General features: G+C 39.2%; 4 protein-coding genes across 4 annotated transcripts in view; 1 reads left to right on the forward strand and 3 right to left on the reverse strand.

Moving 5' to 3' along the window:
- Window positions 1–4226: 4226 nt before the first annotated feature.
- LOC149962280 (uncharacterized) lies at window positions 4227–9227 on the reverse strand. The gene is made up of 3 exons (XM_090164442.1): window positions 5418–9227; window positions 4750–5048; window positions 4227–4656 (listed from the first exon to the last, which is right to left on the reverse strand). Exons 1-3 carry the CDS (start codon window positions 9215–9217, stop codon window positions 4346–4348), a joined length of 4410 nt encoding a protein of 1469 aa, XP_090020568.1. The 5' UTR covers window positions 9218–9227; the 3' UTR covers window positions 4227–4345.
- An 11320-nt stretch (window positions 9228–20547) lies between these two features.
- Window positions 20548–22614, reverse strand: LOC149962281 (uncharacterized). The gene is made up of 3 exons (XM_090179532.1): window positions 22453–22614; window positions 22317–22378; window positions 20548–21960 (listed from the first exon to the last, which is right to left on the reverse strand). The coding sequence occupies exon 3, from the start codon at window positions 21948–21950 to the stop codon at window positions 20706–20708; it is 1245 nt and encodes a 414-aa protein (XP_090035658.1). The 5' UTR covers window positions 21951–21960; window positions 22317–22378; window positions 22453–22614; the 3' UTR covers window positions 20548–20705.
- A 26888-nt stretch (window positions 22615–49502) lies between these two features.
- LOC149962282 (uncharacterized protein F54H12.2-like) lies at window positions 49503–50414 on the reverse strand. Its single transcript, XM_090164443.1, has one exon. It carries the CDS (start codon window positions 50412–50414, stop codon window positions 49503–49505), a length of 912 nt encoding a protein of 303 aa, XP_090020569.1.
- Window positions 50415–71587: 21173 nt separating this feature from the next.
- Window positions 71588–72089, forward strand: part of LOC149962283 (uncharacterized) — a 3527-nt gene continuing 3025 nt past the window's right edge. Inside the window, exons 1-2 of the mRNA XM_090179510.1 lie at window positions 71588–71872; window positions 71931–72089. The exon at window positions 71931–72089 is cut by the window's right edge and continues 3025 nt beyond it. Coding sequence (XP_090035636.1) covers window positions 71668–71872; window positions 71931–72089 — 364 coding nt within the window. The 5' untranslated portion in view covers window positions 71588–71667. The remainder of the gene's footprint in view (window positions 71873–71930) is intronic.

The following is a 72089-nucleotide window of genomic DNA, read 5'->3' on the forward strand; positions in this document are numbered from 1 at the left end:
ATAGCGCTTTATAAGGATAGCCTGCAGAAATTACGCATTTCTGCTAGCTGTCACCTCCGTATTCACTCCCTTTGAAATATTTTATCTAGACCTTTATAAACGTTTCCTATATCTATGCCATCAACTGAAAAATCCTGGCTACGGGCCTGACCTCGGGTAATCTCCTTGTTAGTTCATTAAACTTTTAAGTTTAGAAATGAAATGGATTCCAGTGAATTTGATAAAAAAAAAACCTCAGCCATATGTGGCTCACTGGTTATTTTTACTTAACACAATGGGTAAATACCATTATTTAAACTTTTAAAGAACCAATTTAAAAACTAAAAAGTCTAAAACTTACTAAGCCTAATCGTTTAATCGATAACAATGGCGCCATATTATCAAAATTGAACGTGAATGCTCCAGCTTCTCTACGCACGGCCAACTTCGATCTCTCGCGCTACAGCGGCCATCTCATTCGTTGACGTTTCTGTGTTAACCTATGAGCAAAAGATGTGTATGACGTCAGCGCCCCTTGCGGACTATTATTTTTAGTATAGTTTTTACATTTAAGTCAATATAACAACCGAGCGTGGCGCTGAATTCCTACACGTTATAGTACAGTTTATAGGGGGAAACTCCTTGCTCGCGGAATTTCGACTAATGTGTTGGCCGCTGTAGCGCATGATCAAAGTTGGCCGTGCTCTACGAAACTACGTCGGAAATCGACTTCAGCGACGCCAAGTTTGTCCACATTGAATTAAAATTATCCGTGATTTTCCTATTCCGAGCAGGGTGAGAAATAAGGAATTTTTTTAAACTGGACCTGTGGCCAGTAGAGCCTAGGTTGCTTTTTAACCTTCAAAATCAGGCTTTCATAATTTAAGGACAAATTATCTATTTTTGACAATAGGTGGTTTTTTTCCGCCTGTTCTGGGTTTTTTGAGCAGGTTCAAAAGTGTAGCCCTATGACGTCATTTTACTCGAATTCTATCTTGACGAAAAAAAAACCGAGTTGGAGTAAGAAGGGAGTAGTTAGAGGTTAAAGGTTATATATTTGTTTTGTTTTTAAGATGACGACCGGTGGTGAGATCATCAATATAGGACTAATTTTTCTTATTTGTTTAATAATAATAATAATCAGCTAGGCTAATACCCAAGACACCACCTGAGGTCTAAGTCATCAAGCAACTTTTAAAGTCATTAAATAGCATTTAACAATTGGATATTCGTTATTAAAAGCTTGCCACGTGTGAAGATGTTCAAAACCCGTTATGTTTTCGTGAAACGAAATTTAAGCAGACGAATTTTCTATGCTAGATTACTCCCTCTACACCTCCTTTCGAGGAGGAGTAAAAAGTGTAACGTTTGAGATCTGGAGCACGCGAACAAAATAGTTCTTTTTATAAAATAACCTTGGCCATCTTGTTGAAATGTTGCCTCCGATTGTGTATCCGATTTCTCTCCCACTTAATAGCTTATGAACTCATTCTTAGGCATTGGCTGAACTATTCCAGGGCAACATTTCAACAAGTTTGGCAAGCGTAAAGACATTTTATAAAATCAACTATTCGGGACAGGGTAAATCTTACCCCGAGAACAGGCGAATAAAACGTTTCAGGGTAAGAAGTTTACACTTTTTGTCCTGGCACAGGCGAAAAAAAACCACCTATTATGTGCTATAGACCCGACCCGAACAAGCCTACTGAGAGAGGGACTGTTTATATTTCATTTTGCTAACTCTTAAATTCGCTTCTTCTATACTGTGTGTAGAGTGTAGAGAAGACAGACTCACGACACCCAGTCACCCACTCATATACACAATTGACACAAGGCCAAGCACACAGCATAGAAGCAAAGACCAAACAATTTTAGGGATTAATATAGAATTGTTTTAATTAATCTTGAAGGGAAAAAACTTTGAATTAATTAAGTGGTCACCAGGGCCACTAACACCCCAAGCATTTCATTTTTAAACTGGCGATTAGCCTGTGATAGTGCCATATTTCTCACACTGATTCCGAGTATTAAAGCGTGCCTTTTAAAGCCTGAACAGCGAGTCCCCTTAGATTCTTGGTCCATGGTTAAACCTGATCATTGTAGAGCTCTGGTAGTTATATATTAACAAAGATTTTATTATTTATTTATTAAATATATTTTTGAGTCGCAAGGTACGTATTTATTATTTATATTAACGTATTCATATTCAAAATTTTATTCGACGAACCTTTACGCTGAGCGTTTTACGGAAAGGGGGAAGACAATTTCCGAATTTTCCCCTTCTGACGGCAGCGTACACAAGACAATGCACGACTTTTGACGGGTTGCGTTCTCCTTGTGTGGGGTGCTGTGTTTGTTGCTCCTAGATGCCATAAACATATTCCCGCGCTTTTTGGTTTTAGTCTGCTGTCGAAATCGGCAGATCCGTTTTTGGGCAATCTCGGGCCCCGGGGCACCCAAGAGCAGGAAATAGAACGTGTACGCAAAGCTTGATCGGAGCAGATCCGAGCACGCAAATGAAATATAAAACGTTGATCAGAGCGATCTAGAGCAGTCAAATGGAATACGCTATTAGATAGTGTATTTGGAAGCCACTAGTTTTAGGATTTTCGCGTATTGTAGGTCTATTATGGCTGAAATAAACGCTATAAAAGGTGTTCTAATTTTACACGGATTTCTTTTTCGTCCACTATAGAGTGCAATTACAATTCCAGATTTAACAATGTTTCTCTAATTTGAAAAAAGGAAACGCTGAATAATAGGCACTACCTTGAAAGTACATAGCGCCATCTACACACGTTTCGTTCGCGTAGACCCTGTTTGGGTATTTAGGTTATTATTGGATAGTGAAACTAAAGACAAGTAGGCAGTGATGACCTTAGTCTTTGCCAGGCCAGGACTTATGTAAAGTCGTTTATTTCGTTTGCGAACGGCTTAGCTTACGGAGCACAACCAGCTCTTGAAAACTAATATTTATATAAATATACTATAGAAAATTTTAAAAAATAATTTCATTCGGACTCACGTATTTTATTTTGGATTCTATACAGTCTTTTTCTTGAACTAACCTTTCCCCTCTGCACAATTTTAAAGAGAGTACACTGATAAAATCGTCTGTTTATCCAGAATTTATCTGGCTGCCTGTGACTATTGTAGCAGGCAAATTCTGGAGAAGCAGACGATTTTATCAGTTAACCCTCTTTACACTTCCTTTTGAACAATGAGCAATAAGTTTAGCCCCAATTAGAGGTCGGCGTTTGAATAAGAAATTATTCAATTGTTTATATTTATCCATAACCGAGAATTATTCAGAAATATTCGAAATAAGGAATTTTTTAAAACTAGTCCTTAGGATTAGTGACCCCTATTGTCTACAAAAATAAACTGGTCCTTAGGACCAGTGACACTTACCATGATTTTTTTCTATTGGTCCCATTGTAAATTATTTTTTATGGAATGTGAAATGTGGATAGGTCTAGACTCTAGAAACCATAAAAATGTTTATAATTCATGAAAGCGCGAATCGTGAATCGCGCCGCGTGGTGTTTTACTTCATTATTCATTGTAACTTAATACCACTACTAAAGGTTGCTGGTAACTTCGTAAGCCCTTCATCTCTAGTGTCTCGTTTATTGTGTTAGAAAGAAAAATGTTGGAGTAGAAATTGGAAGAAAGCTTGAATTTTTAAACTGGTCCCGCCTCAATGCCCTTAAAAAAAAGTGAATAATTAAACTGGTCCTACGGACCAGTGACCCCCAGTATTTTACTTAAAAAACTGGTCCAAGCCATTAATAAACTGGTTTTGGACCAGTGGACGTGTGTTATTTCCAAGACTGCTCTGTAGGTGTTTTATATGTATTTTGGGCGTAAGTTGAGACCATTTTTAGCGTTGCTTCCAATCCCCCTCCCACTCGAAGAGTAAGCACCTTTTCCCTAATAAAAATCCAATCAGCCAGGTATATCATTGGTTCCGATGCTATTGAATGACACGCCGGTAACGTTCTCCTTGACCCCTCCCCTTTTCTCGTACCAGGGGAAAATATTATGTGATGAATATAATTTGTAACCAAATGTGTTAAATTTTAGATTGAAACGTAAAATTAAAATATTCATACTTTTGTAAAATACAAGAAATTTTCAATTTAATAAAGAATTAACCAAAATTATTGTTGATGCTGTAAGACGTACTGGCTTTCACTGTCGCAAAAAAACCTCTACTGTGAGGCTGAGCGTTGACGCAAAAAAATGGTTTAGGCCTAACGAAGATTTTAAAAATCGAATCTCACCATTGTGGAGTTTTTGCTCGAGTGAAAACCATACTAAATTCTAAAATAAAGGACACTTCCAAAGACAACTAATAATCATCCTAGCCTTTGAAGGCGATTTGGATGGCAGTGATACTGTCCCGCACCTTTTTCAGTCCTTCTTTGAAAATATCCTCTGTTTGGGACAGTTCCTTTAATTTATGGGCCACACATTTCTTTTCTTCCGCGCTTACGCACGATTGCATCTTATCTTTAAGAAGTTCTTCTTCTTGCTGCAATTTTATGGCATATTCCAAACAATCAAGTGCTATGTTTTTGGCTCCTTCAACTTTAGGTTTATCTTTGAGATTCATTTCTTCGGACTCACTATTTGTTGGTCGTTGGGATATATTTGGATCTAGTTCGCCTTCATCTATAAGAAATTGTTTGGATTTACCTTTAAACGTTTTTACTTGATCATTAAAAGTAGGAGTGTCTGGTTTGACGCACCCATAATTGAACTTACAACTTTCGACATTGGCCTCGAAGCTTTCTTGATTCGCTCCATTATTTAACTGAACCGCTTCACGCTCGCTTTCGGTATTGGATGCAAAATTTTGGTTTGTCACGTCAATACATTTTCCGCTTTGCGGTTCCACCACGTCATTCGATTTTGCGCTTTGTGATACCGTCACGTCATTAGTCTTCCCGATTTGTGGTTCCGTCACTTTCTGGGAATTTCCGCTTTTCGGTTCCATCGCGTCATTGGTCTTTCCGATTAGAGATTCCGCCGCCACTTCCCTGGTATTTCCACTTTGGGGTTCTGTGGCTTTCTTGGCCTTTCCGCTTAGCGGTTCCGTCGCGTCCTTGGTCTTTCCGCTTCGCGGTTCCGTCGCGTCCTTGGTCTTTCGTATTTGTGGTTCCGCCACGTCCTTGGTCTTTCCGCTTTGCGGTTCCGTCGCGTCCTTGGTCTTTCCGCTTTGCGGTTCCGTCGCGTCCTTGGTCTTTCCGCTTTGCGGTTCCGTCGCGTCCTTGGTCTTTCGTATTTGTGGTTCCGCCCCGTCCTTGGTCTTTCCGCTTTGCGGTTCCGTCGCTTTCTTGGTCTTTCCGCTTTGCGGTTCCGTCGCTTTCTTGGTCTTTCCGCTTTGCGATTCCACCGCGTCATTGGTCTTTCCACTTTTCAATTCCATCGAGTCATTGGTCTTTCCGCTTTGCGTTTCCGTCGCAGCATTGGTTTTTGCGATTTGCGATTCCACCGCGTCATTGGTCTTTCCGCTTTGCGGTTCGGCCACGTCATTGGTCTTTCCGCTTTGCGTTTCCGTCGCGGCATTGGTTTTTGCGATTTGTGGTTCCGCCAGTCTCTTCGTCTTTCCACTTTTCAATTCCATCGAGTCATTGGTCTTCCCGATTTGTGGTTCCGTCGCTTTCTTGGTCTTTCCGCTTTGCGGTTCCGACACGTCATTTATCTTTCCGCTTTGCGGTTCCGCCACGTCCTTGGTCTTTCCGCTTTGCGGTTCCGACACGTCATTGGTCTTTCCGCTTTGCGGTTCCGCCGCGTCCTTGGTCTTTCGTATTTGTGGTTCCGCCACGTCCTTGGTCTTTCCGCTTTGCGGTTCCGCCGCGTCCTTGGTCTTTCCGCTTTGCGGTTCCGCCGCGTCCTTGGTCTTTCCGCTTTGCGGTTCCGTCGCGTCCTTGGTCTTTCCGCTTTGCGGTTCCGTCGCGTCCTTGGTCTTTCCGCTTCGCGGTTCCGTCGCGTCCTTGGTCTTTCGTATTTGTGGTTCCGCCACGTCCTTGGTCTTTCCGCTTTGCGGTTCCGTCGCGTCCTTGGTCTTTCCGCTTTGCGGTTCCGTCGCGTCCTTGGTCTTTCCGCTTTGCGGTTCCGTCGCGTCCTTGGTCTTTCCGCTTTGCGGTTCCGTCGCGTCCTTGGTCTTTCCGCTTTGCGGTTCCGTCGCGTCCTTGGTCTTTCGTATTTGTGGTTCCGCCCCGTCCTTGGTCTTTCCGCTTTGCGGTTCCGTCGCTTTCTTGGTCTTTCCGCTTTGCGATTCCACCGCGTCATTGGTCTTTCCACTTTTCAATTCCATCGAGTCATTGGTCTTTCCGCTTTGCGGTTCCGTCGCAGCATTGGTTTTTGCGATTTGCGATTCCACCACGTCATTGGTCTTTCGTATTTGTGGTTCCGCCACGTCCTTGGTCTTTCCGCTTTGCGGTTCCGCCGCGTCCTTGGTCTTTCCGCTTTGCGGTTCCGCCGCGTCCTTGGTCTTTCCGCTTTGCGGTTCCGTCGCGTCCTTGGTCTTTCCGCTTTGCGGTTCCGTCGCGTCCTTGGTCTTTCGTATTTGTGGTTCCGCCCCGTCCTTGGTCTTTCCACTTTTCAATTCCATCGAGTCATTGGTCTTCCCGATTTGTGGTTCCGTCGCTTTCTTGGTCTTTCCGCTTTGCGGTTCCGACACGTCATTTATCTTTCCGCTTTGCGGTTCCGCCACGTCCTTGGTCTTTCCGCTTTGCGGTTCCGACACGTCATTGGTCTTTCCGCTTTGCGGTTCCGACCCGTCATTGGTCTTTCCACTTTTCAATTCCATCGAGTCATTGGTCTTTCCGCTTTGCGTTTCCGTCGCAGCATTGGTTTTTGCGATTTGCGATTCCACCGCGTCATTGGTCTTTCCGCTTTGCGGTTCGGCCACGTCATTGGTCTTTCCGCTTTGCGTTTCCGTCGCGGCATTGGTTTTTGCGATTTGTGGTTCCGCCAGTCTCTTCGTCTTTCCACTTTTCAATTCCATCGAGTCATTGGTCTTCCCGATTTGTGGTTCCGTCGCTTTCTTGGTCTTTCCGCTTTGCGGTTCCGACACGTCATTTATCTTTCCGCTTTGCGGTTCCGCCACGTCCTTGGTCTTTCCGCTTTGCGGTTCCGACACGTCATTGGTCTTTCCGCTTTGCGGTTCCGCCGCGTCCTTGGTCTTTCGTATTTGTGGTTCCGCCACGTCCTTGGTCTTTCCGCTTTGCGGTTCCGCCGCGTCCTTGGTCTTTCGTATTTGTGGTTCCGCCGCGTCCTTGGTCTTTCGTATTTGTGGTTCCGCCACGTCCTTGGTCTTTCCGCTTTGCGGTTCCGTCGCGTCCTTGGTCTTTCCGCTTTGCGGTTCCGTCGCGTCCTTGGTCTTTCCGCTTTGCGGTTCCGTCGCGTCCTTGGTCTTTCGTATTTGTGGTTCCGCCCCGTCCTTGGTCTTTCCGCTTTGCGGTTCCGTCGCTTTCTTGGTCTTTCCGCTTTGCGATTCCACCGCGTCATTGGTCTTTCCACTTTTCAATTCCATCGAGTCATTGGTCTTTCCGCTTTGCGTTTCCGTCGCAGCATTGGTTTTTGCGATTTGCGATTCCACCGCGTCATTGGTCTTTCCGCTTTGCGGTTCGGCCACGTCATTGGTCTTTCCGCTTTGCGTTTCCGTCGCGGCATTGGTTTTTGCGATTTGTGGTTCCGCCAGTCTCTTCGTCTTTCCACTTTGCTTTTCCAACGAGAAATTGTCCATGCTGTTTTTCAATTTGGACCTTTTGTGTATCAACATCATCTCGGCAATGTCTCTGCGTCCAAGTTTTAGAGCCAAAGCCAAAGGGCCCGGCTTGAAATTGGTTAACCGCTCCAGGTTGGCGCCATTTTCCAATAAATACTCAACCAAGTCCTTCAAATCCAGCTGCACCGCGACATGCAGAGGGGTCCATCCTGCGGAATCGAACTTATTGACATCGGCTCCATGTCGCAATAGCATCTTGACCAACGGAATATTTGCCACGCACACCGCTCTAAGTAACAAACTTCGTCCGCTAATCGAACACGGTATATTGGGATCCGCATTTTTAATCAGCAACAGCTGTACGATACTTTTGTGGTTCTTTTCGCAAGCCATGCAAAGCGGAGAGGTTACCTTAGGATTGCGGGCGTTGGCGTTGGCACCATTATCCAATAACAGCCTGACCATGTCTACGTGACCGCGAACAGACGCCACATGCAGTGACGTATGACCTTCGTCGTCCGCAGCGTCCACGTTAACTTTGTTTTTCAGCAACTCCACCGCGATGTCCCGATGCGCGTTTTGAGACGCCATGAACAAAGCGGTGACGCCTTCTTCGTTGGCGAAATTAACATTGGCTCCGTTCTTCAGCAGGACTTTAACTACGTCGAGGTGACCGTTTTCGGAAGCGATTATGAGCGGTGATATCTTCTGGTGATCGGCCAGATTGGGGTTGGCTCCGCGCTTCAGTAACAGCGTCACTATTGCCAAGTGGCCGTTTTGGGCTGCGGCAAACAGCGGCGTCACTTTGTCTTGGTTGGCCTTATTAACCCCGGCACCTTTTTCTAGCAAGAGCGACACGACTTTCTCGTGACCAGATTGGCAAGCGAATAACATGGGGGTTAAGTTACCGGCACCGAACGCGTCCACCAGCGCTCCTCTGGCGATCAGTAGAGCGACCACATCCGTGTGACCAGCGTCAGACGCTAAATGCGAGGGAGCAAATTTGTCCCCGGAAAATTGGTTGACGGCAGCTCCGTGATCGAGCAGTAGGGAAACGACTTTCGAGTGACCATTGGACGACGCCACGTGAAGAGCACTGGCCTTGTCCTGAGTACGGTAAAATTTAGCGGCGGTGCTGTTTACATTCTTCGAGACGAACTGTCGAAGGCAACGATAACATTGGTCGTTCGAGGATAAATTTACTTTGGTATTGACGTCGACTCCGCTTTGTAGTAGCGATTTAACGACTTCTTCTAGTCCCATCATTGACGCCAGGTACAGAGGCGTTAAGCCTTTGCTCTTCTTGGCCTTGGCGTCGGCTCCGGCTTCGAGGAGAGTGTTGCAAACTTTAGCGTGATTGTTCAAAATTGCCAAGAACAACGGACTTTGGTTGGACTCGTCTTGGCAATTGACGTCTGCTCCGGATTTCAGCAACGCCATGACCTTCTTATTTTCTCCTCTCTCAGAGGCTTTCAGTAAATTCTGACTTCCGCTCATTTACACGAAATTAACCCGGTCTCATCTAAAGGATAGAAACTGAAATAAAAAATATATTAATTACTATTAAATTATTATAATTTTAGCATTGAAATTATTAAATGAGCGTTAATTTTAGTCGAGTCAGGATCTTTAAATGGAGAGGTGAAGGCACGGCGTATAACGAATTGGATTCCGTTCGTTACAAACAAAGGGAGGGGAAAACATCACAGTCGCGCCATCTATAGAACGCTAGTACGAGTCTAATATGATTTTAGCGACTGAATTATGGTAACCTAAATAAAGGCTTTTCTATACTTTAATATATTATATAGATTCTGTTTATATAACAATGGAAATACAATTATTAGAATAGGCTTCGAGCTTAGGAAATATAGCGCCACCTGCCTTAATAACCTTCAACTAAATATGTCAAGCAATAGCAGACGACTTTATAATTTCGGTTGAGATAATTTTGAACGAGCAGACAGCTTTCACATATTCAATTTAATACTCGGTCGGTAGGCGGCGATACTTGTGGCTAAAATTTAAACTACGCACGAAGCCTATTTAATATTAAGATATTATTAAATACAATTAAATACAATTTAGTTAATTAATTTGTTGTATATCGTTTCTATATGTAGTTTGGGATGAATATTATTTCCCGAACCTGAAACTGACGAACAAGTCGCGCTAAAAAAGGAGCGTGCCCTGATCTCTCCTTAAGAAGATCCTGGTCGATTGATTAGGGTTGATTTCTTTTGGGGCCCATATGCTAGAGGAGTTGAATTATCAAATGTTATCTTCCTAGACTTTAATACAGTCAAAGGCAAGTATTACTATAACACCTGATGTATATGAAACATTTATATTAACTTTTTACCTTCAAATCGGCAGCACTCGAACGATATAAGACAAAGCAGTAATATAAATAAATATGGTATTTTGTCATGGACTAAATGAGGTAAAACCACAAGTTACATAATAACAATAAGTATGACAGACACTTCCTATTGCTTTAATGCTAATTTTCTAACCGAACCTTTGATACTGATACCATAGATATAAGAATTGTATATAAAGGTCTAGATAAATTTCGGGGCGTCTAAGCCTAGAGATACGAATCGGTAATTTACCCTGGTAATTTACGCGGTAAATTACCCTGGTAACAGTAAATAACCCTTTTCTCAGGTAAATTACGAAAATGGTAATTACTGTGGTAAATTACCATGGTAATTTACCATCGTATTCGTGATTCACTGTTTCTCAATTTCTTTGATCTTTCGTGCTAAAATGTACGTAAAATACGTCGCACAAGATTACAAAACTCAAAACCTAACGTTATTCGCGTTTTACTGTATTTTTGCATCGTTTAATAAAGTAATTTCACTCCAGCAAACACTAGATCATAGGCGTAACGCACTAACTCGAAGAGCTAGGCACCGCTGCGCCACCTAGATTCGTTTTGGTAACGAATTTCCAATTAGTCGAAGGCTGTGTTAGAATAGTTTGATACGTTTAATAGGAAGAATACTTAATTACTTATGTCTATAGCCCTGTCGTCTGCTAAAATGTTAGTTTTATTTTCACTTGGTTATTCCGAACATCTACGTTAGTTTAGCGTTACTTCTAAGTAGTCTAGCGAAAGAATATAGTATTCTTTCTATAAAGTTTTATTCGGTAAAAATGCGTAAAAGAAAGAAAGTAGACCTAGTTATTCATAATATATTTTGAGCAACAAACTGTGAAGCCCGGTAAATGCGATTTGTTTAACCAATAAAAGCGTTTCTTCTTTGTATTCCTTGTTTTAATCGTAAAATAAACCTTTTTAAAAAAAATTACGGTAATTTACCGCAACACGGTAAATTACGCTGTAAATTACCGCGTAATTTACTGTTTTCCTAAATTACGGTAATTTAAGAACTCTATCTAAGCCTAACATAAAATACGGAATTGACACCTAGCAGACACCGAGGAAGGCACGTGACCAAGAGCGCGAGAGCTCTCTTAGCATTTTAGTACTAAGTGCTTGACCTTTCCGCAGGCCGTAGTCTTTAGACACCATCTGTTGGTGACTTTTAGTATAATTTTTAAGCAGGAGACAATGGCTCTCGCGACGATAGAACGAGCTTTCTTACCGATAGATAGCGCCTTATAAGGATAGCATGCAGAAATTACGCGTTTCTGCTAGCTGTCACCTCCGTATTCACTCCCTTTGAAATATTTTATCTAGACCTTTATATACGTTTCCTATATCTATGACTGATACTCTCTTCAAGCTGTGACTTGGACCATAGACAGTATATATCCCGAAGGGGACGAGAATACGCTCTGATTTTTATAACCCATCACAGTCGCTTTGCGGCCAGCTGCAAGAGTTCGTGTCGAGCAAACGCGAAACTCGGATCAAATAGATCTTCGAGTAATAAACTAAATTAAAAATAAATAAAATAGCCAGAAATTCCAACGGTAGACCGGTTTCGTTCTATTTGGAACTCATCAGTACCGTGCGGGAAATCTGGCTGGCGACTCCAAACGAATAACTCCAAAACAAGTCGTGCTACATTATCGAAACTTGCTAGACAATCGCATTATGGTAGATTTTAATATTCGGAAAACATGGTTCAAGGTCATACCAAAATTATCTCGAGAAGCATTAGGCTTAGAACAAAAATTACAATTCGAAAGTTGTTCTTCGTCATATTTTATTTATTACTAACTTGAAATAAGTTTTGAAATTATAATGTCTAGTTCGAATTTTTGCTCTAAACCTAATGGTTCTCGAGATAATTTTGGTATGACCTTGAAAACATGGTTCAAGTCATACAATTTTCCGAATATTAAAATCTCCTACCATGATGCGATTGTCTAGCAAATTTCCATGATGTAGCGCGACTTGTATTGGAGTTATTAGCGCTGTCTTGCAATTTTCCCTTTTAGGACCTTTGTGATTTTGGTAAAATTGGAACCAGCTTTCTAACACTTACGGTTCTCGAGATAGTTTTTATATGACCTTGAAGACATGGTCAAGGTCATCGAGGTTATCATTCTCCTTTGGCCCCCTGCACGAGCTATGTAACATAAAAATTTTAAATTCCTAGAGAAAACGGTTTCTGAGATATTCGCCCTGGATCGTTTTTTAGTGGACACCCTGTATTTCGGCTTAGCGGAAGTCTCACATATTTGAGACACTAGAGGGCTCTCTGCTGAGAAAACATCTTGATTACGTAATAACTATGAAAATCAGTTTGGTTGTAAATCTCGTTAATTGTCATACTTATTGTTATTATGTTACTTATGGTAAAACTAACAAGGAGACTACCCGAGGGGTAACTCTCCGATTTTGTTCAAACTCGGGGATTTAATAGACCTTCATGTAACTTGAAATTTCCCCAAGGGAAAAATTTCAATGGGCTTCCGTTTTGCCATGACAACCAACAATGTTTTTGACAACTAAATAAAAATTTTTGTTTACGGGATTTAACATGCGAAAATCTTAAAACATTCTGGGTAAATGCCGACAACCTTGGGAAAATGCCGACAACCTTGGGAAAATGCCAACAACCTTGGGAAAATGCCGACAACCTTGGGAAAATGCCAACAACCTTGGGAAAATGCCAATCCATTGGGGTAAATGCCAATCCATTGGGGTAAATGCCAATCCATTGGGGTAAATGGCAATGAATTGGGGTAAATGGCAATGAATTGGGGTAAATGGCAATGAATTGGGGTAAATGGCAATGAATTGGGGTAAATGGCAATGAATTTGGGTAAATGGCAATGAATTTGGGTAAATGGCAATGAATTTGGGTAAATGGCAATCCATTGGGGTAAATGGCAATCCATTGGGGTAAATGGCAATCCATTGGGGTAAATGGCAATCCATTGGGGTAAATGGCAATCCATTGGGGTAAATGGCAATCCATTGGGGTAAATGGCAATCCATTGGGGTAAATGGCAATCCATTGGGGTAAATGGCAATCCAATGGGGTAAATGCCAATCCATTGGGGTAAATGCCAATCCATTGGGGTAAATGCCAATCCATTGGGGTAAATGCCAATCCATTGGGGTAAATGCCAATCCATTGGGGTAAATGGCAATGAATTTGGGTAAATGCCAATCCATTGGGGTAAATGCCAATCCATTGGGGTAAATGCCAATCCATTGGGGTAAATGCCAATCCATTGGGGTAAATGTCAATCCAATGGGGTAAATGCCAATCCATTGGGGTAAATGCCAATCCATTGGGGTAAATGCCAATCCATTGGGGTAAATGGCAATGAATTTGGGTAAATGGCAATGAATTTGGGTAAATGGCAATGAATTTGGGTAAATGAAAATACATTTGGGTAAATGCCAATACATTTGGGTAAATGCCAATACATTTGGGTAAACGCGAATAAGTTTGGGAAAATGCGATCAAAATTGGGAAAATGGAAACCAAATTGGATAAATGCGAATACATTTGAGTGAATGGAAACAAAATTGGGTAAATGCGAATATGTTTGGGTAAATGCGAATAAAATTGGGAAATGAAAATAATAATGGGTAAATGGAAACATTATTGGATAAATGGAAACAAAATTGTATAAATGCGAATAAGTTTGGGTAAATCCGAAAACGTTTCGGTATATTCGAATAAAATTCTGTAAATACGAATAAAATTGGGTAAGTGCGAATAGGTTTAGGTGAATACTCATTTACCCAAATTTATTGGCATTTAGCTAATCTTATTCGCATTTACCCAAATGTATTCGCATTTACAAAATTTAGTTTCCATTTATCCAATTTTGTTTCCATTTACCAAATTTTAATCGCATTTACCCAAGTCTATTTTCATTTACCGAAATTATATTGTTTTAACCTAATTTACGTTAATTTACCCACAGGGAAAAAATGAGCACGAACGAAACATCCAGCCAGCCATTCTTGGCAAAGCTCTAACCTTTGATCTCAAAATCAAAAACCACAATTCCACCAAAGATAATGCAAAGGCGCTGTCCGATAAGCTCTTCTACGTATCTTATCTTGTATAAATGATAATCATATACAATGTATATTATAATATAGGATTACCTCTAGTGGTTGACATAAAGGACACAAATATTAATTTGCAAAAAAAATATTTTTTGGAGGATAATATAAAATTAAAGGTGTGGCTAACGTTAAAGGGAGTAGGAACTAAATAAAAAAATCGTCTGCTATGTCCGTTTTCACGTAACTAAAGCCAATCATCTCTAGTTCCTGTTAAACCTGGTGGAAAATGTAAAATTGGTTCTCCACCATAAACATGAAATATCATACTCCTTTTAAGGATTACCTTCGCGACGAACCACTAAGGAGCGCCGAATATGTCAAAGGGCATAGGAGGGAGTGGTCAATATTGAAACTAATTATCTCCTACAGAAAAACTAGACATTATATTCCGTTTAACTCCCCCTTTCTCTTTCGTATATATAAAACAAATGATCGCCAAAATGGTGTCGAAAAATGTTTGTTAATTTTCTCGCTAGTGAATAACTAGCTTCATCAGGTCTAAATTCGACGTGTTATTTCGGTTGTGCATATAACCTCTGTTAGGGGATCGATAAATGAAAAAATTAAATAGATAACAAAAAAAATAAAGAATAGAATATCTTTTTACAACAGATTCAAGACCCGGATAACAAAAAAATTAGAATTACAATTGAGAACAGAAATAAACTCGTAAAAGAGTGTATAACATATCCGAGAGCCAGGACCTGCAAGTTACTGTTTATATAGTGCTTGTTGAAATAATGGAAACTTTTCACAGAACGTCGTGTTTTTGCCAAGCCTTAATATGTCAAAAAAGCTACCTGGTTAAAAGGGAACGCTTGTTGCTGTCGTAAAGGTAATTTCCCATTATTTTAACAAGCACTATATAAACAGTGACTTGTAGGTCCTGGCTCTCGGAAACATTACTTCTTGGCGATTTACTTTGAGGATGATTTATTGAAGCGTCTATTGAAATTAAAATGCTTTCAAAGGGTGCGTTAAGTCGGCAACAATTCTGGCAAACATTTTATTTAAAAATTAGGGGATTTCTTACTAAATTAGCCTTTTCGTCGGCTAATCAGGGAGGCTATTCTGTAAAAATCATGATCCGTCAAAAATGACAATGCGCGTGTGCAGGAGAGGCTGCTACCGAAATATCAAACTATCGATAGTATTGGTCAACTTCAAAATCGTCGCGGTCGCTAATGCCGAAGTAAGTGATTTTTAGACGGTCGATTGTGCCAGTTTAAATCTTGGGCACCAAAAATAAACAGGTATTTTACGTCCGCTTTATGATTTGACTAATATGCCGGATATAGCGTAACATACTGCCACTACTTAAAATTCAACTTACCCAATTGATAGTTTGATATCCGCTCCTTCTCCACTCGCGCATTGTCATTTTAGATTTTTACAGAATAGCCTTCCAGACGAAAATCTAGAAGTTTATGCAGTTCTCACGTTCGCCGCTCTATGTAAACTGAAAAGGCTTATTGACACGCGCCGGTTTTGCAGTTTTTAACTACTTGAAATCATTGAATCGTTCGGCGGCTCGTCCAATACGAAATCGAAATTTAAGAACAATGGTACCACAAGCAATGGTGAAAACTTCAAGGGGTCCATCACAGGAATGAGGGGTAGGAAAGAAAACGGCCCGTTTTTTTGTTATTATGTTTTTCCAAAAATCCGCCGTAGGAATTTGGCGCTGGTAGTCTTAAGTGCTTGGGTATAGCGGCGGTTTTACAAACTACTTTTTTTGGCTACGTTCACTAAAGAAAGTAGTGCAAATTCACTTCCCTCATCTCTGTGATGGAAACCTTTAACTGAAAAAAGTGCCACGGAGAAAACGCAAACTTTTGATTGTGAGGTGGAGTTAGCGCATGAAACATCCTAAATCGCGCGGCTAGTTCAGTAACCCACGCTTCCCAGTTTTCGGATTAATTTTAAAGAGTTACACCAGCTACCCGATAGGGGAGAAACACGCCTGAGCACTCAGTCAATCTTTACGTTGGTTTGGGTATTTCCCGCCAACGGATAATGGCGCTGAAGACCAAATTAATTTATCGCGTATTCTCCCTCCCTCAGACAAGAGGGCGGGGTTGTTGCGTTTCTCCCCCCCCCCTCAGACAAGAGGGCTGGGTTGTTGCGTTTCTCCCCCCCTCAGACAAGAGGGCGGGGTTGTTGCGTTTCTCCCCCCCCTCAGACAAGAGGGCGGGGTTGTTGCGTTTCTCCCCCCCTCAGACAAGAGGGCGGGGTTGTTGCGTTTCTCCCCCCCTCAGACAAGAGGGCGGGGTTGTTGCGTTTCTCCCCCCCCCTCAGACAAGAGGGCGGGGTTGTTGCGTTTCTCCCCCCCCCCTCAGACAAGAGGGCGGGGTTGTTGCGTTTCTCCCCCTTCCTGGAATTTGAGAAATCCAAGAATTCCCTTACGTACCCAAGAATATGGATATAGCATTAGCAAAGTACACCTTTTTAATCACAAACGTAAACATAGATTGAGATGGTCTTGATAATACCAAGAATGTATGTTATTTCTACTTTCGGGAGAATTACTCAGTGTTGCCAACGAGGGGCTAACCACTCTTAGAAAGTCTGTACACCGGATTACGCTTAGATTAGCACTGCCAAAGGCAGGGACTTCAAAGATTACGCGTAATCCCATTAGTACAGTCAAAGGTACGGCTCTGTACACCGATTACGCGGAGTGATCAGCCCCTCGGTTGCCAATGTTTGAGGAGCGAAAATCCCACAGCCCAGTTACCAAATTTTCAGCCAAACCCCTAAAACGTTTTTAGCCACGCCCCCTCCCAAAACTCAGCGGAAAACATGCCAATTAATTTTTAGTTTCGTAGACTAGCGCGATAAAAATATTAAATTAAAAAAACTATTAGAAAATAAAAAGAATTATTAAATTTGATTCACAAAAAGCTACAATTTCGAATACATTGCTAATTTGTGTAATTCTATGTGTCTAGCTATGTTTATGAGCTGCATCACTGTGTGAACTAGGCTAGGCTAGGGATAGCCTACGGGGCGGCTGTCAGCATAAAAAAATAAGTGGTTTTTCAATAAAAACATTTTAAACAATTTTAAGGTAAAAAATTCGAGAAACAATGATTTTCGCTTAAAAATCCCTTTATCCCATGCAGCCCAAAAAATCGCGAAAAATCCCACACATTGGCAACACTGCTCATGCTTTAGCATTGAGAAAAATCAGCCTAAGATCTCATTGGTTCCCTAGGAGGCTAGGATACTGTATAAGAGGATAGGTTACAGGTAGCCCGCCGTACCTCCTGTATTATAAAAACGCCGGCAGCATTGGCGCGTTTAAAATAAATAGAAAGACGCGCCGGCTTGTTTCTTTTCCGTCAAGGACAGAATTCCAATGGCGCCGTATACTCTTTTTTTTTAATTTTGCTGGGCGCGTCCATGTTGAGTTTACCCCCCTTAACCCCCATTCTACATATCCTGGGTCCAAACACCCAAGCCTAGACCCCCCCACCGGTGTCTAGGTTACTAAGAATATTGGACTACCGGATTCTGATTCCTATCCTCGCAGCCTTTGTAGCTTAAATTCGTCTGCTTTCCCATTCAAGTTTGCTATATGGTATGAAAGTTTGAATGCCCCTTAAATGCAGACGAATTTTCTCCACAAAAGCTGTGAGGATGGTACCAGCAGAGATCCTGGCAGTTATAGAGATGCGAAACTCCCTATACCCTAAGCAAACCAGTTTTTTTTTCAAATTTTTGCCGATCGCAGCGACGCCTGTACGTGGGGAGTAATCGCAGAGATCCTAGGATTGTTACCGTTGTTTACATTTTTTTGGGCTAACGCCAACGAAGAAGAAACCAAGTTGAAACTGGAATTGAACTATAATTTATTAGTTTAACTGTTTATCATTTTAAAATATTTTAGGCCTTGTTTAACCACAATAAAGAAATAAGAAACAGGATTTTTGAGAAATTAGGACTAAATCAAGGATTTACGCTAATATTTTAAAGTTTGTTAATATTTAGTGATTAACTTCAAGTAACTTGCGATCTAAACGTTTCTGGGCCTTGTTATATTTATGGTTTAGTAATTATAATTTATTTTTACTTTTCAATGCCTGCCTATAATCCTTAGAAAATAGGGCAGGAATAGCTGTTGGTGTTATTCTATTTCTGGTTGTATTGTTCATGAAACAAGACTCCTCAAAATGCAGGGCACATATTTTATTATTATTATGTAGATAATTGGTATCTTTTTCAAAAAGATCGCGTCTTCCTACATTTTCTAGCCATTGTTTTGAACTGTATTTTGAAAAACAAAGATTAAAATATAACTCTAATTAAAATAACTTATGTTATATCCCACCGTTCTTTTTCTTTTGGAAACTTAAATAAAGAAATGCGCTGTTTTTCTTTACAAGAATTACAATAGGTTCCAGGCATTTTAAAACTTTATTTCGAAAATAAAACGCGTTTTCAATTTTTGCGTCTCTCGGCTTGAAACGGGCGCTTCCTTCCGGCCGATGCTTGCATTTTTTTTGTCAGGTTTTCGGCAGAGTTTCGCATCTCTATAACTGCCAGGATCTCTGGTACCAGTGGTTAATGCTATGCTCAAATATTCTTAGTAACTTCATTGGGCATTTTCGATCATGTTGGTATCTTATCACAGATAAGATAACTCTCTTCACAAATTGAGCAAAAACACAAAAGCCAAACTTTTCACCCCCTCTACAAGCAATTCAATAATTGATTTAAAGAATAAAGAAAGTGAGCAAGAGAGATAAGCAGATAACTAAGGCCGAGGCGTCCCTGAGAAGTGGAGCTCTAGCTCCATGGCGAGTCCGACTTATATTCAGAGCTTAAATAGTGACGGTCAGTATACACTATACAGATGACTCAAAGATAAATTTTTTCTAATTATCGAAATTTTTTACACAGCTTACATCTAGGAGCAACAAACACAACAGTGACAACCATAGAAATCTCATAGGTAACTAGAATGCTGCCGTGTAACTGGCAAATGGGCCAAACGCCGTGGCAGACGATAGCCAGATCTCAGCCAATCAGAGCTCAAAGAGTGGTTCTGCCAAGAATTTAATGTCACCAGAGAGAATGACGTCACCTATCTCCCGCTATAGTAGCGGATCCAATGAGGATTATTATCCTCTTTGGCGGAACCACTCTACGGCCTCTCATTGGCTGAAGGTTCAAGGCGAACTGGCGTCAAGCTCGGCCGTAGGCGGCAGCATTCTAGTTACCTATGAGATTTCTATGGTGACAACACCCCACCACACAAGGAGAATGCAACCCGTCAAAAGTCGTGGATTTTCTTGTGTACCTTTTTCATTGGCTAGACGCTTTAGCGCCTGCTGCTGTCGGAAGGGGAAAATTCGGAAATCGTCCCCCCCCCCCCCGCCCGTAAAACGTTCAGCGTAAGGCTCGTGACGCTCGCGCTCGTTCAATGAAATTCGTACACAACCCATCGTTAGCGTGTTTAAAGGCTAGCTGCGTCCTCCTTGTGTTTGTTGCTCCTAGCTTACATGGACTCTTTACCCCCTTCTAAAGACATTTTTTTGAGAGTCCCGTGATTTTATCAAGGGGTTTTTGACGCGTGGACTGCCGCTATTTACCTCACGCGTGTACATGTACTTTGCCAGTCTAAAGTTTAGCTCGTTTCCATGGTAACGTTTACAATAGCGCTAGGATTATAAAAATCAAATTGCATTTTTGTGGAGGCTTATTACTTCTTGGCAATTTCCTTGAATATATATTATAGTTAAACAGAATTCTTGAGGCGCTTCAAAGAGGTTGGCGTACTTCAGTAAGACTTACGATTTAGACCACGCTTTTCATGTATGAAAAAGTGAGTCCCCTTAGAAACTTGGTCCATGGTTATATAATATAGCAGGGTTCATACAATATTTCAAAAACCATTTTCCCTGATATTTCCAGGTTTTCCAGAGTAATTTTTAATATTTTCCAGGTGTACTATTTAAAACTATAGGGTCTCTAAAATGTAATAATTTCAGTAAAACTACAACAAATTGCATGTAATTTGAAGTTCTCATTATTATTTTCCCCGATTTCCCTGATTTTTCAGGAAAATTTTCATTTTCCCTGACTTTTTTGCTTTAAATAAATTGCACTGATTTTTCCAGGTTTTCACTGATTTCCATGTTTGTATGAACCCTGTATAGTAGACATTTATAATTATTTATACAAAAATTATGATTTCCTGTTATACATTGATAAAAAAGCAAACTAATACCAGAAATAAATTCCGCTAAAGCATTGAAAAAATATCCAACTTTTAATTGATTTACGCTTATGTAAAACAAATTTCAATTTACAAAATTGAAACATTTAAAATTTTTAATAATGAAAGTTATAAAAAGTGCTTTAGTTTAAGTCGTTTAACTTTTTTTTTAAAGATTATTATTGATTTTTTTTCCAAGCAATTTGTACCCAGAAAAATTTGGGTAAACATAAAGCAGGTAATTTTTAAAAAATATATTTACTGGTGACAAATTCATCAACCTCGATATACACTTTTCCCCTTTCCATTTTTAATTCGTTAATTTTGTTTTCCAATATTTGGGCATCGCAATCCAACTGAGTCTTATTTTCTTTGGTCATTTGTAGTTCTTGAGTCATTTCTTCCATCTTGGCAGTCCATTTCAATCTACTGGCCTCGTCATTTGCCCTTAGCTCTCGCAGTTTGCGAACATTCTTCAACCTGAGCACCAAACTTTCACTCAACTCATTCAACTTCTGGCGATCGAGCTTCAGCAGCTTGAGACTGCACTCCAGTTCTTCAATTTCGGTTGCCAAAGATCCTATTTTGTACTTTAACTCAACAAAATCTGTGCATTGTGACTGACTACCACCTTCCATAAATGGAACGACTGGCTCAAATGGGCTACCACATTCGCACTTTTTTTGACCAGTTTCTTCCACTTCAAGAATTTTCTTCTCGGGACTATTTTCTTCTGTTTTTCCCATTTTTTTATTTGAACTTGTTTCTTCGATTTCCTGTTTTTCATTGGGACTAGTTTCTTCAATTCCCCGCATTTTCTTATTTGGACTAGTTTCTTCAAACCCCTGTAGTTTCTTATTTGGACTAGTTTCTTCCAACCCCAGCATTTTCTTATTTGGACTGACTTCTTGCAATTGTTTTCTTTTTTTAGATGGACTAATCAAGTTACCTTCAACTGGACTGGAGCTTTCCCATGACAACCCCTTTTGTTTAAGCGTGTTGTGAATAAAGGCTATGATGTATTGATGACCGTTGCATTTGGCAACATCTGTCGGTTTCTCATTAAACAAATTTAAGGCCTCCAGATTGGCGCCTTTGAGGATTAACAGTTTGATAACATCGTTTCTGCCGCCTCCACAAGCTAGATGCAATGGAGTGTCTTTGAATTTGTCAGTGGCATTGACATGAGCGCCATGTTCAAGCAGGCACTTCACAATCTCAGTGTAGCCCCGGGATGAGGCGGGGTAGAGAGGAGTACGCTGGCACTTGTCCTGGGTGTCCACCAATGTACCATTTTCAACTAGCGTTTTGCAGACTTCAGCATGTCCATTGAGTGCAGCATGGTATAAGGCTGTTCTAAAGCAGGAATCTTTTGTGTTAACATCAGCACCCGCTTTAAGTAGCGATTCAATACCGTTGCTATTTCCAGATTTAGCCGCTTTCATCAGGTCAAAATTTAGCTTCAGTTTGACATCTTTTTTATTGGCCATTTTAACAGCACTAGAATCAAAGATTTTCAACTTGGAATATTTAAGCTAATTAAATTCATGAGACTTGTTTAAAATTGAATGACAACATAATTCCATAGATTTACTTTTAAGGAAATTTGTGAGACAAGTTAATATAATATTGACAAGATGAACATAAATATAACATTAGAAACCCAAAAAATGTTTACAAACTACAAGACAACTTAACAGAAAATATCGAATGAATCAAAACGCCTCATTTGATTAAACAGTTGTAACTTTTGCAATCTTTGGCTCAAAACATTAACAGTGATAATTTTCAGAAAAGTTCAATTAAATGTTTGCCCTTAGCTTTTTTTAAGAAGAATTATTAAAAGTATCACTTACTTCGAAAATTAATGACAAAGCTGCGTTCGAAAAAAAGTGATGTGACTTATTGTCTATTTAGGCTGTAACAGGTAAATTCATGTTTAACTATAAAAGTTTCTATACAGCTACTCACACTAAATTAAAATATTCGTACCTTTTTAAAGCAATGAAGATAATGAACTAAAATTGCAACCAAGAGAAACAACGTTGTAAAATTGGCGGGAACCTTGGTCGGACAGCAGACGATGGGTTTTAGCTTAAATCAGGGTGGGAAAGGTGACCAGTGACCCCTCTGGTCTAGAATAAATAAACTGGACCCTGATGACCAGTGCACGTCGTCTGCTACCTTAGAAAAGCGTATTTTAAGTTTTAACCGTTTGTAATAGGGTGAATTCTAGGACTGTGCGAGTCATAGAAATTCGCGACCGAAAACTATGGATACGCCCTCATTCGGCAGCAGACGGAAGCAGTAACAGGTCGCGCATTAGCAGACGGTACTAACAATCAAAGTTTTAAATCGCGCTGAAATATATAAAAATATATAATATTTTCCTCGGAAGTTACTAGTTTTATTATTAGAATACAACACAGAACGTCATAGACCCCCAGATGTATTTATTTTCGGCTCTAGCAGACGCTACACACACAAGAAGTGGCGGGAAAACTAAGGCACCGCATCGCCACCTAGAGCTGTTTCGGTCGCGAATAGAAATTAGACTAGAACCACTGCGCTAGCCGGTAATCTCAAGGGAAACGGGCAAGCTGGAAGGCTTGTAATGAGAGTGGAATAGCTACAAATCCACGCTGGAGTGTGCCATCTATTGAAAAAAATTGAAACTTTAATTTTTTTTAAATAGATGGCGTGCTTCCACAAAGAATACCGGCGATTCGACTCTCATGGCAGCCTTCTTCCTCGTACATCTCACCACAGTTTCATCTTGCTTCTAGTCTCATTTCTATTTCTATGGAGCGAGTACTCGAACATCATCGATTAAGTCACATTTTTTGAAATCGAGTAGTCGAACTGGACCTCGAATAAGAAAGTAATTGGAAAACACTCGTCGATTATCGAGTACCAAAAAATTGAATAGTCGGGTACCCGATTACTCGAATAAGCTGCTATAAGTTCAAAGACTGGTTTTTGCAACTTTTGGGGTGGAAATAATAAACGGTACCTACAAGACGTACAAACAACAAATGCTTTGAATGACCTTTGGGATGGATCACGTAGTGCGCCTGTCCGGTTTTTCTTCACACAATATTATTAAGTTTAGTTTTGGTTTGGAGTGTCACTTCATGAATTCGGATGTCGGCCGGCGATAGAACTTAGAAGTCTTAACTTCCTAAGCAATATACGGACAGACGGTACATTAATAATTAAAAAACATTTTATTGTATTTTTATTTTATTATTAATTACTATAATTAGGCTAGTAGCCTAGTATACTAATCTTTTTTATATCGCTCTAGTCACTATAAGGTTTCTAAAGTTATGAAAATTATGGTTCATTTAAATTAAAGGAATATTTTTCAGCATTGAAAGCTAGTTTATACTCATTTTAAATTTAATTTCTTAATAACTCGAATAAGACCAGCTCCTAATCAAGTATACTCATAACCCTACTCGTTAAAAATATTACTCTAAGTTTTATCTGAATTACATGAATCGAATAAGAGAAAATGTCCCGTTAATCAAGTACTCGATTACTCGACGCGACTTGAATACTCGATGAAAAAAATTCGTATTCGATACCCGACTCGATCGCCTAAAACCTCTACTCGCACAGCCCTCGGACTCTATTATAGCTATAATAGAGTCTGTGCACAGCCCTAGTGAATTTGAATTGGAGTGTCCAAACATGCCACAGCCACCGTTACACAGACCTTCAAATCCTAAGACCAATAATATAACATTTGGACCTACCAATTGCAAAATATTCAAGCAGAATCACTTAAAAAAATTAAAACGCCTCGAATTAATTAATAAACTGGTCCGGGCAAATTTTAAACTGGTCATTTGCCCACTGCCAACGCCTTATTTCTCACGCTGGCTTAAATCAAAGATAATATAACCTAGGAGGATTCAAGTAAACCTGGAGTGGTCGTCTCCCGTTTTAGGCGGGGAAGTAAAAAAATTCACGGACATAACAAGTATCGCCATCTATCGTAGAGCCTTTACACTTTTAATCGGCTTTTCGTCTGCTAGTTTTTCTATTCGCGTATTTCTAGTCCCGTGTTTTTAGTATTAATAGACAATGAATTTTAATATTCGAAAACTAGCAGACGAATTTTTTAAAAACATGTAGAAAAGGTGGCGCTAAACTCGTATGTCCGCGATTCTGGCTCGCGCTTCGTGGCCGTAGAGAGAGAGGGGAGCTCGTAGTGGGGGAATACACTTTTCTATTCCAGGGTACCGAGTTTTCATATTCCTAGATATAACTACGTACCCTAGATTCGAAATCTCGGCGTTTCTCGATAGCCCGTTATAAATGGTATCTTTCAGATCCTGGCTCTCGGGAATATTACTTCTTGCCAATTTCCTTGAAGATGTTTTATTGAAGCGTCTATCCGGGCTAATAATAACCGAAATTAACCACTGTTGGACTGGAGAGATATAGAAATAATTTAGGGAACGCAACCGATTAATAATTAACTAATTAATCCACGGATAACTAAGCTTAAAGTGTTCCGCCAGCTACAATAATGTAAGAACGTGTCCCCGTTTAGTCAATCTGGACGTTGTTTGATATTAAGCGAGCCGTACAACCAAGTTCATAGAAAAATAATCTAGATAATTATTAGTTAACTCGTTAGTCTTAATAACGCGAATTTCAATAGGTTTAAAAAGGAAACTTCAGTAATTTGAAATTTAATATCATTAATATTGCAGTTTTTAACATAAAAACGTAATATTTGATCGTAATACACGGTAATAACATATATTATATAAAAATAACCTATAATTTATAAATTTAAGGTAATACCAGAAATACATGAACACGGGAGGCAAGTTCCCCGTTTTCCCCCCACCGTAGTGGCCACGTGTCATCTTCCCCTCCTCGAAAAGAGAACCTCCCCACCTCCGCGGTGAAGGTTTGAATACGCTACCTGGCGACGGCCGAGTGAAACTTTCTTGAAAAACAAATAAATAAATAAAATATGTTGCTGGGGAAAAATTACAAGTGCATTATGTGTCTGTGGAAGAAAGGCTGTCACTATTAGAAGAAACGTTCAAGGAAAGAATAGCTCAAACAAATATCATCGTAATCAGTTAATTGTTATTAATTAATGAAGCCCAGTCAACGACTAATAAAAACTAGTCTAACTTGACTACGTTAAGAATTATAAACCATAAATATTTGTATTATTTTGTTAAAATAATTGTACTTGCTTTATTTGAAATATAAATATGAATAGCAACATAAAGGTAGCCTTACTCGTAAACGAAATCATAATTTCTATTGCTTATTTCAACCATGGACTAATTAACTAATTAACGCGAACTCTTTTATGCAATGGTCAATATTAATTTGTACCTCTTGTTCGATTGCCAAGATACCCAGATTTGTTAATCTGAACGACATTGTAGATTTTAAATAGTAACTGCACCGCGCTTCTCAATAACAATAACTGACGTTTCGTTCGAGCCGGTTAGACTCGTCGACTGTTTTCTGTTGGCGGTTGTTGCAGTGTTGCCACACCGCGCGCTGCCCGGCTAGACTCGTAGACTGTTCTGTTGACGGCATAGAAATCCCATAAACACAGCGCACGGTGTGACACCACTGCATCGAGGTTAACGGTAATAGTTAGTGTAGGGAGCTGTTGGCTCGAACGCGTGGCATGCAGGGCTTGCCACCACCCTCCTACGCATTGTAACCCGGCCACCTGAATTAATGGCTTCAAAAGTCGCTTGATGACTTAGGCCTAAGGTGGTGCCTTGGGTATTAGCCTAGCTGATTATTATTATTATTATCAGAAATTATAGCCCAGTGTACCGGTAACAAGAGAACCACACCACCGGAGGCCTATCAGCATAATGCCCTACGCCAGCGTCCACAGCCCGGACAGGTGACAAAACCGACATGAGTAGTAGTACCCTACTACTGAAGGTCGCAAGCCGCTCTCCCAGCAGAAGGTTCAACAATGGGTTGACCAATTCGCCCCTTCGCACATAGCAGTGGGTTACATGAGCGGGTGCTATAGCATCGGAATCCAGCACCTTAACTACATAGGTGAGGTGCCAAAGCCCTTAAGAAAAGGTGGACTAAAGGGGGACAACGGGCACACTGCGGTCCAGCGTAACCCGGCACGATCGGCACCGTAGATCCCAATGGGCTCCACAAAGCCGGGAAACCGGGCCACAGCGCCTCATACGGAGACCCGCCGCCCCACAGCAGGCCACCAAATCCACCTAGGCGACAGGATGCCTGGCCCCTCTCCATTAGTTTGAGCTGAAGCTTAGTTTCCAGCCCTTACCTGACCGAAGTCGGAGGTCGGAGATCGGACCATTTGATCTCAGCTAACATCTCCCGGTGTGCCACCGCCCTTATGGGTTACAAGAGCCGGACCCCGACTCCTCAGTAAAGCCACCAGTTATTGAACACTCAGACCCCTTAAGGGCCTGTGACAACACTGCAATAGTCGCCTGCCAGCGGCTGCCGCCAATGTCACTTTTCTGACCCAGAATATCGGCCGGCCGCGTTGGTTTCAATTTGCCAGGCCGCCCCCTACATCTATGCCACCTGGGGCCATGGCCCCCTTTGCCCCCCCCCCACGCTACGCCACTGCGTCACCTTGGGAGTCGTTTCTCATGATCTTCTTCGATTAAATAATTTATCTTAGCCTCACTAGATGGCGGTCTAGTTACCCGTGGTGCATTCGAAATTTTCCCTGTATAGTCGCGGGAGGCGGAAAATTAACCAGAAGGCCTCGCTTGTTAACCCTCCCCTTTCGAACGGGGAAATTGCCGCCCTACAAAAATATGCTCGCTGATAATTTCGGTTCATGTATTTCTGGTAATACGTTACTATAATATGCATAATTTAAATATAATAAGACTTTCATAAAAATAATGTAAATAACTATCCTGATTCTAATTAAAGGTATATTTTATAAATAAAATGCAAATATTACTTTAAAAGGTTTTTTGAACGTCAATTCGTTGGTAGTTAATACTTTCTTATTAGAACGATATCAAAATTAGGAACAATTTACATTTCATGAGCATCAAAACAGGAACTTTCAATAGTTGATTTTATAAAATGTCTTTACGCTTGCCCAACTTGTTGAAATGTTGCCCTGGAATAGTAATGTTCAGCCAATGCCTAAGAATGAGTTCATAAACTCTTTAGTGGGAGAGAAAACGGATCCACAGCTGAAGCGGGGAGGCAACATTTCAACAAGATGGCCAAGGTTATTTTATAAAAAGAACTAATCCTAAAATTATAAATTTTCAAAATTGTTTTAGGTTACTAAGAATAATAAAGGTAAACGCTACTCTGACAAAGTATTTTCTTACTTGAAGTATGTGTATTTGATATTGGAGAGAAAGCCTTTCTCAATTCATTAGTGGTTAGTCTACCTAAAATAATGGTCATCACCAGGGGCGTATTAACCATTAGGCAAAGTAGGCACGTGCCTAGGGCGGCATTTTTCTAGGGGCGCCAACAGTGGCGTTGCCACGATATTACTATGGGTAGGTTACTTAATTCTTTAATTGGGGGGGGGGGGGGGGGCCCTTTACATACACTAACTAAACAAAACTATGACAAAACCGGTTTATTTTTAATAATTTACAAAAGAAATGTACATGACTGTTTAAATATACTCGGAAGTTATTTTTTTTAGTCGATGAGCATAACAATGCACATATGGGCAACATCCTCCAACAGCATTTTTTATTTTTTTTTAGAAGCTCGTTATGAGCGATTGTGACGGGTGGGACCATAGAGATAGAAAAGAAATAGAGGCACTATTGTATCTGGCGAAGTTGACCGCGAGTGCAGACCCTCTTTTAGGAAGCCATGAGATGGGCAGATTACGTGGCGCCATCGACGCGCGGTGAAATGAAATACATTCTGCCTTTTGGAAAATCAACTGTCATTTGATGTAAAAAAAGGAAGGATAGATGGCGTTGCTAATTCTGCCCATCTCCGCTTTCATACATGCGTGGGGGGGGGGATGAATTTTCCCGGTCAAAAATAGGGGTAATCTTCCCTCTATTTCTTTTCTATCTCTATGGGTGGGACAATTCAGTCCGCTTGTCCATTTGATTAATCAGGTGCGAGATATGTGTTACGGCCACGCCAACGGGGGATACTTGGGGATAGGGTTGGGACACCCGTGGCGGAAGTATGACAACCACCCGTTGGGGGATTGGTGGTCGTCCTCACACGGCCATCCACAAACACTGCCTCCCAGACGCTTGGGATTACAGGAGTACGCCACTACTCCCGGCCTCCAACAGCATTCTCCATTTTCACTTACAATTGTTGCATAAACACTTGCCAGTTGCCACGCTTTATTTTATCTTAATTTTGGAAATTGGGACTCGGAGAGTCGGAAAACCGCGCAATTTATCATCTGTCTAACGATGCAACACCTTTTGAAGTAGCTAGTTTAGCAGCTACAACGAATCAAGGCTGCGTTCGAAAAAATATTAGAAATCACTGTTCAGTGTTCGCAACTTAAAAACAGCAGGCTTTTAATTCGAATTTTGATATTTCTAGTTTCGAAAATCATTTTAGGGGGCTGTTCGGGGCCCCTTCATCTAGATTTGGGGCCCCTAGAAGCGAAATAAAAGTAGGCTGTAGCCTGCGTAGCCTACCCCTGGCGCCGCCACTGGGCGCCAAGACTCTGATAAAGCCCCATGGTCCATGTAGTTGGCTTGCCCCGACTCAAAACAACGCCGAAAAGGTTTGGGGAAACTAAAATATATTTATTTATTTATTAAAAACCGGTACGCGCCTCCTTAGCTGACCAATGCTATGCCAATTTCAAGGGGCGCCAAATTTTTCTGTGCCTAAAGGCGCCGAAAGGGTTAATCCGCCCTGATCATCACTATTTAAATGAATGACAACAACATTACCAGATTACTACCAAAAATTGATGGTATTGCATTTTTTATTAACTTATTTTTCTATTTACAATTGATAAATTGATTATCAGCAAAATGTTTTAAACAAACTTTAAAATTGTTATAAAGTTGTAGAGCAGTCTTTCCAAAGAGATCTTTTCTCTTTACATTTGCAAGCCATTCTTTGCATCTGTAAATTGTTTAATATTGTATATAACAGCTTAATTGAATAGTTTTAACTATGTAAAAACCAATAAACATTATAAGTACTGTATCATTTATGATGGTTCTTTGAACATAAATTAACTATTATACTCGTTATAAGTGCTTAATCTAATACTTAAATAGTCAAATATAATGAGACGGTTTTAAACGAGTGTAACTTTAATGGCTGTCATGAAACCAACTGCCAAGCAGTCCTAAAAGTCTTGCCTATCATATTTTACAATAGGTGACGACCCCTAGTGGTAATATTTTAACTAATAATAATATTGCTACATATTTTCCCTTAGATTATTACTTTAAACAATAACATATTTTTTATAAATATTTTAGGCTTTAAAATATTTTACTTTAAACTAACATTCATTTAGTAACTTAACTTCAGAGTTATTTTAAGATTATAAATATTTAACACAATATAGTCTTTAAAGGTTAAGTCTCTTCACTGGCTTAATTTGCCTTTTCGATCGTCTCGCCCCTAGGGTGCTTTCTCGTGTATTCGTCGGTGTGAGATTTTCCTGAACGTGGAATTCACCGTCTTGTAATTGTCTTGGTGAACGAAAAGGAACGTTTATTTTGAGATGATCCCGAATTGTTCTGAATCTGTCCGGAAGGAGTAGTTGTTTAGTTTTCATGTCTTTTTGAAGACTATTTGGTGGAATTATATCTTATCTTGACCTAAGTAAACGAGGCGGCGTATCTGTTGTAGGTAGTTCTAGCACGGTTCTTAGCTGATGCCTATTCCTTCCTCAGTTTCAACAATATAAGACCTTGGTGCCGTCTCTTTTACGACTTGTGCTTTCCTATCCCATTCTCCTCTTTGGTTCTGTATACGCACTACCTCCCTTTTATTTAGTTGGGATAGCTGCTTCCCCACTGTAGTTTGCTTGCGTTTAGAGATAGATACTGTCCCGTCGGCTTTCCCGATTTGTGGAAGACGAGTTCGCAGAGAACGTCCCATTAAAAGTTGCGCTGGCGACTTCCCATGGTTTAACGGCGTATTTCGATAACTCAAGAGACCCAAAGCTATGTCATGTTGAGCGTCTTTCGCTTTCTTTAGCAATCGTTTGGCAATTTGAACCCCCTTTTCGGCAAGCCCATTCGATTTTGGATACTTGGGACTAGAAGTGGTAGTTTCGAAATCATACGTCTTAGCGAAATCTATAAAGTCATGAGAATCAAACGGTACATTGTCCGATAGCACCTCCAATGGTATTCCGTGTCGGCCAAATAGATTTTTCAATATTTTTATGACTGTTGGAGCGCCCAAAGATGATAACTGCTCTATCTCCAAATAATTGGAGTAGGCGTCAATAAGAACAAGGTAGTCCCTATCCGCAAAGTGAAATATGTCAGTCCCGACGCGTTGCCAAGGACCTTGCGGTATATAATATCTCGCATCAGTATAGGGCTCACTTTATTGAGTATACCGAAATTTATTGTACGTAGGGCAACTCTTGCAAATCTTTTCCAAATCGGCATTCAAATTTGGCCAATAAACGGTTTGTCGAGCTCTACGTCTATACTTTTCTATTCCAAGATGTCCATCGTGTATATATTCTAAGATTTTGGAACGTAGGGACGCTGGTACGACTATAGGAATATATTTACCGATAAAATTGACCAATCCTAAAGCGCTTTGTACGTCAGATTTGGTCTTCGGTGTTGGCATTTCTTGGACCGCTTTGATTTTACTCGGATCAGGCCTCATTCCTTCGTGTGATATTATTTCACCCATATATTTAACTTCTTTGGCGCAATAAACACTTTTTTTCTTGCTAAGAGTCCCGTTGGCTCGATTTAGAAGTTCCAAAGAGCATCGTAGCCGTTTGTCGTGTTCTTCCATGAGCGTCCAAATATCAATACGTCGTCATGTAGTGTACGTGTGCCTTCCACTGTTTCAAATATTTGACTGAAACTTTTGGTAGTCTCAAAAAAAAAACAGAATCTGCCCCATGGCGTGTTAAACGTCGTTAGTAGTTGACTACTATCATCCAGAGGGATTTGGTAAAACCCCGATGCCGCGTCGAGTTTTGAAAAATAGCAGGCTCCTGCTAATTCGGCTTGGATTTCCTCTTTTGTAGGAATTTGAAAATGTTATCTTCGAATATTTTCGTTCAACGTCTTCGGGTCAAGACATAGACGCAAACTTCGGTCTGGTTTTTCTATAATCACAAGTGGACTAACCCATCGAGTAGGTTCACTAACTTTACGAATGATACCTATATTTTCTAATCGTGTTAACTCTTCCTTTAGCTTATCTCTAAGAGCGTAAGGTATACGTCTGGGCGGAACTATGGCGGAACTATTACGGAAATAGCCGCTGGTTGTAATTCAATACGGCACTCTGTTTTTAAACAGCCAATTGATTTAAACACCTTTGGAAATTATATTATTTTCATCTAGAAAACCTCATCACTCTTTCCCAAATGGTTCAAGTCGGTAGAATCTATTCGGCTGATCAAACCCATTTCCTCGCATGTTTTTAGACCTATTATGGGAACTAGATTTTCCTCGACTAAAACAAATGCTGTATGGATTTTTCTCGATTTGAAGGATATAACCAAATGTATTGTTCCTAAACTTTTAATTGGAAACCCTCCATACGCTCTCAAACATTTTCTTCCTTTGTGTATCTTTGGCTTTTGCTTTCCCGCTGTAGATATTTATAGGAAACAGATTTGTTTGGGCTCCTGTGTCGATTTTACAAGGTACATTTTTGTTTTGAATAGATACAACGTCGACCCAATCTTTGTCAACTTTCCAAATTGTAATTTCTCTGTTAGAAATAGCCCCTATGACGAAATCGTCATCACTCGTACCAGCCTCTATTTCGCCTACTGTAGTTTTAGTTTTACAAGCTTTAGCCCAATGTCCTTTACCGTGACATTTATCTTTTAATAATTTTAATTTTTCATGTGTACCCAAACAACGAAAACGTTTTTCCATCCCTTTTTTTTATCTTCCGGTTTGGAGCGTTTTTGCTTTGTAGGTTTGGAAGTTTGGTTCTGTTTCCCTTTATCAACGACCCCTCTCCTTTCGGTTTTCGAGAAATGGACTCTATTAAAAGCATCTACTTGTACATGCGCTGATGTTGATCTATTGTCAGACCAAGTTTTTAATTGCTTCGTTAAATTTTCTGAAGCCAGATGCACTTTGTTATTGCGCACCACAAAAGACAATTTGGTCCCTTATAATGGACTCTTCCAGTGTACCGTAGTTACACGATTTTGCTTTGATTCGGAGGTCAACCACATACTGTTCTATAGACTCTCCTTCGTTTTGTATGCGACAACGAAATGAGCCTCGTTAGGCTTCGGTATGCAAAGAGCCTTGAACTCTGCCACTACATTGTTGTAGGTCTTATCAGCAGGCGTAAATACGTTATTATTTTCGGTACAAAAAGCCCGAAAACAAAACAGGAAAAGCCTAATTTCCCTCCAACAGCCAATCCTTATATTTCCAGCCAATAGGCACTTAAATAAATCATCCTCCAAGAAAATCGCCAAGAAGTAATATTTCCGAGAGCCAGGACCCGCAAGGTATTGTTAATATCGGGTGTACTATGAAAATTCCAATGACCTTGAACCATGTCTCAAGGTCGTTCGAAAATTAACTTGAGAACCGTAAGAGTTACGAAGTCGGTTCCAATTAGAAAAGTGTTCAACGTCTCATTTTATGGCTAACTAGCTTGAACCCGATCTGCTTTGCTACGAGCAATCGTGGTGTCGTATTCGTGGCTTTAACTTTGTACCCGAAACACGTCTTACAATTTTGCGCCTTCGTTGACTTAAAGCGCGTCCGCCGCTCTTCATGTAACCGGGTTTAAAATTTACCACCCAGCTAACTCTTGTTATTTCTGCAATATATCACTTGAAAATGAAGCTATTGTGAAGGTTGTGGGAGAGAAAATGGTGGGTAAGTCGGAATAATGGGTCACTTTTAAGTTATATCCACAAGACTAGCTCACCCCCCCCCCCTGGTGCACCACTGAAAGAAAAAAACTATATGAAAACTATTAAACACATTTTACACTTTTTTTTGAGAAGCAAAGATAATAAAAAGTGCCCAGAAAAAATATTTCAAATGCCAAAGAATAAGAGGAAGGGTGAAAATTTACTACAGGCCAAAACCACTTGTCTTAGCCATAGCTACCCAAATATTTGCACTGCAAGTTGAGAAAAAAAAGGAAAAACATTTATAACTTGATACTGCAATTCATTTACAATTTAATCAGCTAAGAAATTTGGTGCCATTAAACAGGTTAAATGAAGCAAATTTTGACAAAGTTGTGACAAAATGATAAAACACAAATGACAAATTAAATTAGAAATAGCTGAAGTTTCCTGAAAACTCAAGTTAAAAATTAAGTCTTTTAAACAAAGCTTATATATGTATAAAAAATTGCTATTATTATCTCTAGTAAATAATCTTTAGGAAAAAATAATTTGTCAACAAAAAAATTTATTTATGTTTCTCATTGAGAAAAAAATAAATTTATAAATAAATTTATGGAGCCCTTTTGGAAATATTCTCAATTAAAAGTAGTACAAAATATTTTTGTTTATTTTGTTTTAACATTTTAACAAATTGTATCACACTCAACAACGTAATATTGTAAAATAATAAAATCCTTTTTTGAAATAACAGGTATCTGAAAAAAATCAGATTTCAATAGCAATTATATTTGCTCCTAAAAGGATAACTCTTTTATTCTAGAAAAGGGTGCAAAAATGAATGTTTTACCAGTTTTAGGACAAGGACTCCAATTGTGTATTAGTAGCAATGGCCTTCCGGAACTGTTAAAATATATAATGAAAATTATGTACTTAGCCACTTTAATTTTAAAAACACTCTTGCTCTCAGGTAGCAATATTGTTTACCTTAAAAAGCTGCGTTCAGACTATGTGAAAATATTACGTTAGCATCGGTCGTGTCGTTTCGGTGATGTTGGTCGCGTCGGTTCGTTCATTTCACTGTTCAGAAAGGAACCAACCTTGCACGGAGATTAATATAAAAGGTGATTGTTCATACAATCAGAGCTCAGTAATAACGGCGGAAAAATTGAAATAATCTTTTATCCACCTCTGATTAGTTATAGTATTTCGATGGTTCTAAAGGTCGCCACTACCTAGAGTCAGCGCTAATGAGGCATAAGGCTATTTGTCTGCTATAAACTTTTTGAGCGCAACAAAATGAAAAAATGTAAACGACACGCGCGAAAATTTAAAGTCTCTGTTAAGAAGTCTGAACGGTGTAAGAAATTGAAAGAACCGACACGATCGACGCAAACGTCAAATTTTCACATAGTCTGAACGCTGCTTAAGAGTCTATACTATCGCATATCATATTTTATATCCTAAGTTCATCTGCTTTTAAATTACACAACGAAACACACAGAAATCGTCTGTGTGCAACTGTATCAAGAAAAATCAATGTGGACTAACTTCACAACAAAGTACGAGAATAGACGGTTAGAATCTCTGCCAATACATATTCTTAATGTACCTGACGTTCCTGAACTCTCTTTTTGGTCTACTACATCAGTTCAATGGACGCTTCAATAAAAGATACTCGGTTTCTACTCCCCTCTCCAAATTCATCTGGGAAGGAGCTATTTCCGGTCGGTCGGTTAAACGGTTAGAATGGCTAGCCAAAAAGTCATATTTAAGTCAACTGGAGCCGTGTTTTTGCCCTCATGAGAATTTTGCGTCAGATAAGAAACGCGTCGGCTTACGTGAATAAGGAACATACTAATGTTAATTTTCGATAATATATTTTAAGGTAAAATATATAATGTTACTAAAACTAAGTATAAGAAGATAATATTGTTATTATTATCATCCTCTTAAGGTATAAATAATTAAAATTTAAATTTTAAAGCTTCTCATGGAGGCAGAGTTAATTCATTTCGTATAAAATTATCTTTTGGAAAAAGATGAAAACTCATTCATTTAGAACTAAACAAATTACTTTTGCAGTACCGTATGCAACAAGTGTTTCCATTTAACCAGGTAACGTTTTTGGCATGTTAAGGCTTAGTAAAAAACCGATGTTACGCAGTGGCGTCACCAGGATTTCAAAACTGGTGGCGCTTAAGCCATAAGCACTGGTCAGGGGCGTCTCATTGAGTGATATGGGGGAGGGGGGGGGCTCCCAAAAAGGTTTGTAAAGTTGAAACATTGAGACCGACTTGGAATATTGAAATTTTGATGCCAATTTTTAAGTTTGAAGAAAATTTTCGTCAAGTGAATTGGAAAAATTCTGAATTTTAGGAAGCGCTTTTCGGAATTTTTAGGTGGCGCTTAAGAAATTTTTCAGGTGGCTCAAGCGCCGCCTAAAACACCCTAGCGACGCCACTGATGTTACGTTAAGCACTATATAAATAATGACTTATGAGTCCTGGCTGTCGGAAATATTACTTCTTGGCAATTTCTGGGAAGATGTTTTATTTAAGCGCCTATTACCATCCTATGCGACCAATACTATTTATCTGTACAGAAAAAAAAAACATTTTCTGTCATTTTAGTTTGCAGAGTTTTTCCGCTTGGTGCGCTCTCAATTTCTTTGATCGTTTTGAAAATTTGGTTTCGCGGGCGATTTCTCGAGTGAAATATCACATTGCAACGCGTTTTGCAACAGTACTTATCTCTAGAATTTTTTCCATGGGTTAGTGTTGTAGAAACGAAGGAAAATCAGAGAGGGTAAAGTCGCTTCGCTACTGAGAGGCGTCAGGCACTGTCTCTCTTAAAAAAATCCGTATTTTGTTTTCTCAGCGAAAGTGCCCATAGGATCCGAACGTTTGATGGCGCTGCAAGAGTATCCGCCAGTCCCAGCGCGCGATTCAATATTCAGTTTAAGACGACGCAAAAATTGATTAGTTTGTAATTTACATTTTAAGTAGTTTTTAAATGTTTTAAATATGCCTGGACCATTTTGTTCCGCCGTAAATTGTTCTAATACGAAAAATAAGAATTCTTGATTATAATTTTTCAAGTTTCCAAGGGAAAAAGAACGGTGAATACGCGTTTTTTTCCGTAGGTTTATTCTTACTTTAACTTTCTTATTGAAATTTCAGCTCCCTATCATGGTTGAATAATGTAAATAACGAGAAACTGACAAATAAAACAACGGAATACCTAAGTTTTAACCATAGGCTTTGCTCTAATCATTTCACTGACGATATTTTTAGGAATATTAAAACTAAAAATAGTCTAATACCATCAGCTGTGCCAACAATATTTTATGAACACTACTCATTTTCCAGTATAGTTAGTGAAGGTAAAGAAAAACATCTAAGGGCTCTTAATGTGGTTTAAAAAATTTACTGACAATTAATATACGAAAATGTATAGCATATCCATACGCGACATACGAACATGGGTTGGAAGAAAGCGCGTTGGTCACTAACGCATCACAACCAATTTCAGAGGAAAACACATTGAATGTTCTAGATGAACATAATTACACTTTGTCCAACAGTATTTCATGCGAAAATTCAGAAAATGATAATTGAAATTTGAAACTGTCTATCTCAATAATAAATAATTTTAATAAATTACATTACTTTAGTTGTTATTCACAATGGTAAAAGAACTTAAGATTTAAACACGCAATTGTCATCATCTTCTAAACACATTCGAACAGAGCATATGCAATTCAATTGAGAGTCCAAATCTACTTAAACAAAATGTCCTTAGCTATATATCAGGATATTTAATTCATCGCTGTTTTTCAAACCACCAATGCTCCTCTGGCCTCAGCCAACTCAAAAAGAACGATCCAATTATTGATCCTACAAATGTGCTCTCCTTCTTCAAGTCTTTCAAAACAACAAAGAACTTTTCTTTTGGTAGTCTTATAGTACCTACTGAATTTTTTTTAAAAGTTTATTACAGAAACAAATGAGGTATTGATACTAGCTTTAAACTATAATCTCACATGACAAATGTCAAAGAGCGCATGGAAAGATTTATTACACGTCGAATTGACAAGACTTGGTTTCAAGCTTCAATAGATTCATCATGTCCGACTGATAAGTTTCTTCGTTGAGTTTTGCATAGACAGTGCCCTGAAAAAACAAGATCTCGATCATGATTACAGAAAGACACAGAAAAGACTGGACAGGAAATTGATGAAAATACAGCACTAAACAAATACCTCATATTCGTCTTCTTTAACTACTTCGAAGCTTTATCTTACATATTTATTTGATCTTATTTCATTTCAAATATATTAATTTATATTGTTTATTGTTATTGTTGTTTGGCCTTGGCTATTTATGTTTCCCATTATTTTAGGCTGTTAAAAAAATTGACACTTCAATATTCAAATATAATAAAATTTAAAAATAATTAGTTGTACTTACTTGAGTCATAAATTCACATGAAACAACCATTTCACATTTTATTTAAATTTTTTAGTATCAGCAGAAGTAAATTTATTTACTTCTGCACAGGGTGCTGGGAGACCAAATTTGCGGCCAAAATCCACCTATAATATTTATACATATTTCGCTTTGTTTTGGTGAGAGGAGTTACTCTGGAGACGATAGCGCCACCTGGTAGCTACTTTGCCTACAGGTGGCGCTACATACTAGTGTTTTTGATATATCATAAACTTATTTTAGGTAGATTCTTATACGAAGTTAGAGTCTATTTGAACGTAATTAACCCTTTCAAAAATTCTGATTTAGGTTGAAAACCACTGAAATTTGAACTTTTCGGCCAACTTTAACCATAAATATTTCAAAATCGCGCGTGAATGCGCAGCTAAATATTTCGTAGAAAAATTGTTTAGTATTTTCTCAGTACATTTCGAAATTTTCAGATTGGTATCTCATGGAACTTTTAAGCAATTAATTTTCAAAGTAACGAGTAAAGTTCTTGAAAATGAAGGGGGTCTTCCATAAATATTAAAGGCAAATTGACAAATTACAATTTCACACGAAAATCAAAAATAAATTTATTCGTTTGAGTCTAATTCTAAATTATCCAAAACATCAAAGCTCTGTGAATGGAATGCGGATGTTTCTTCGTCCTCGTCGTCCTCTTCAATATTTTCTGTTGTATGAACGTTTGTTTGTGGCTCAGCCAACAAATTGAATTTCTTTAGCTTCTTGAGTCGTTATCCCAACGAATAGTTCGAGATGACTGCAGTAGCGGCGCTAAGGTTTTTTCACAGGTGGGCTAATTATTTTGTGGCCCCTAAGAATTTTGTGGCCCTTAGCTTGAACCTTGGATCGACTATATTTCGCAAAAGTGGTGGAATCGAAAAAACCCAAAATTTTCCAGGAAGCGAGAAGAGCACCGTCGATTTATTGTTGCGGCTCTCTTCGCGTTTTCTGGACCCCTACTGACCTTGTATCCGACCTGGAGGGGACACGTCACACGTGCATGCCTGGGATATTTCCCTAAATTCCCATAAGCCCCTTTCTTTTCAACTTTCTCTCAATTTCCGCTACCTTCCACCCGAATCTATCTGTTTATGGTCTACTACCTTTTTGAGTAAACAAATTGATTTTGAAAGATTTTTTTCCAGAAAAACCTTTTTTGGCAATAAAACAAATTTCTAGAGATAATGAAAATTAATAAATTAAAATATGTGGCCTCTTAATTATGAATATGTGGCCCTTTTAATATAAATATGTGGCCCCTCTCAGAAATGCAGGGGGCTAAAGCCCACTTCAGCCCACCCTTAGCGCCGCTACTGGATGACTGGGTCAGATGATTCCAAAGATCTATTGAAAACGTCTCATAAATTAGCGACGCTACTACACTTCCTAGCGTTAAATTGGTAAAGTTGAATTTAGAATTATGTCTCCTCCATGTATCAACACCTTGTGTAAAGTAACCGGCATGTAGTACCAAGAGTAATTCGCGACGTACTTCTTAGCGACGTTTTGACAGAATTGGTCAAAGAGTTGAGGATCAATAGGTAGACCACAGGAAATTGTGGACAGTTTAACAAAAAGGTCATCTATTAGCCACTTTTCTAAGTTGAATTAGTAGTATACCCAAAAAGACTTAGAATTTCGTTAAGCTCATCTGCGGGGACTAACCGTTTTAGAAATACTGTACAAATTTATCCGCGAGAAACGAAACTTTCGTTAACCGACATCTTCTTAGGCACGTTTGAAAATGCTGGTCTACTTAACAAAGGTCTGCGGTGAATCATTGACCTTATCATGCTTTATTTTAAAGAGATAGTGCCAACTCAGATTAATTTAAAATTTTGTTCTTTGGCTATCACGTTATGATAGATTTTTAAGTCCGGAATCAGAATATATATACATATTGACACTTTCAATTAGTATTTAGTTTTATATTTTAATGTAAAATAATGGTATTTCAATAGCCGCGCAAAACTTTACAGATTGTTGACGTCAAGAGTTTGGTCGATTTCGGCGCGCTCGAGCGGCGGGGAATTTCCAGTAGTCTTTTTCTAGTATCGCGTAGAGGATTTGTAAGCGCGTTTTTTGACTTCCTTCTCGCGGACCACGCGGTTCGAGATTCTCGAATCACGACTTCACGAGCCGGCTACGTGTAAAAATATTATTTTCAAAGTAGAAATTGAAGAAAAAAATCGATAACAATCTATTGTTTATAAATTATATCCTTATTTCTTATACGTAGTCATTATAACAATATTTATAATCTACGGAAAGATACCACCGAGAGCATTGAAGACCGTGGGCACCACAGTGTATTGTGCAGTAATAATAAAAACAAAAGTGGCTTATCTTTCCATTACTTTCCATCGAATGAGGGTCTTAAAGCGTGCGAAAGCGGGAAACTCGGATCAAAAGAAAGCGATGGGAGTAAAATTTCCTCCTGTAATCGCCTAAAAATTCTATTTCCAGCTCGCTCTAGTAGCAGCCAATAAACATCAACCTATCTATGACGTAGACAGTATGTGATAAAAAATAAGTTTCGCTATCTTTCTATTTTAAAATTTGAAATTAATCGTGAATATTTATACTTATACTAAATGATTTATAGCTATATTTTTCTTTACTATACTTTTAAATAATTGATGAAAAAACTTCATATACGTAGAAAATTCTGACACTATCTCTTTAAGCAAATTGTTTTATTCGTTTTCGTTTAAAAAACATCTTCAGTACTTTTTAAAATGTTCGTCTAGTTTAGAATATTCGATGGTGAATCATTGCTTTTAATCTCAAGCCACTAATTTTGGACGCTTTATTAAAAAAATCTTAAGTGATGACCGCCGTCATTTTCAGGTAATTTTCTCGTTACTTTGAAAATTAATTGCTTAAAAGTTCCACGAGATACCAATCTGAAAATTTCGAAATGTACTGAGAAAATACTGAACAATTTTTCTACGAAATGTTTAGGTGCGCATTCACGCGCAATTTGGAAATATTTAGGGTTAAAGTTGGCCGAAAAGTTCAAATTTAAGTGGTTTTCAACCTAAATCAGAATTTTTGAAAGGGTTAATTACGTTTAAATAGACTCTAACTTCGTATAAAAATCTAACTATGATAGGTTTATGATAAATCAAAAGCACTAGTATGTAGCGCCACCTGTAGGTGAAGTAGCCACCAGGTGGCGCTATCGTTTTTAGAGTAACATTTTCGAACTCCTCTCACCAAAACAAAGGAAAATATATATAAATGTTTTAGGTAGATACGCTGTGGATTTTTGGCCGCAAATTTGGTCTCCCAGCACACTGTGTTCTGGTATCAGAAATAAGAAAATAATCGGTGCCATATTCCGGATGTAACAAAAATCTTCTAAAAATATGTAACTAACGACACCCTGTAGTGGGATCGGAGACGCTGAATAACGTGGAAACTGAATAACGTGCATCCTGATTTACGTGAGTAGTGTAAAAGTGAAAGTTTAGAGCCACGTGGTGCTAAATTCCCAAAGGGTTATAACGGGGTGCCAATATTTTCCATAGGGTTAGCACGGGGTGCCGGTATCTCCCTCGAAACCGCGTCGGCTCGATGTGGACACATTTGCCGGCATCGAGAATACGAGAGAGACCGATGAAAACGTGAAGTGAGAATCGAAGCCGGTCAGAGTCTTGTTGACGGGGTGTAATATCGTTCGAGGAGGAAGCTGAGTTTCGTGACGAGGTAGGGGAGAGAGACCCGGAAGAGAGTGAGGTCTCGGATTTCAACCGCGCCAGAAAGGAGCGGCTTGTTTATACGCGCGTTTCCTCGGTACGGGGTGGGAGTTTACGCGGGGATTAACGAAATACCCAATAGGGTATGGCATGGGGTATAATTCATGAACAAAGTACGGGTCAGCATCGAGAATACGAGAGCGTCCGTCGAAAACGCGAAGGGACCATCGGAACCAGCCGGAGATTTATTGACGGGACGTTATAAGGAAGCGGAATAGAGGTCCGCGATAAAACGAGGTCAAGCTTTTCATCCACACCAGAAAGAAGCGGTTTGTTTATACGGGACGTGAATCTACGGTGAGGGTAGCGATATTCATTGAGTTGGGAATATTAATCTAGAGATCCAATCAAATCTGCTCCCCGCGAAACAAGTTTTTGAAAAATACGAATGTGCCGTCTGCTCTAAAATGACGAGCAAACGTTATCATATGACCCGTGACGCCATCCATTATTTTGAAGAAAAAAAATCTTTTTGCTTGAAAACGCGTCTTATTTGAACGAACCATTGAGAGATAGACGGCGCCACGGGTAGAATGATAACGGTTTCTCGTCATTTGGGACGCCGATGGGAGCAGACGACAGTATTCTTATTTTTAATAACTTGTTTCGCGAAATACTGAAATCCGACGTTTTGATTGGACCTCTAGATTAATATTCCCAACTCAATAGCGATATTACGACGATTGTATATTTGCGGCGATTTGAACGGAGAGCAACGTCTAAGGTTAACCAGGTGGAAAGAAGCCGATTGTTTTCCAGCGTGTTTAGTCTGCAAATAGAATTCTTACAGATACGAAACGTCAATTGAAATGAACGGAGAGTAACGGAGATGTTGATACGCCAAGGATTGAAATTACTCTTTTTGTAAAGTATATGAAACCAAGTAAAAAGCGCACGGATGAGTACTATATAAAGGGACTCAGTTTCCTTAAAATTACATCCGTATCACGAGCTAAACGTGAAAGACAAAAGACTTTGTTCGTGGATCTCGACGAATATTTGCGGGATGCAGTGGGACGAGGGTGAATACGAAATAAACGAATTGGATGGAATCATCACCTACATCACGTCTAAAGCGTCAACCTTCTTCACGAAAGGTCTGGAGAAAAAATCGTTCCTCTCGAATCGTTTCCTTAAGAAGATCATTCACGTTGAGGACATTGGATGCCCAAAATTTAAAAAAATTGCAGATTTGGGTCCAAGGGTCTGCAAATACCATTTTCAAAATTTCAATTGTGCATTATTTACAGCGCATCAGATAAATTTATGGAAAAAATATAAATAAAATATTTTGGTCTTAACCATATCTGATTTTTTTTCTTTTTACTTCTCTTATATACATTTACTTGAATCAAACATTGGGAAGTGGAATGGTTAAATAGAAACATTTTTACTTACAACCGTCTAATAGTTCTACCGATGGAAATCAGAATTAGTCTTATTACCAAGAATATATTTATACTAAATATAGATAAATACAATCTTTATTTATACCCCACTGTATAAATACGTTCTTATGTATATCTTATAGTATAAATACGTTCTTTTGTATACCTTATAGTATAAATACGTTCTTATGTATACCTTATAGTATAAATACGTTCTTATGTATACCTTATAGTATAAATACGTTCTTATGTATACCTTATAGTATAAATACGTTCTTATGTATACCTATAGTATAAATACGTTCTTATGTATACCTTATAGTATAAATACGTTCTTATGTATACCTTACCATAGTCTTCAATTTTCGAACTTTCGAAGTCATTATCCGGAAGCAACATCGGGGATTTTGGGTGGAATTCCGCCCGGATGAAGCGTGTGCAGTTATTGACGTGCACTTATGTTACCACCCGAACATAGCCAACATAAGACGGGCTCTCGGAGGATTAAACCAACTAATCGGGGTATGTTTATTTTCGTTTATTACGTATAAAACGTGTATTTATTACAATTATTTTAAGATCGAAAAACTGGATTTAACGATATCGGCGGAAGAAGACTCCATCGCTTCGCTCCTCTTTTTCGGAATGAACAACGAGCCGAATCCTTCTACGCCGGAAATCCCAGCCACACTATCATTGATCCCGACCACATCATCATTCACAATTCCTTTAACCGGAAACTCATCATCACCTCTATCGTCTCTACCATCAATAGCGTCAACTTCTTCTACCCCCGAAGTTCCTTCGACTCTTCTCGCATCTGCTTCATTTTCCACACAGAAGCGGAAGAAAAGAAGCGCTCCATCAGAGAAGCAGATTAAAAAAAAAACAAAAAAAATTGACTTTAACGATGATTTGGAAAAATTATTGGCTTTAGAACAAATTGTTCAACAAACCCTCGGTGAGGAATTTGTAATGTGAAAATAAATAAATATTAAGAGAAAATACCAAAGTTTAATTTTTACGTACTTATAATTAGGAATTATATTTAATTTTGGTTGGGAATTAATAAGATAATATTTTTTTAATCCTTGTAAATTCTAAAGAGCGCATCAGATATAATTTTCCAAAGATTCTTTATCACATTGAAAACATTCTAGCGAGGTAGAGGCGGCCCCCGTTATAATAACAAAGTAGTGATGTACTTTCATTGAAAGAATTCTCCCACGTCCCAAGCGCTAAGACCGAAAAAAACCCCGCTCTTCCCCAACTGGCGAAGGACCCTAGTTTAGGGGTGCAAAGTGTATAAAAGCTCGAATCGGAGCTGATGACATTGTCAGTTGCGAGTAGCGGCTATAGTGAGTCAAAATGTTTTCGTGCACCATATGTGTTAGAGAATTTGCGACAAAGTTTACTTTGAATCGACATAAACGAGAACAACACGGTAATAGGAAATACGTTTGTTCGCTTTGTGGTAACAGTTTCGCGCGCAAATACGGATTGCAACGTCATTCGCGAATTCACGCGAGTGGGTCAGATTCATCGACACCCGATTCATCGCGTAAAGAAGCCATCCTCCCATTTCAGCAGCCAGTTTCACCGACACCCGCACAGCCATGGCAAAATAATCCTCTACCACTTCAAAAACCGATGGAAATAGACGACGCCGAGGATAACTTTCTCGAAAACGTCGAAGAACTTTCCGTTATCGAGGACGCCATCATTAGCTCGCGTTATACCCCGAAAACCACTCAAACGGACCCAGAGGTATTAATCACTTCTATATGTTCAGCCTTATTTAAATACTTGAAAAATCGCTTATCTAAGAAACGGGGTATAAAATGGAGCGTATTTATTCGCGCGAAGTACGTGCGTAAACTCAACGACGGCGAGGAAGTTGAAGCGTTACCGTATTTCCGTAGCAAGACTCAAACTTCCCTCATGCCGGACGTAATACCAGTTCAAATAGACTCTTGCATAAAGCAAGTTGCGGAAGCAATGGGGGAATTCCAAGACATGGGTAGTGGATGGACCATTGATCGGATTTTGTTTTTCCAAGTGGATATTATAACGTATCTTCCACTCGTAGGTGGTACCTATATAGAGCTACCCTCGGAGCTTTGTAAAGGTAAAGGTCTCCTAAATATTAAAACTAAAGACCAGAAGTGTTTCTTATGGTGCATTCTTGCAAAACTACATCCTACAAATTCACATCGACGCCGAAAGGAACAATACCAAAAATTTGAAAGTGAAATAGACTATAGTGACATTTAATTCCCTTTTCAATTAAACGTTTTAAAACTTACAAAATTTGAATTTAAAAACAATCTATCAATCAACGTTTTTGGTTATGATAACGAAGTTTTCCCGCTTCACGTCAGTGAAAACAAAGTGCCGGAAGATCGACAAATAGACCTTCTATATCTCGTGTCAGGAAAAAACCAGCACTTTTGTCTTATTAGCGACCTTAGTCGCTTGTTGAGTCACTTCACAAATCATAACGGAAAAATTTACGTATGTCGTTATTGCTTACACCGCTACTCTGGTGTAAGCGCCGAAAGTAATCATAGAGAGCACGTAAAAAACTGTAATGTCCATGGTCCACAGCTTGTGAAAATGCCCCACAAAGAACCCATTTTAAAATTCAATAAAATCGACTGGCTACAAAAGGTAAAAAAGAAATCTTATTACAAATTTACACTTTTTAATATTCTTCTTAAATTTAGGTACCTTACGTCATATACGCGGATTTTGAATCTATCATTGATAAAATCCATACATGTTTACCCGATTCTTCACTGTCATCAACAACCAAACTTTCCGAACATGTAGCGTGTGGTTTCAGCTATGTTGTGGGACCCGATGGTATTTATATTTTGTACTGTTTTTAAAAAGTATCTTCGCTACAAAGAATATTCAATTTATAGGAAAACCGCATCCGCCCGTGACTTATAGAGGAACTGACGCTACTGATGTTTTTTCATCACCGAATTATTAAAGAAAAACGTTCCGATGGTTTTGACACCAGTCGAAGAAGAATCGGTTCGCAACGCCATTCATTGTTACGTGTGTGGGGATCTTCTCACGCAGAGCGATCCGGGAGTTAGAGACCATTGTCATTATTCCGGTATATTACACTTTTATCGGTGGTTTTTATTATCAGAAAGCTAACGTCTAATTACAATTTTTAGGGCGTTTTCGCGGAGTGGCCCACAATTCGTGTAATTTAAAGCTAAGAGTTGGAAAGTTTACACCCGTCGTCATGCACAATTTATCACGGTACGTAATTTATTTTCCTTTCTACTATCGACGAAATTATAACGAAATTATATTTATTTTCAAATTGTAGATACGACGCCAATCTTATTATGCAGAGGATTGGGTTGATGAAGGAACATAAAATTTCCTGCATTCCATCAACCACCGAAACTTATATAAGTTTCACTATAGGTCGTCTCCGTTTCATCGATTCACTTCGTTTCATGCCAGCTTCCCTCGAAACTCTAATTAATAACTTAGCTATGGGTGGGTCGGATAAATTTCCTATTTTAAACTCTTTCTATCCTTCGCATCAAGTCCTGTATTTACTTAAAAAATTAACCTATCCTTACGACTACATGAGCAGCGTGGCAAAGTTTGAGGAGACACTTCCTCCCAGAGAAGCATTTTTCAACTCTCTCACTGACGAACACATATCAGATGAAAGTTACGAATCAGTCCGACAAGTGTGGAATACTTTCAACGTAAAAAATCTAGGTATTTCGCCAGGAATCTTTAATGGAAAGAAATAATGTTACTAACGAAAATTTTCTTGACAGGTGAACTACACGATTTGTACGTTCAAGCGGATACCCTCCAGCTCGCTGACGTCTTCGAAATGTTCTGCTCCATGTGTGTAGCATACTATGGCCTGGATTGCGCGCACGCGTACACCGGACCAGGATTCGCCTGGGAATCTGCGCTTCACATGACCAAAGTGAAGTTGGAGTTACTCCTCGATATTGACATGAACTTATTTATTGAGCGCGGTATTCGAGGAGGGGTTTCGATGATGAGCCACAGATTCGCCAAGGCGAATAATAAATACATACCCGAAACTTACGACCCCGAGCAGCCGAGTAATTTTATAATGTACTTCGACATGAACAATTTGTACGGGTCGTCGATGGTCGGCTACCTACCCACTAGTAAGTTCGCTTGGGTACCTGTAAAAGACCTCCTCGATTACACTAATTTACACGTGCTTACTTTATCGGACGAGTCATCCTATGGTTTCATTTTGGAGGTTGATATAGAGTATCCTGCTGAATTGCATCAAGAACACAATTGCTACCCCCTTGCGCCCGAATCTCGCGCAATAACCACCGATTTATTTTCTTCATATTATAAACTGATGCTTAAACAATTGAACCTTTCCACAAAAGACACTCTTTCTAAGCTTGTACCTAATCTATTCAACAAGCAACGTTACGTAGTTCACTATCGTAATTTAAAATACTACGTTTCGGAGGGGTTGAAACTTACTAAAGTTCACAGGATACTCTCGTTTGACCAAAGTCCTTGGCTTCGTCCCTTCATCGAGTTCAATACGGAGAAAAGAAAACTTGCCAAAAACAACTTTGAACGGGAATTTTTCAAGTTGCTCAATAATAGCACTTTTGGTATATTAAATATAAATTTAAATAATAATCAATACTAATCTCATTTTCTCTAATACTAGGTAAGACCATGGAAAATCTCCGTAATCGTATAGACTTTCATCTCGTGCAAACACCTGAGCGGGCCATCAAGAAAGCCTCTTCTCCGGCATTTGAATAGTTCACTATTTTCCACAACGAACTCGTAGGCATTCAAATGAAGAGGAAGCCGCTTACTTTGAATAGACCTATTTATACCGGCTTCTCCATTTTGGATCTATCCAAACTTTCCATGTATGAGTTTCATTACGAGTACATGCGGAAGAATTTCGGGGGTAAAGCGCGACTCCTTTTCACAGATACTGACAGCCTCACGTATGACATACAATCCGAGGATGTCTACGCGGACTTACAGAAGTCCTCCCACCTCTTCGATTTCTCAGGATATCCCGTTAATCATCCTCTTCACAACGAATCAAATAAAAAAGTGATTGGGAAGATGAAAGACGAGATGGAAGGAGTTCCGATTCGCGAGTTTTGCGGCTTACGCCCGAAAATGTATAGTATCGTTTCGGAGAAGGGGGAGAAAAAAACCGCGAAGGGTGTTTGCAAGAGAGTCGTCAAAAAAGTATCCGCCACTCAAGCTACTGCAATTGTCTTTTTCGGAATCAAATTACGAGCAACTGTATGATGCGAATTGTGAGTCAGAGACATCAACTCTTTACCATTTCCCAAAACAAAATGTCTCTAAATCCTTGTGATAATAAAAGATACATTTTGGGTAACGGTATTCAAACTCTATCCTATGGACATCACTGGATCGACAAGATAAAAAAGGTGTGACTGAATTCGTAAAATACGTATATAACTAATAGAACATTATGTATATGACTAAAAGAGCATTATGTATATAACTAAAAGAACATAATGTATATGACTAAAAGAACATTATGTATATGACTAAAAGAATATTTAGAGTATTTTGATTTATTTTCACAAATATTATTCTAAAAATGTTAAATATTTTCAACTGGAAATGATCTGTGAATTTACTTTAACAAAAAAAGTTTATGAACTAGTGTTTTTGTAATTGGTTTTGAATGTTGGTAAATTAAAAAAAAACATTTAAAAGTTATTCAATATTTATTGAATAGTTTGAATACAGAAATTCTTTAATCATCTTATCATTATCATTTTTTTGTTTAGAAAATCTTGTCACAATATCAAACATTTTTACACCCCGACATCGATTAATAGCAAAATACACGCAAAAGCCTCCACAAGTCCTACTAAGATTTCCTTGTAGTTGTAACGAATTAAAAGTAACAGTTTTACTATTTCTTTCGACAAAGTCATTAAAGCGAAACATATCGGGGGCGTTCCCGAAAGAATCGAAGAATTCTGTAGCGCTGTTATTTTTCGAGAAATAGAGTACAACCCAATGTTCTCCGGACGTTTCTGAAGTAGCCGTGTTCACGATATAAAGAGAGGGGAAAGTCTTCACGTATTTGGGTAATTGATCCACAGCCATAACTCCCCGAAATAGGTTTTTGGTGGACTTATCGTTTTCCATAATTCTAGTTAGTTGTAACGTATCCATTCTAGTTCAAAAGCACGGTTCTGTTTTTATCAATTTCAATCAAACTCTGGAATTCCGCGTACACAATTACGGCAATCGTTTCGGCTAAAGCTGATGCGAATTTTATCTCGAGCCTCAAATTTCCGTTTTAAACTAAATGGAAATGGGCGGCGTTGCTCATCAAATCAGCCGTCAAATCGTAGACGAAAAGGCAGTTCCCACCAACGTAATCTTCGCGACTTATTTGGTTTCCCTCGTCAATGTTCCACTGACCCGTTTGTGGAAATAAATTGGCGTAAGCCTGGATGTAGCTATTCTCCGCGAAATTAGGAGTGAGAGGGCGATGGGGTACGCTGTTTCCGTCCACAAACAATCCAATGTGGTTTAAATTAAAGTGCTGGAAATTATATGGTGATAATTTTAAGTCACCTAGAAAAGCCGTTTGACTAACCATCCCAATCACGACTTTATTGGGAATCTGGCCGGTAAATAAATGATCCTGCACTACACTCATGTTCCCCTGGGGGATCGAAAATGAAGTGCATTCGGTGCGAGTGATGGGGTATTTAGCTCTAGCCACTTGTAATACTTTCGCGTGAGATAATGGTATTTCTGGAATTAATTTAACTTTTCTCAGATATAGCGAAGCTGATTTGATTTCCAATTGACATTTCACATCGGAGTGTAAACAAAAATCGGTGTTCGGTTTACCAAAAACAAATTTTAAATCCACCAAGTTTAGAAGATATCGAGGTTGTTGACAAACATCTAAATGGAGGACGCCGATCATATCGATAATTCCCTTTTGAGCAAATTCAGCTCTTTCCAAGAAACCTTCGTTTTTGGTAAAGTCGTTAAACTCACCCGCCGTGTCGCGATAGAATAAGGAGCTGGTCAGATGACTCATTTTAGCCGAATCACCAAAGGTTAGCATGGTTTGAATCATACTTTTATACGGGTAATTTTGAGCCGAAGGAGTAACGGATTTTTCGTTTAAAAATAGATGCACTTCGGGAAAGAGACTGTGTAAAAATAAATTGACCGGCGCCACATTATCCATTTTGTTTTTTCACTTCCACCTGAACGTGTAGGAGAGTCTGCGACAGGTCTACGTAGGATTCTGAATTGCCACTAATGCAAAACGCTAACGCTGAATTGTTGGTAATACTGGAAATGGGACTGTATTCGACCCATTCAGGGGCGTAGGAACCAGGGGGGGCAGGGGGGGGGCAATGCCCCTCCCTAGAATTTTGCTGGGAGGGGCAACTAATGTTATTGCCCCCTCCAACTTTTTGGTCTGTTGAAATCTTCAAAAGGCTCAAATGCTCATTTTAAACGCATATAAAGCTTGTAGAACCACAACTGTGTTTAATTTTCAGTCTTTTCCCACCAAATCACGTATAAGTAAAAATTACACATACACTCGGAGAAGCTACACTCCATTAAAAATTCAAAAACATTCTTTAGGCCTCTTTTCTTTGCTCTTTGCCCCCTCCAACTTCTAGAACGTTCCTACGCCCCTGGACCCATTCGCCACCGATAATCCCCGTCTGCGATAACGGAACTTGAAAAAGGTCCAATTCCGAATTCACACACCCGCTTGAATGTGGATGTAACAGTGCCATAATAACGCTTTATGAAAATATATCGGAGTAAGAAGGGCACGATGTTTTCCTCCTCTTGGCTTTACGTCGAGTGATTTTGCGCGGTCGGGAGCGTTTCTTTTTAAGTCCAGATCCCGTCATTTGCTTAACCACTTCCGCGGCTGAAATTAAGGTTTCTTTGCCAGCGCTTTTGGATCTAGTTGTGAGTGCCTTTTTGATTGGAATACCGCTAGCAACGTCCGTGACGACTTTCGCTCCAGTATCGAGGAATTTTCTTCCTAAGAACTGGGCTCCACGTTTGAAAAGGGGCATGGCACTGCGAAAAGCTGAAGCTAGTATATTGCCTAATCCATATCCTCTTTGAACACCCACACCTCGATAAACAGGAATTGATCCATAGCCAGCCTGATTCAAATAGTAGTTCTCGTAATCGCTTACGGCGGGATTATACTGCGAGTGTCTCATGATGTTGGTCGTTCGTTATGCTATACTAAAATGAACGCGACTCGTTGTTATAGGGTGAGCCAGGCCCTCCGTGGTCTGAAATGTAGAGTAACGTGCACCTTTCCACGTTCGAATCCATAATGTTAATTTCGATAATTTGAATATTTGAACCCGCGACTGGTAAATAATGTGGTTTTGTGAATATCGAGTCTATAGTTTCACCGTCTTTCCCTTTAACGCTAATAATTCTTAGGAGAGGTACGTTCCTGTCCCCGACGATCGTACTTTCAACGATATCGGAATAAACAAACAACGAATGTAATCCCACGTCCATATCTACGGTATATGGAGCTATCGTCGATTCCCTAATTTCAAGTTCTTGTACTTGCTGAATCGAAAACCCCAACATAACCGCTATATCAGGAGGGATTTTACAATAAAAACTCTTAGCAATGTGAACCGAAACTCGTTTCAGATGTTTTATGTATTTAAACTCAACATTTTTACCCTCAAATTTTAACATTTCAATGAAATCTTCGATTGTAGAGAAATTTGCTTTCGGGTATAATAGCTCGTTTTTCTTCCGTAAAACCTTCCGACATGATATCATCCGTCCAAACTCGGACTACCCGCTCTTCTTTGATATTGTTCCACGTTCTAGGATAACTTATTTCCGCTAACCCTACTTCGTAAGGTCCATTCAGCTGAACATTTTCCGGAAGGTAAGCTCTGAATTTGCTCAGACTATTATCGGGAAAGTAATTCAGCGAAGAATCGGATGGTAGAGTGAGGTAGAAACTCATTCTAAGTCTACTTCTTGAACCCAACTGTCAAATTGCGGTCCGTACCCCTTCCAGCGTACGAGTAACTCGACTGAATTATCAGATTTGCGTCGCCGCCTGAGCACTTTTTCAATTTTAAAAGCGCAAGTCTCGAGATCTTTTCCGACTTTTTGTACTTCTTCCTTGTAAAACACTCCCAAAATGGGTTCCGAATCCAAAGCCTCCAGTTTATATACCGCCGGTTGCCTCGGTATCCGCTTAATCACTCGAAACAATTCTTCGGAAAAATTTGGGATATAACCTTTCTCAAAGATACCCTTGTTTTTGCTAATTCTTACAATTTCGAAATCATAGGTCACTGGCGGACTGAAATCAATACCTCCGTATAGAGTTTTCCAAATTATTTTAGAATTTTCTGACGTTACTTCGACGGGCTTACATTTAATTGAACGGTGATAGCTGTTATTGTACGCGGTAACTAAATCTTGGAGCGTATCGACGTATTTATTTGTATTTTTGCCAGTGAAATATCGATACATTCTTGATTTAAACGATCGAATAAAGCGTTCGACGATACTGGCCTTAACTTCAGAATTCGTCGCGAAAAATTCTATTCCCCGTGATTTTAACTCCAATTGAACGGCTTTACAAACAAACTCATTCCCGTGATCACTCTGTAGGCGTTTTGGTCGTCTTTCACCATCTAGTATGTTTTTCAGAGCATTCACTATGGTAGCCCCCTTCTTATCTTTCACCAGCTCAACGAAAGCGAATTTGCTAAATACGTCAATACAAGCGAGTATGTAACGATATCCCTTATTTTGTCTCGATAGTTTCTGCAGGTCAATTAAATCAGCTTGCCATTGTTCGTCAATACCGTAAACTATTGTCTTATTTCTTTCGTACCGCCGCTTTACATTTTTGTGTAACGTATACGTATCTTGGTTCTGTAAAAAATCTTTAGCCTCATTCAATGATACGTTGAATCCCTTTTCTCGGGCTGAACCATACAATCCTCGAAGGCCAACGTAACCGCCAGAGTCTGCTACGTCGTAGTATATATTTCTAAGTTAATCCATAATTGGTAAAATTTCCAGGTGTGGGTACCGTGTAGTACCATAATAGGAATTCAGATAATTCCATTATTACGAATATAAATATTATTATGATAGCGGTTAAAATTTTCGGATTTTTGGAATAAGAATCCACTAATCTGGACGTCACACCCACAGCTACAGTTTCAGTACAACCATCCATCCTGAGACAAAAAATTGAAATAAATACTCGTTAACTTACGTTAAAGGTTTTATTGATAAATACAGTCAAATCGTCACCCACTGTTGCGGTCTGGGTGGAGTCGCGAGATAAGATAATGATTTTAACAAATTTAACCTCGTGGGATTCTTGATAAATATTTTTGGTACATTATTATTTTGCAAAGTTTCGTAAAAATTATTAATTCCCGTAGGATCGACATTTGATTTGGTTTTTATAACCGCGTCGTAAATTAAATCTATAACGTTCGATCCCGAAACTACCCGCCCCCCAATTTCCATTTCGCCTAATTCGTTCCACGAAATATATCGCAATGTCCAATTGTACAAAGATATCGCGTCGGTGAGCAGACTTGGTGGTATAGATGTGGCAATTTCTTCGTACCAGGTTTTTTTTTATTGCTGTTGTTTTTCAACTGGTTTCTGATTAGAACTTAAGTGTCGCTGTAAAGTTTGATTATAAAATGAAAATTTTTCGGAAAGTGGGAATTTCCGGTTCCAGAACAACTTCTTCTAGAGTAGCGTTTTTCATACGACGTAAGGCGTCTTCGGAAACTAAAATCATTTTGCGGGTCATTTTTACTTATTAATAGCGCGGTTTATCGCCGCGCCGGCGACTGAGCTCACGATTGAAAGAAGTGGAGTAATAAAAGCGGGAGAAATCCCCCCTTCTGCACTAGAATCTGTTTTCTTTTAGCGAGAGGAATTTTACGACATAGATGGTGTATCACTTTACGATGTTTCTTCAACCGACTCTTTTGCTCATCTGTAAGTTGAACGTTCCCACGAAGTACATTTATACAGCATTCGACCAACGATAAAATAGCGTCTCGATTTGCTAGCTTGACGATAGCTTTTCTCGGTTTCACGTTACAAGTGCTCAAATATTTCAAAAAGTTTAAGTTTTTACAAACTCGTTTTGAAGTTCGTACGCTCATTTTGGAACAAAAATCGCGGCTTCTTCTCCCGGTATGATTCCCGTTCGCAGCCGATATTCATCTGAAGTGTTTGGTTTTAAATCGATGAATAAATAGCCGTACGGTTTCATCACGGCTTGACGGAAAGCGTCCACGACGAATTTGGTATTTGACGGAGAAATTTGTTTAGCAATATTTAGTACGCTGGAAACGTCTCTAGCGGAACGGAAGATGACGAGGTACTGCGAATTCAGATTGAGAGTTCTAACCTCTTTCCCGTGCCGGGAGTAGTGGCTCACTCTTGTAATACCAGGCGTCCGGGAGGCAGAGTTTGTGGAAGGCCGTGTGAGGACGACTACCAATCCCCCAACGGGTGGTCGGGATACTACCGCCACGGGTGTCCCCACCCCTGTCCCCACGTATCCCCCCGTTGGCGTGGCCGTTACACATATCTCACCCTGATTAATCAGTTATTGTGTGTGTGCTGGTGTCTAAGGCCTCGGGTCGACACCGATGTTTGTGTATCTCAAAAAAAAAAACCTCTTTCCCGTGATAAAACAAATTTTGCATTAAAATCAGTACCGACGTGTTTCGATGATGCGAACCTCGGATGAATAAATTGGTCACGTCTTTGTTATTAGCTATTTCGCATAATAGGTCGTCGAGAATGACAAAATTTCTAATCGTTGGATTCAAAGTTCCTGGGTCCAACAATCCTTCGTGAAACTCGACTGTTCGATTATGTTCCAATACTGAATTAAATAATTTCTGTTGGTACTCTGTATAACACCAAATTATTCGTTGGGGTGGGGGAGATATGCAAGAGTCATTATGTTTGATTAATTTCGCGATAAAGTGAGATTTTCCAGACTGCGTGGGTCCTGACACGAGCCCCGTGAAAGGATGTATCATGACAGGATTCATGTTTGTAAATGAGATAAGAAATAATAAGCGTGGTTTTTAATACGATTCTTTTTATTGATATTTTTTTAACAATCTACTGTCTTATGTAACATATTCTTCAAATTACACATAATAAAAGACAAAATATTATCCCGAAAATCCTCGCTTAAAAATGTGTTAAGTTTTGAGATTATTTCCGAATAACTTATTTTTGCCATGGCGTCCAACAAGTACGCATCTAAACGGGAATTCCAATCTATCATTAAACAGTCATGCTCATCTTGCGAAAGATGATCAACTTCACAACCACTGCACTGCTTATTAATATAATCGGTAACTTTGTTTAGTACAGTTTCTTTAATATCGTTGAAGACGCGTTTGACTTCGTTATGGTAGATCATCACTTCACCGTATTTTTCCATCAACGTCTTCCAGGGGTACCGCGTCAGAGTGAATCCACGCTTGGTCAGGTAGTGCTTGCCGTAATTGGTCCCAGTGCCAAGAACGATTTCCCTGACGTCCACTACTCTGCGGTCTTGAAAAATGCACAGTTCTCCCCGTCTCGTTTCCGATCCTTCGAAGAACCACGTTGAGGGTGGGATAGAATCGTCTTCCAAGAATGAAGTTATTTCCTCGTTCGCTCTCCACAATTGCTTGAATTGGCTTTCAGTCAGCGCTATGCCAACGCCTCCTTCTAGGGTTCCGATGTAGATATTACAGTCCGGGGTTACCTTACTGCTATTCCTGAAAAATTTCATATTCGTTAAACAGAATCTCGGTATTAAGATAATGTTTTATACATACATTTTATTAGTATTCCAAGACGTCATAGACTAGCAATTACAAATTCAGAATGAAGTTTTGTGGGAAAATAAAACTCCTTATATAGTACTCGTCGGGATATTTTTTTTAAACTTAGTTCCTATATTGCGCGATATATCGTTTTATTCATTATCATTTACGTTAATTTAAGTCTATTTCGATCTTAGCAAATATTCTCCCTTTTCTCCGAAAGATATTATAATCGTCGTAATATCGCTACTTTCATCGTAGATTCATGCCCCGTACCGACTAAACACGTGTATCAACAAACCGCTTCTTTCTGGCGCGGATGAAATCCGAGACCTCGTTTTATCGCGGACCTCTATTCCGCTTCCTTATTACGTCCCGTCAATAAATCACCGGCTGGTTCCGATGGTCCCTTCGCGTTTTCGACGGACGCTCTCGTATTCTCGATGCTGACCCGTACTTTGTTCATGAATTAAACCCCATGCCATACCCTATTGGGTATTTCGTTAATCCCCGCGTAAACTCCCGCCCCGTACCGAGGAAACGCGCGTATAAACAAGCCGCTCCTTTCTGGCGCGGTTGAAATCCGAGACCTCACTCTCCCGGGTCTCTCTCCCCTACCTCGTCACGAAACTCAGCTTCCTCCTCGAACGATATTAATAATACACCCCGTCAACAAGACTCTGACCGGCTTCGATTCTCACTTCACGTTTTCATCGGTCTCTCTCGTATTCTCGATGCCGGCAAATGTGGCCACATCGAGCCGACGCGGTTTCGAGGGAGATACCGGCACCCCGTGCTAACCCTATGGAAAATATTGGCACCCCGTTATAACCCTATGGAAAATATTGGCACCCCGTGCTAACCCTATGGAAAATATTGGCACCCCGTTATAACCCTATGGAAAATATTGGCACCCCGTTATAACCCTATGGAAAATATTGGCACCCCGTTATAACCCTATGGAAAATATTGGCACCCCGTTATAACCCTATGGAAAATATTGGCACCCCGTTATAACCCTATGGGAATTTAGCACCCCGTGGCTCTAAACTCTCACTTTTACACTACTACTTACGTGGAAAATGACAGCGACTTGAATAGCGTGGAAACTGAATAACGTGGAAACTGAATAAGGTGGAAACTGAATAGCGTGGAAACTGAATAGCGTGGAAACTGGATAACGTAGAAACTGAATAACGTGGAAACTGAATAACGTGGAAACTGAATAACGTTGAAACTGAATAACGTGGAAACTGAATAACGTGGAAACTAAATAGCGTGGAAACTGAATAACGTGGAAACTGAATAGCGTGGAAACTGAATAGCGTTGAAACTGAATAGCGTGGAAACTGAATAGCGTGGAAACTGAATAACGTGGAAACTGAATAGCGTGGAAACTGAATAGCGTGGAAACTGAATGGCGTGGAAACTGAATAGCGTGGAAACTGAATAACGTGGAAACTGAATAGCGTGGAAACTGAATAGCGTGGAAACTGAATAACGTGGAAACTGAATAGCGTGGAAACTGAATAGCGTGGAAATGTTTACCCTTGTCGTTGCTAAAAGTCGCCACTGACTGAATTTTAAAGGCGTCGTTATCCTTTTAAACAAGTTAGGCAATATCGTACGAATTGTTTCACTTACTGAATTATTTAGTGAAAAATGTATTATTGCTTTTTCTCTTTTCTCGAAATTCTTTTTCTTTGATAATTATAGGGCCTATTTATGCATTGCACCGAAAAGACTTACGATTTTGTATAAATAAAAGGGTGGCAGATTTTTTGGCGGCAAAAGTATAAAGATGTCCCTGACTATAGTTTTAAAACAAAAATAAATAAATTTTATAAAATAGTAAGATTTTATACAACGAAAATTTCTAAAAAAAGGTTAAGTAACAAAGAAATATAAATTAAATATTATTATTATATTAATTGTCTAAGAACGAGTGACACTATCTTTAGAAAAATAAATTTTAGACTAGAAATGAAGTTTATGAGTGAACTGGTCGAACAATATTTATCAAAGGAAATGGCTTTATAGCCAATTAGGTTTCAAAATTCACTATACGAGGTAAAATTTATATAATCGAAGATTTTTTTAATGAAATTTAAAGAATTATAGTAAAGTTGGCCTGTGAAAATCCATGACTTGAGTTATGGCTGCAAGTGAGCGGGAGTGGTCAGCGAATGAGCGAAGAGATCTGGGAATGACCGGAAGTGGCCTACGCATGACCGGAAGTGGTAAATCATTTTGCATCTTACCAAAAGTCAATCGCAAGATAACCTCACTGTTTTACCAAATAACTATGGTCTTTTTCTCGACAATATATAATTGTTAAAAAACAGATACCAAATTACTGAAATAAAAAAACAGTCTCACAATCATTAAAATAATATTTTATTTTATAAATCTGATCAGGAATTTGAGAAAAGTTCGAGGTCGGAACTCGTTGTAGAAGCGGCTTATTAGACTCGGAGTCGGACTCGTACTCCCTCCCAAATAATATTTTATTTTATAAATTGTGATCAGGAATTTGAGAAAAGTTCAAAGGGGGAAGTTATAGCGTCGTGGCTGGACGGGAACGTTTGGCGGAGAAGGTGGCAGGACGGAAATAGCTGGCGGTGGCTGGACGGGAAAGGTTGGCGGCGGTGGCGGCTGGACGGGAACGGTTGGCGGCGGTGGTGGCAGGACGGAAATAGCTGGCGGTGGCTGGACGGGAACGGTTGGCGGCGGTGGCGGCTGGACGGGACCGGCTGGCGGCGTAAAGACAGGGACGTACGACGGCGACAGAACTCGTTGTAATTATTTTTTGATTTCTCGGATACTTTTGGTAATAGTGTTTATATCATAGTTAAAAACTAGCCCACGTTGTTTAAAAGTATTTAAAATTAAAATTAACTTTTATTCTAAATAAATTTCGAGCGATACATAAGAATTAAATATAATTTATACAGATCATAGAATCAGTACTTCCCTAGCTTTTTAAGTCCAAGTAGTAATTATATTGAGAGTTTTAATTGTCACTTGGTGTAATTTATTTATAATGAACTATTGAAAATTTTAAAATTTCAAAAAAAAACTGAAGATGGACCTAATAGTCATCCAGGGAAGTTCCCGGTGGGAAGGTGTGCAGTGTCGAAGAGGCATTACCTCGTTGAACCACGACGGCGAAGTAGCCAAGAGTTTCGATGGCCACTGCTTTAAACATATAGTGTTACTCAAGCGCCGAGTATTTGGATCTCTTCTTCGTTTCAGCCTGGGTAGCGGCCCGGAAAGGGGCCGTTGAAAAATTAAGATTCCCACTGATTTAGATGAAGTCAGTTATATAATTATCTTAGTATTCATTAATTCTTTAAGAATATGTATTGGTAATTTATATTCCCTTTTATAACATATCCAAAACGAATTGAATTTAATAAAACTACGGCACGGAAAGTCAAGAACCTCTACAACATCTCACAAGTGCTGAATGTATGAAGTATTTTGAAGAAGCAAAAATTCAAATAGAAGCGTTTGCCCGAGAAAAGGAAGTGTAAAAAATTTAAGGCCGGAGAAACCGAGAGAGAAAATTTTGAAGAAAACTGTTAAATCTGAGGGGCAGGTCACTTGATTAACGACGCACCCCTCGAAAGATTAAATCCGATTTAATCGTGATTATGTTGATTAAATTCAATTTAATCACTGTTGATTAAATAACGTATAATCATGATTAGAATGTTTAAATCTGATTTAATCATGTTTAGAATGTTTAAATCTGATTTAATCATGTTTAGAATGTTTAAATCTGATTTAATCATGTTTAGAATGTTTAAATCTGATTTAATCATGATTAAATGAAAAAATATGATTTAATCATGATTAAATGAAAAAATCTGATTTAATCATGATTTAATGAAAAAATCTGATTTAATCATGATTTAATGGAAAAATCTGATTTAATCATGATTAAATGAAAAACTCTGATTAAAATAATTTAATCCCGATTGAAACGATTCAATAATGATTAGTATGATTAAATCGCGATTAGAAATTTGAAGGAGAATCAGAATGATTATATAGGTGAATGGAATGATTACAATTGTACGTGATTAGAACGAGCGGATTAGAATAATGTTACATGAAAAAAGTAGTTCCTATTACAATGTTACCTTAATTAGTAAGCTGTGATAACTCGTGAAACTAAGCTGTGACAACTTGTTACATACCTGTGGTGTTTTCGGATGTATTAAATAAAATGCGATAAGTTAATTTTTTATCATTTCAATCAAATACATTTACGATAGAACCATCAATATTAATAATTATTATTAAATTATCGTACTTTAGTTTTAATTTTAATTATAAAATCTCGATTCGATCTGGTTAAATGATTTAATCCGGATTAAAAATTAAATCCTGATGATTAAATCTTGTTTAAATTATGATTAGATTGATTAAATCGTGATTAGATTTTCTAATCTTGATAACCCTGATTTAATCACGATTACCCTGATTTAATCATTTTACTATGATTAAGACGCACCCAAAATGGAAGTGACCTGCCCCTCGTCTAAGCGTGGAAAAAGATGCGCTACAAGTGATTAACTTCAGAGTACGAGGAAAAAGAACGATGAAGGATTAAAGTGCAAGAATTGTTAAGACTGGATTTGTTTCACTTGTTTGAAACCATGTGAAGGAAACTGTGAATAATTACCTAATGAAGTGCCGAAGTATTTCTGCAAAAACTATTAACCAGAAGAATAAATATTTCTATTTTATAAAATTACTCTATAAACACTTATTAAAATTTTTCATATCTAAATATTTAGATTCTGTTTTTCTACAACGAGTTCTGACGCCGCCAGCCGCTCCCGTCCAGCCTCGCCAGCCATTTCCGTCCTGCCACCACCGCCGTAAACCGTTCCCATTCTGTTTAATTGATTTTATGATCTGTATAAATTAAATTTATTATGTATCGCTCGAAATTTATATGGGGTTAAAGGTTAATTTTAATTTTATTACTCTTAACCCAAAAGGGCTAGTTTTTATCTATTAGGGGTTGAAATTTAAAGTCTGACGTATTGAACATTCGAATTCCATGTAATTAATTATTACTAATGTGCTAAACATTACTCCTTATACGCGACAACAAGATGGTCAAGAGCAGTATTTTCTATAAGTCAGGGGAATTTATATATTATAATCGTTGGTGTAGGTCAAGAGTATATAATATTAACACTAATGGCAAAAGTATACAAGAAAAAAAATTAGTACGTTCCTGTCTTGACAGCGCCAGCCGTTCCGTCCAGTCGCAACCGTCGTAAACCGTTCCCGTCCAGCCACGACGCTATAACTTCCGACTTCAAACTTTTCTCAAATTCCTGATCAGATTTATAAAATAAATATTATTAGGGAGGGATAATGAGTCCGACTTCGAGTCTAATAAGCCCCTTCTACAACGAGTTCTGACGCCGCCAGCCATGATTCCCGTCCAGCCGCAACTGCAGCCCGCCGTTCTGTCCAGTCGCAGCCGCCGTCAGCCGTTCCGTCCAGCCGCAGTTACAGCCAGCCGTTCCCGTCCAGCCACAGCCATGTGGTCAGAATTTATAGAGCGGTGCTCCAAGCCGCCGCCAGCCGTTCCGTCCAGCTGCAGCCACAATCAGCCGTTCCCGTCCAGCCACAGCCATGTGGTCAGAATTTATATACCGGTGCTCTAAACCGCCGTAGCTGCAGCTAGCCGTTCCATCCACCCGCAGCCGCAATCAGACGCAGCCGCCGCCAGCCGTTCCGTCTAGCCGCAGCCGTAGACAGCCATTTCCGCCCAGCCGCCACCGCCGTAAAGCGTTCCCGTTCAGCCACGACGCTATAAATTCCGACCTCGAACTATTCTCAAATTCCTGATCAGATTTTTAAAATAAAATATTATTTGGGCGGGAGAACGAGTCCGACTCCGAGTCTAATAAGCCGCTTCTACAACGAGTTCTGACGCCGCCAGTCATTTCCGTCCTGCCGCCTCCTCCGCCAACCGTTCCCGTTCGGCCCATAGAAATTAGATAACAAACTAGAACGATTTTTGAAATTTTGTCGCGGGTTCCGATTAGAACTTTTAAAAAATTAAATGGCCGACTTTAGCTCGACGCTAACGCGGTTTTTTTTTACATCTTTAAAGTAACTTATGTTTAATTAAAGTTGAAGAATGGCTCAAAACTGCGTAATCAAATCGTGTAAGAGTACATACTCAAAAGAAAACATCTTTTCACAGGTTAGTGTTAGAAATAGTTTTCTTTTTACCATAATTTCGAATCGCTAAGAACGCACTAGAAAACGCGTTTCTTTCAAAACATAGAAAGAAAAAATGAGGAATGGTTCAAAATTCCGTAATTAAATATTTAAGGAGTAATTACTCAAACAAAAACATATCTTTTCACAGGTTATTGTTAGAAATAGTTGTTTTACGAGCAATGGTTATGGGGAAAACCGGTGCACAGAAATGGTTTATCGCGAATATCTACGTTAGTATTGTATGTACGGCTATAAACCCAAGTATGAACATTAGGGTCCGGCTATTTCCTACAAAAAATGTTCTATGAACATTTTACATAAGAGCAATCATTGTGTCGTAATCGCGGTTTTAACTTTGTACCTGAAACGCGTCTTACAATTTTGCGCCTTCGTTGACTTAAAACGCATCCGCCGCTCTTCATGTAACCGCTTTTAAAATTTACCACCCAGCTAACTCTTGTTATTTTTGCAATAAATCGCTTGAAAATGAAGCTATTGTGAAGGATGTGTGAGACAAAATGATGGGAAAGTCGGAATAATGGGTCACTTCAATTTAAGTTAATATTGACTGCCGTAAGGAATAAATCCAAAAGACCAGTATCAACAAATGTTTGAAAAGAAAACACGACACCGATGAGACTGTTCGACATGTAGAACGCGAGCGAATCAACCTACCAAATGATATAAGAAATATTCAACATACAAATTTTCCCGTTTATATGAACTTAAATGTAATATAAAATCGTCTTGAAAAACCGTTTATTGCTTTATAACATTCAAAAATAATATTAAAATTAGTAACATTAATAATATAATAAGTTTGCGTTGTCAACGCGCATATTATGAAACGGAAAAACCCGATTACTATTGTTAAATCTTGGATTAATAATATGATATTTTTAATACGAAACAAATAACGAAATACGTGGAATTTTTGGCGTTAAATAAGCTTAGAACGTATTTCGTTATTTGTTTCTATTACAAGGAGCGTTCGCCATCATTTAACTAAGATTTAACGATAGTAATCGGGTTTTTCCGTTTCAAAATACGCAGTAGATTAAACCGAGGCTTAAAGTCCCATTTTCATGCTCGCTGGTAGCGGATAAAAATCGTCAAAATTCGCTTCCGCCACTCGCAAGCGTGAAAACAAAGCTAAGATATCTGTTTGAAACAGATCGACGCGGAAAGTAAAAAAGTGTGTAGCTGAAGCGGATTTTGACGATTTTGACCCGCTACCAGCGAGCATGAAAATGGGGCTTGACTGGGCAAGATTCCGCGCCTTAAAATTTTCGTCTACTTTAAAGATACATTCTGAACGAACCAATGGATGAAAAGTTATGAAACTAGCTTTTAAATAAACCTTGAAACTTATTTCAAGTCATATTTATAATTCACCGATGACAAAATTCGTGAAAAGTATTAATATCGTTCCGAATTAGAGAGCTGCAGAGCAGCGAAAATACCATACCGTTTCCGCTCCGTTTTGTTTCGCGGTATGGTACATATATCCGTTTCCGGTCCGCTTTGTTTCTTTTCCGTTGTTTCCGTCCGTTTCCGGTCCGTTTAGTTTCTCGCCTATTATTTCCGTCCGTTTCCGCTCCGTTTCATTTATCGTCAATATTTTCCGTCCGTTTCCGCTCCGTTTCATTTATCGTCAATATTTTCCGTCCGTTTCCGCTCCGTTTCATTTATCGTCAATATTTTCCGTCCGTTTCCGCTCCGTTTCAATTATCGTCAATATTTACCGTCCGTTTCCGCTCCGTTTCAATTATCGTCAATATTTACCGTCCGTTTCCGCTCCGTTTCAATTATCGTCAATATTTTCCTTCCGTTTCCGCTCCGTTTCATTTATCGTCAATATTTTCCGTCCGTTTCCGCTCCGTTTGTTTCTCCGATATTATTTCCGTTCGTGTTCCGCTCAGTTTCATTAATCGTCTATATTACTTAATATTTATGCTCAGTTTCCGCTCCCGTTTTATATTTTGCTTTCCCTCAGTATACACTCTTTTTAGAAAGGTTAACTGGGCGCCGCCATTATCGTACAGACAACCAACGAGCCAGCCCTCTAACGCAGAAATTTCATCCCCTCAAAACCGGTTTTCTCATCACGCTCCCCGTAGACTGTATGGTAATGGGGGTCGATTGGGAAGGCGCGTTTAAGAGTCTATAGTCTTGAAAAACGAGGAAAAATTATTTTATTTTCCTGAATACAGAAATTAACAGAAACAATTATTACTTCTATTGAACTGAATGTAAAACTAACACATTACCGCAATCCGGGTCACCCCGCCAATTTATTCCCCCTTTTCGCTAAACGGCTTTTGTACCTTTTGCGATTCTGCGCATTGATGTACGCAACGTAGTCGTAGAGAAAAAGGCTTCAGTTGCAGTTATGTTTCCCACGAGCCGGTGAAGAAGGGGGATAGCCAAAAGGGAGATTATGATCTCACTGTCTGGAAAAGTGGGAGACCCAATCAGCAGCCAAGAGAGAAATGAAAACAGTGTCCATGCTTCAATATAAGAAGTTTTTTTCGGAAATTTGCTCCGCTCCCGTTCCATTACAAAGGTTTTGGAAAAATTTACTCCGATCCCGTTCCGTTACAACGATTTTTCGGAAATTTGCTCCGATCCCGTTCCGTTACAACGATTTTTCGGAAATTTGCTCCGATTCCGTTCCGTTACAACGATTTTTCGGAAATTGGCTCTGATTCCGTTCCGTTAAAACAAATTTTCGGAAATTTGCTCCAATTCCATTCCGTTCCGCGACTTTCTTATAAATTAGCTCCGATTCCGTTCCAGCGCCGCGGAACGGAACGGAGGCCGCGGAAACGGAATAATTTTCGCTCCGTTGCAGCTCTCTATTCCGAATTACAACCTACTTTCTAAAATCTCATTTTTCTTTCTAATACGCGCATTGACAACACAAACTTTACCTAGACGAGCAGATGCTCGGTTATTTACATGGTGCGGGAAAAATATTATTTTTGAATGTTATAAAGCGATAAACGATTTTTCAAGGCGATTTTATATTACATTTAAGTTCATATAAACGGGAAAAATTGTCAGTGGAATATTTCTTATATCATTTGGTAGGTTAATTAACGTTTAATTATCGCTAACTTTACATTAATTTCAATGGGGTGGGGGAAAACTTTTAACCAAGTTACGCGCGAGCGCGCCTCTTTAGGCAGCGCAGATGGCGTTACTGTCGTTTTAGCCAAGAATCTAATCGGTACCTTGTCAGCCATTCGATTAAGCGTTCTAGTTTGTTATCCGATTTTTATGGTTCGGCCACGACGCTCTAGCTTCCGACCTCGAATTTTCTCAAATTCCTGATTAGATTTATAAAATAAAATATTATTTGGGGGGAAAAACGAGTCCGACTTCGAGTCTAATAAGCCGCTTCTACAACGAGTTCTGACGCCGCCAGCCGCTCCCGTCCAGTCACCGCCAGCCATTTCCGTCCTGCCACCACCGCCGTAAATCGTTCCCGTCCAGCCACGACGCCCTAACTTCTGACCTCGAACTTTTCTCAAATTCCTGATCAGATTTATAAAATAAAATATTATTTGGGAGGGATAATGAGTCCGACTTCGAGTCTAATAAGCCGCTTCTACAACAAGCTCTGACGCAGCCAGCCGTTCCGTCCAGCCGCAGTCACAGCCAGCCGTTGCCGTCCAGCTGCAGCCATGTGGTTAGAATTTATATACCGGTGCTCCAAGCCGCCGCCAGCCGTTCCTTCCAGCCGCAGCCGCAATTACGTGAGCGCGTGCAGAAGGCCGTGACTCGATTGACGTGGGCCAATCAAATGCGGGTTCTTAAGGTGACGTAATATAAAATCAAATTATTATTTTCAGTAACTCAAACTAGATGGCAACGAGTCGTTGCCGTAGTCACTCTTTGAATCGTGATTGACTGATAATGACGAAACCTCCGAAAATGTAATTTACCCATTTGGTATTTATACGGAATCATTCTATGTTATAAGATTTCTATGGTTCCTATACACAACAAAAGCCACGCAGGCACCCCTACTGGACAACGAACCGTCATTAAACACCTCTACCCTATTGGTAGTTGCTCTTTGATGTTTATAATTCCCTTGACCGCTGGGTGGTCCTCCCGTAAGTCACCTGGGTAGAGGTAGTTACCACCTTGTAACTCCATCTTGCTGTCTTCTGTATAATATTAGGACCTGAATACAGCAGCTTCCCGACTCACCACCAGGTCTAACGTTTATATACCAGCAAGTACCCTTAGCGCATCGCTCGAGACAGTCCGGTAAGCACAAGTTATACGTAGGGCAGCGATTCTCTGCCGGCTGCCGTTTCCGTCCAGCCACGACTAAAGTTTTTGTCTGCTAGTGACCGGAAGTGGCTTACAACTATTTGAAAGTCAACCGCATAGGTGGGGTAGTTTCTGAGAAACAGAGTTGCAGACATGAGATACGCTCGAAAAATTCCAAATTTGGCAACGTTAGGACAAGTGAAATACAAGTTATCACTAAATTTCACGATGGTAGGGTGAACCCATAATATAGAGGTGATCAATACCTATCTAACGAAGTATAAATTGAAATTTCTTTATACACCGTTGATGAGATATTTCCGTTTCGCGGCACGTTTTAAAACCGTCAGTAGCGGCGTGGAGTGATCACCACCATCGCGAACATCATCTTAGAAAAAAACAGCCTCTAAAAAAGCCGAGAAAAGAGAGGAATAAATATTTAATGTTACACTGAAGAAATCAGCCAGTGAAATTATGGGTACGATTCGACCAACTTGTTTATATGGAGAACGACGCCTTCAGTTAGTGACGACTTCTAGCAACGCCAAAAGGAATCTTTTCCACGCTTTTCAGTTTCCACGTTATTCAGTTTCCACGCTATTCAGTTTCCACGCTATTCAGTTTCTACGTTATTCAGTTTCCACGTTATTCAGTTTCCACGTTATTCAGTTTCCACGTTATTCAGTTTCCACGCTATTCAGTTTCCACGTTATTCAGTTTCCACGCTATTCAGTTTCTACGTTATTCAGTTTCAACGTTATTCAGTTTCAACGTTATTCAGTTTCCACGTTATTCAGTTTCCACGTTATTCAGTTTCCACGCTATTCAGTTTCCACGTTATTCAGTTTCCACGTTATTCAGTTTCCTCGTTATTCAGTTTCCACGTTATTCAGTTTCCACGCTATTCAGTTTCCACGCTATTCAGTTTCCACGTTATTCAGTTTCCACGTTATTCAGTTTCCACGCTATTCAGTTTCCACGTTATTCAGGTTTTACTAACTTTTCCACGTAAATCAGGATGCACGTTATTCAGTCGGTCCGTGGGATCCTGAACTTCATTTGTAACGAAATTTTAACATTGCGGGAATAGGAAGAGACGCCTCTCTGATAATATGTAGATGATTAGGATTTTTTTGGATAATTATAGAGATAAAATATTTTTCATTTTTTTAATAATAAAATAGGCATCTATATATAAGTTTTTAATGTCTTAACTAAACTGGAAATTATATTAACGTAGGCAACGATCGAAGCACACCTATTTGGTGGCATTTTAGAAAACCAAACGGTTATGCCACGTGGTTTATTTTTTTTTACAAAATGATAAAATTTATTTTGTCGTTAGTTTTACTCCATGCCGATAGATGGCGCGCAGCGCACTGGTACAGCTCCCCGAAAAACTTTCATATCTCCCTTAGCGTAGCTATATAGGATCTCTGGACTCTGGTGTAAACCAAGGTTCTTACAAGCGGCACATATAGGTTGGCGCATATAAAAGTGGCGGGAAACTAGTTTTCGGCAACCGCGCGGTAGGGTGGGTTTCCCCTAGTCTGGTGACGTCGTTGGTCAGAATAAAACGAAACAAGACTCTGCGGGAAATGATATTGGTTATAGCAACACTGCGCAGGCGCCAAAGAGAAAAAGGGAAAATTCCAGCTACAGGTCTTTCAACTTATCGTTATAGTAGCCCAATTTGGCTATATACAACAAAACATTGAATTTGTATTTACGTTATAACAGCGGCTTGTATTTAACAGCTTTATTTTGTTTGTTGTTCGTATTTTCGAAAAATGCCTATATCATTCTGTATTTTTAAACAGATTAATTTAAGGTAGTAGAGCGAAACTTTTGTTTTAATTTATTTCATTTTCTTTGGCGGTATTTATCAAAAAAGGCTTTGGGCCTGGTTCATGGTTATTATCCAAGATAGATCATAGATCTGTTCGTTTAGTTTATGATTATATAGCAAACACGTGGCCTCGTTTCCTGTTAAAATTGTATATTTTGTAAGTAATTTTTTAATTTTCAGTACACTACGGAAATCTTTGAACTTCAACTTTTTTTTCCAAAACGTTTATATTTTCATATCAAAGCTGTATATTAGACCGTATTCTTAAACTAGCTCAATTCATAAGATTTAATACTTAGAATGTTGGTAAAATATACTTAAAATTATGTATATAAGTTTATGTACGTTTTTGACTGTACTAAATTTTAATCCCATCTAGGCTTTTAACATTGCCGATCTCCGATTTTTGGCAACGCCACTGCTAAATACTGCATTCGCATATTGACTTTAATTTTTATATACACCATTTGCTTTTTATTAGAGCATTACCATTAGTAACATATTAACAATAAGTATGACACTTCCTCTTCTCCCAAGATTCAAATGGAGAATTAGATTGTTAGGGGTTCTTAGATCAATTTACTACCGAGAAACAGGGCACTATTACTTTAAAAAGTCCGACACAATTCCCTGTAAAAAAATATTCGAAAGTTATCCGTAGACCACCTCTGGTAATAATCAGGAAAATAGCAGGTTCTCAACCCGAGTTTCAACCTCTCAATTTAAATGAATTACCTTTAAGTTTGCCTTCTACGAGTTCTACGCTTAATAAAGAAAATGGGTTAATCCTGACGAGTTATGAAGAAGGTGGAATGGAGTACCTCACGGGATGGGTAGCCAAAATGTTTCATGATAAGTACCCAGAATTAAATTTAAAATCAATTGAAAGCAACGACCAGGGGCGTATTAACCATTAGGCAAAGTAGGCACGTGCCTAGGGCGGCATTTTTCTAGGGGCGCCAACAGTGGCGGCGCCACGATAGTACTTAATTCTTTAATTTGGGGGGGGGGGGGCTTTAAATACACTAACTAAACAAAACTGTGACAAAACCGGTTTATTTTTAATAATTTACAAAAGAAATGTACATGACTGTTTAAATGTACTCGGAAGTTATTTTTTTTAGTCGATGAGCATAACAATGCACATATGGGCAACATCCTCCAACAGCATTTTTTATTTTTTTTAGAAGCTCGTTATGAGCGATTGTGACGGGTGGGACCATAGAGATAGAAAAGAAATAGAGGCACTATTGTATCTGGCGAAGTTGACCGCGAGTGCAGACCCCCTTTTAGGAAGCCATGAGATGGGCAGATTACGTGGCGCCATCGACGCGCGGTGAAATGAAATACATTCTGCCTTTTGGAAAATCAACTGTCATTTGATGTAAACAAAGGAAGGATAGATGGCGTTGCTAATTCTGCCCATCTCCGCTTTCATACATGCGTGGGGGGGGTTGAATTTTCCCGGTCAAAAATAGGGGTGCCTTAACGTGGTAATCTTCCCTCTATTTCTTTTCTATCTCTATGGCCCATAGAGATAGAGACTGAATTGTCCCACCCATAGTCTATGGGTGGGACAATTCAGTCCGCTCGTCCATTTGATTAATCAGGTGCGAGATATGTGTTACGGCCACGCCAACGGGGGATACTTGGGGATAGGGTTGGGACACCCGTGGCGGAAGTATGACAACCACCCGTTGGGGGATTGGTGGTCGTCCTCACACGGCCATCCACAAACACTGCCTCCCAGACGCTTGGGATTACAGGAGTACGCCACTACTCCCGGCCTCCAACAGCATTCTCCATTTTCACTTACAATTGTTGCATAAACACTTGCCAGTTGCCACGCTTTATTTTATCTCTATTTTGGAAATTGGGACTCGGAGAGTCGGAAAACCGTGCAATTTATCATCTGTCTAACGATGCAACATCTTTTGAAGTAGCTAGTTTAGCAGCTACAACGAATCAAGGCTGCGTTCGAAAAAATATTAGAAATCATTGTTCAGTGTTCGCAACTTAAAAACAGCAGGCTTTTAATTCGGATTTTGATATTTCTAGTTTCGCAAATTATTTTAGGGGGCTGTTCGGGGCTCCTTCATCTAGATTTGGGGCCCCTAGAAGCGAAATAAAAGTAGGCTATAGCCTGCGTAGCCTACCCCTGGCGCCGCCACTGGGCGCCAAGACTCTGATAAAGCCCCATGGTCCATGTAGTTGGCTTGCCCCGACTCAAAACAACGCCGAAAAGGTTTGGGGAAACTAAAATATATTTATTTATTTATTAAAAACCGGTACGCGCCTCCTTAGCTGACCAATGCTATGCCAATGCCAAGGGGCGCCAAATTTTTCTGTGCCTAAAGGCGCCGAAAGGGTTAATCCGCCCCTGGCAACGACCACAATTATATGTTGCCATCATGGGTGGAACACCTGAGTTATGGCGGTATCGCTATTCCTTCCAAAAACTTCTTAAAAGATACAAAATTAATGGAATTGGAATTTATAAAATTTCACGAAGACATTTCTTTGAGCAAAGAAAGAGATATTTGTAAAAATCTAACAAATATATTTCCGTCTCTCAAAACAGGAGGCATGCAAAAAAGATAACTAAATAAATCAAAAGCAAAACCATTAAATAAGAATGAATTCGTCAAATTTAATATTATGAATTGAGGTTTTGTAAAACACCTTTTTTGCTTATATACTATTTTATCTCTGTAAAGTTCTTTCCAACTTTAAAGGAATTTTTTTTAACTCCACAAATTATATCGATTTTCTAAATATCTACAAAATTAATAATGCTTCGCATTCCAGAATGAAACGCGACTTAAGAGACAGACGAAGATAGAGACAAACGTAGCCACCCTATAAATCGCTCTCTTGAAAATCTAGCCAGTGACGTCACTGGTCAGATACCTCGCTACCTCTCTCTCTGCGTTTCGACTTTTCTCCAAAAACGAGTATCAGAGATTCGCCTCCGTTGGGTGTAAATCCTTTCAAGTTTTCCGTCTGTAAATAGAACAATATGCCTTATCTTTGCTATTTATACGAAGAGAGATAATAGCTGCTGAGTCTATTATTACTTAAAAGATAGGTGTAATTAGGCACAAGCAGAAGTTCAGTCAATCTGTCTTCAAAAGTTGAAATGCACTATTGATCAAAGTTATATTATTATAATATAATATTAAAATAGTTTGTTTATTAAAATGGATCTAACGGAGGAGCAAAATTCGAAGGAAGCAGGTTTAGCATTTTTAGATAAACCGCCTAAGCAATCGAGCATTATCTGTAGGGAGGTGGGTTGCAATAGTACGGTGACTTTCAAAAACATGACTGAATTCAAAACTCATTTAGTGGAAAAACATCAGTTCGTAGTAGACAACGAAACATTGACTTTTGCAAGTTATGAAGGTAATTATAACTTGTGACATTACATTTAATTTAAGCCTAATATGACTGCTTAATGTAGAATTTTCTGCGTGGAAAGAAAATCACGAAGTTCAAAACCGCAGCCAATATACTAAACGGAAAACTTCCAGAAGAAAAACCGCCATAGTCGAATATTGGTATTGCCACCGTTCAGGCTCATATCAGTCGCAATCTAAAGGATTACGCCGACCAAAATCAA

The sequence above is a fragment of the Leiobunum rupestre genome, chromosome 1 (genome assembly GCF_980474605.1).
Source record: "Leiobunum rupestre chromosome 1, qqLeiRupe1.1.hap1, whole genome shotgun sequence".
NCBI classification, from domain to species: Eukaryota; Metazoa; Arthropoda; class Arachnida; order Opiliones; family Sclerosomatidae; genus Leiobunum; species Leiobunum rupestre.

What these genes read in the sequence shown, in the direction of transcription:
- LOC149962281 (XM_090179532.1), bottom strand. Translation starts at nt 21,950, where the DNA reads ATGGCCAATAAAAAAGATGTCAAACTGAAGCTAAATTTTGACCTGATG.
- LOC149962280 (XM_090164442.1), bottom strand. Translation starts at nt 9,217, where the DNA reads ATGAGCGGAAGTCAGAATTTACTGAAAGCCTCTGAGAGAGGAGAAAAT. An exon ending in CAAAGCGGAAAGACCAATGA is followed by an intron (nt 5,049 to 5,417) that starts CTCGATGGAATT and finishes CAAGAAAGCCAC; the next exon opens with AGAACCCCAAAGTGGAAATA. An exon ending in CGAGGCCAATGTCGAAAGTT is followed by an intron (nt 4,657 to 4,749) that starts GTAAGTTCAATT and finishes AATTTCTTATAG; the next exon opens with ATGAAGGCGAACTAGATCCA.
- LOC149962282 (XM_090164443.1), bottom strand. Translation starts at nt 50,414, where the DNA reads ATGGATAATGTGGCGCCGGTCAATTTATTTTTACACAGTCTCTTTCCC.